The sequence below is a fragment of the Olea europaea genome, unplaced genomic scaffold (assembly GCF_002742605.1).
Source record: "Olea europaea var. sylvestris unplaced genomic scaffold, O_europaea_v1 scaffold537, whole genome shotgun sequence".
Classification (NCBI taxonomy): domain Eukaryota; kingdom Viridiplantae; phylum Streptophyta; class Magnoliopsida; order Lamiales; family Oleaceae; genus Olea; species Olea europaea.
The window spans coordinates 431,144-501,175 of record NW_019263695.1 but is presented as its reverse complement, the minus strand read 5'-3'; the positions used below and the strand labels follow the sequence as shown (position 1 = coordinate 501,175).

General features: G+C 36.0%; 4 protein-coding genes and 1 long non-coding RNA gene across 7 annotated transcripts; 3 read left to right on the top strand and 2 right to left on the bottom strand.

The window, feature by feature from the left end:
• Nucleotides 1–9,299: 9,299 nt before the first annotated feature.
• On the top strand, nucleotides 9,300–9,862 carry LOC111388943 (histone H4). Its single transcript, XM_023013776.1, has one exon. The coding sequence runs from the start codon at nucleotides 9,363–9,365 to the stop codon at nucleotides 9,672–9,674; it is 312 nt and encodes a 103-aa protein (XP_022869544.1). The 5' UTR covers nucleotides 9,300–9,362; the 3' UTR covers nucleotides 9,675–9,862.
• Nucleotides 9,863–20,150: 10,288 nt separating this feature from the next.
• On the top strand, nucleotides 20,151–25,762 carry LOC111388895 (transcription factor SAC51-like). Of its 2 annotated transcripts, none has more exons than XM_023013719.1 (4): nucleotides 20,151–20,300; nucleotides 22,718–23,393; nucleotides 23,667–23,813; nucleotides 23,903–25,762. In XM_023013719.1, exon 4 carries the CDS (start codon nucleotides 23,923–23,925, stop codon nucleotides 24,964–24,966), a length of 1,044 nt encoding a protein of 347 aa, XP_022869487.1. In that variant the 5' UTR covers nucleotides 20,151–20,300; nucleotides 22,718–23,393; nucleotides 23,667–23,813; nucleotides 23,903–23,922; the 3' UTR covers nucleotides 24,967–25,762. The 2 variants fall into 2 exon arrangements, with proteins under 2 accessions (XP_022869487.1, XP_022869488.1); XM_023013720.1 differs by having other exon boundaries at nucleotides 20,155–20,300; nucleotides 22,715–23,393.
• Nucleotides 25,763–27,779: 2,017 nt separating this feature from the next.
• Nucleotides 27,780–29,236, bottom strand: LOC111388949. Its single transcript, XR_002701656.1, has 2 exons — nucleotides 28,997–29,236; nucleotides 27,780–28,059 (listed from the first exon to the last, which is right to left on the bottom strand). It is a non-coding gene; the product is annotated as an uncharacterized LOC111388949 (long non-coding RNA).
• Nucleotides 29,237–47,423: 18,187 nt separating this feature from the next.
• On the top strand, nucleotides 47,424–51,418 carry LOC111388920 (cation/H(+) antiporter 20). Of its 2 annotated transcripts, none has more exons than XM_023013750.1 (4): nucleotides 47,424–47,638; nucleotides 47,974–48,999; nucleotides 49,853–50,773; nucleotides 50,852–51,418. In XM_023013750.1, exons 1-4 carry the CDS (start codon nucleotides 47,624–47,626, stop codon nucleotides 51,221–51,223), a joined length of 2,334 nt encoding a protein of 777 aa, XP_022869518.1. In that variant the 5' UTR covers nucleotides 47,424–47,623; the 3' UTR covers nucleotides 51,224–51,418. The 2 variants fall into 2 exon arrangements, with proteins under 2 accessions (XP_022869518.1, XP_022869516.1); XM_023013748.1 differs by having other exon boundaries at nucleotides 47,424–47,766.
• Nucleotides 51,419–66,788: 15,370 nt separating this feature from the next.
• LOC111388908 (uncharacterized protein K02A2.6-like) lies at nucleotides 66,789–68,473 on the bottom strand. Its single transcript, XM_023013729.1, has 4 exons — nucleotides 68,356–68,473; nucleotides 67,982–68,275; nucleotides 67,320–67,834; nucleotides 66,789–67,274 (listed from the first exon to the last, which is right to left on the bottom strand). Exons 1-4 carry the CDS (start codon nucleotides 68,471–68,473, stop codon nucleotides 66,789–66,791), a joined length of 1,413 nt encoding a protein of 470 aa, XP_022869497.1.
• Between the last annotated feature and the right edge of the window lie 1,559 nt (nucleotides 68,474–70,032).

Here is a 70,032-nt window from a genome sequence, read left to right as displayed (position 1 = left end):
GGCCCATGGAGACGTCAAATCAATTAAACCTTGGGGGTAGAAAGGATCTTGACACACACTATGACCTCAGTTTCCTTGACGCCTTGATGAGGGCGAGTGCCAGTTTTTCCATGCCCGGGTAGCGGTTTTCTGCCGGGAGTAGTGATTTGCTGATATAGTATACCGACAATTGATGCTCGTCTTCTTCTCTAACTATGATTGCCCTGGCCACCTCGTTCGAGACCGCTAAGTATAGCAGTAGTGATTCTTTAGTTTAGGTTAGGATAACAGAGGCGCCTCTCCTAAGTGCTTTGTCAGCGCTTGGAAGGCTTTCTCGCACTCATTGGTCCATTGAAATTTCTTCCCTCGCTTCAACACTTTGAAGAAGGGTAAGCTCTTATTAGTGACTCTGGCGATGAAGCGACTGAGCCCAGCTATCCGACCATTGAGGCTCTGGACCTCTTTCGGCTTCTAAGGCGACCTCATTTCCAGTAAGACCCTAATCTTTACTAGATTTGCTTCAATTCCCCTTTGGTTCACAATGTACCCTAAAAACTGACTCGAAGCCACGCCGAAGGTGTATTTGAGGGGGTTCAATTTCATTTTGTATTTTCTAAGAATCTGAAAGGTCTGGTCGAGGTGACTTACGTGTTCATGTGCCTGGAGGCTTTTGACTTGCATGTCATCCACATAAACTTCCATGGTTTTGCCAATAAGTTCGGCAAACATCATGTTGACCAGCCTTTGATATGTAGTTTCGACATCTTTCAATCCGAAGGGCATGACTTTGTAGCAGTAAAGTCCTCTGTCTATGATGAACGACGTGGCCTTCTCATCAGGTCGAAACAGGGGTATTTGGTTGTATCCTGAGTACGCATCCATGAAATTCAAGAGTTCATGTCCAGTAGTGGAATCCACAAGTTGGTCTATCCTCGACAGTGGGAAGCTATCCTTAGGGCATGCTTTGTTTAAGTTCGTGAAGTCTACGCACACCCTCCATTTCCTGCTAGGCTTCCTCACAAGGACCGGGTTGGATATCCACTTCGGATAAATAGCTTCTCTGATGAAGACTTTGCGGCTAAGCTTATTGACTTCGTCTTTGAACGCCTTGTACCTCTCTGGGTTGAGGGCTCGTCTTTTCTATCGATGTGGGACACATGAGACGTTGATGTTTAGGCGATGACAACTGATCCTTGGGTCTATTTCTATCATGTCTTCGTGCTTCCAAGCGAAGACATCCGTGTTCCTTTTCAGAAAGCTTATCATTTGTTCTTTCGCTTCTGGGGACAACGTCTTTCCTATCCGTAGGACCTGACTGGAGTCCTCTGGGTTGATGGAGAAAGTTTCAAGTTCTTCCATTGGGGTCACGTTGGGTCCTGGGCCAGTTATTCGGGGGTTTAATTCGTCAAGAGGGTGCCCTTCTTCGGGGCCTCTTCCATATCGACGTCTTCCTCCTGTTCAGAGGTATGCCCTATTTCAAAGGCGTCGAGCATTCCCACATCCAGGTTGGATTTGTTCGCAACCTCCGTTATGATTACATTAACAGTGCGGGGCTCTGATTTCCGTAGAGAGTTTAGATAACATGATCTGGAGCCCATCTGATTGCCTCGAACCGTAGCAATTCCATGCTCAGTTGGGAACTTCATACACAAGTAATGTATGGAGGTGACAGCCCAAAGATCTTTCAAGGCGGGTCTGCTCAATACTCCGTGGTAGGTTGACCTGTGGTCTACTACCAAAAACTCCATGAATTGTTGGGCCACTAGGGGAGCTGAACCCATCTCGACGGATAGAGTAATTCATCCTTGTGGGATGATGCTGTCTCCAGTAAATCCAAATAGTAGGTCGGTCATGGGGATTAGCCCGTGTTCAATTTGCATTTTGTCGAAGGTAGAGCAAAATAATATGTTCACCGAACTGCCATTGTCGACAAGCATGCGTTTGAGTCCATTCCTTGCTACTATGGCTCTTACTACCAATGCGTCACAATGAGGGTGGTGAACTCCTTGTGTATCTTCTTGGGAGAAGGTAATCGGGGCCATCCTGTTGGCTTCTTAGGACTGGTTGACGATATACTTGAGTATCGACGGATCCTTTGCTTCTATTGTGTAGTTCCTTTGGGCATTCCTAGTGTTACCGTCGATATGAGGTCCCCCGATGATCATTTTAATTTCCCTGATGATTTGGCCTCCAGAAAATGGGGCCTTATCTCTCTGTCCGAACTCTCCTCTGTCCCTTGATCTTCTTCTTCGGGGTGATTAATCTCTATGCCTCCTTTCAGCCCTGTTTGGGGAGGTGGATCTGCGGAGATGTTTGTCCCTCCTGGAGGGATGTGGGTTATTCCGATCTGAGCGCCGCGGAGCGCCTCTGCATTAGCTGGTGTCATGTCTATAGAATTGGTGGAAGGTGCAGAACCTTGTCGCTTCTAAGGGCTTGCTTGACCCCTTCTTCTCCTTCTTTCGACTACTATCAGTACCCCTAGATGGTCCCGCCTCGGCAGGGGCATTCTCGTATGCCAATACCGGCACTGCATTTAGCGTGGCAGAAGCTAGTGCCTGTTCGGACATGAGAGCTATTGTATGCCCTGCCTGTGTCCATTGTTGGGTGACAAAGTGCGCTGTGGGTCTTCGACCTACCTGCCTCTGAGGTGAAGGGAGTCCCTATGCGGCATGATTTCAGTGATCAATCATCTCTTCACTGACGATATCAACTCTCATCATTTCCATCAGTTCGTCATAAGTGGTAGGATTCTTGCTACGCACATCCTTTCAAAACAAAGTGTTCATGTTGAGGCCACCTTTCAAGGTTGAAAGGGCTTCTCTGTCAGTCACCTGTTCGCAGTAGGTGATCTCATTCGTAAACCTGGCGGAGTAGCTTTTCAGCGTTTCTCCAGGGGCTTGTCTCATATCTTGCAAGCGTTGCACTGGGCCTCTCCTTCTCTACGTGAGAGGTACTGGTTCAAGAAGGCATTTTTTAGCTCTGGCCAACTCTTAATGCTCAGAGGAGGCAGCCTGCTATACCACACTTCAGTGGCTCCGACCAGGGTTAGGTAGAAGGCTATGCATTTCAAAGCAAGCGAGGCTCCCCTGAGACTCATCTGTATCATGTACTTCGTGAGGTGCTTCTCCGGGTCCCTTTTCCTTCATACTTGGGGATTTTAGGGAGTATGAAGTTCGCAGGCATCGGGGAGCCTCGAACCTCCCTTGAGAAAGGGAGATTATCATCATCATCATCAATCTCTTAAGATCGACACGGCCCTTATATGTTCCATCATCTTGCATGTTCTGGGGGAGTGGAGGTGCTCTTCCTCGACTACCCCAATCAACTAAGTTTCTTCTCTCCGTCCTATTTCTAGGTGGAAGGGGCCCTTGTTCTTGCTCTTTCTCTTGTCGAACTGATCTTCCCACCGAGCGGACCCTATTACTAGGGTCCCGTCCTATTCAGTCAAAGACACTGACTGACCTTTGTGCTTCATATTCTGGTGGGAAGTTGTCCCCCAATTGCGGTTCTACTGGCTGACTCCCTTGCACATAGAATGTGACTTTCGTACCCACTTATCTCTCGAGGGGGGTTCTCTGTGCTGGCTCATATGGCCTCGAGAACAAGACGCAGGGACTTCACGAGCTGGGTGAGATTCTTGGGGCATTTGGGCGCCTTGGTGACCTTGGGTTCGCATGAAGAATTCATGCATCGCCATATTCTGAGCTACGATCTCTCTCCTGTTCGCAGCTATTTGGGTCATTCCTTCAGTGATTTCACCTCGACGATGCCGGTGATGGGGTCTTTGGCGAGTGTCATTGTTTCGGAGCACTTCTTCTTCAAAGGCGTCTATCCTGGGGTTTGCGTCCTCATTGTTAGAACTTATCTTATCTACTCCTTTTTCAAGGGTGAGGAGGATCTGGGTTATAATTCGACTTTGTTCTTTTTCAAAAATATCCCCCTTTTCAGGGTAAGTCAAGGGTTTTTCGGTGGCTTCTCCGGTGGAAAATGTAGAACTTTGGATGGGAAGTTTCCCACAGATGGCGCCAATCTATTGACCTCGCAAATTGGACCCTCTAAGTGGCCAACTGATAGCTGCTCCACGTAATCCTCCCTGCGCACAGTCAACGCACGATCAGATGCACACGATCGAAACCAGTTGGGGTGGCAGCGGTCACATACACTCCGACGATCAAGTTAGCTTATGGTGATCGGAACAGTGCCAAAGTTGTGCAAAAAGGGTGGGGAGGAGAATATATATACACTTGTTGTGGAGAGCTAAGTTGTAAGAGTTTCATTACCTTTGCCTCTTGTCAAACCATAGGTATTTATAGTTGAGGAGAACCGTTAGATGTAGGACACGTGTATGCATCTGACGGTGTGATGCGTCTGCTCATAGGCGTTAATCAGTCGCGTCTATAGAGTGAGCGGGTAATAACTCTCCCGAGTTGAGTTGACATGAAGTTGATACGTCACATCAACTAGGCCCATGTAGACGTCAAATCAATTAAACCTTAGGGGCAGAAAGGATCTTGACCTAGATCTCTTTCTGAAATTGACGGCGGATCCTCTGACAGAGATTCTCAGAGTGCGTTGCGCTTCGGCGTCAGAGGCAAGAACACTTCGGTTGGTTTAGTAGGATTGATTGTGCCTTGCAGCGCATTAGCAGCTCGCCAACATTAGTGGTGGAGTCACTTCAAAACCACTTCGGATGGGTGTTGAACACCTCGTATGACGCAGTGGGTTCAATAGGATTGTTTGTGCCTCGCAGCACATTAGCAACTCGCCAACATTAGTGGTCACCCGTTCGAAATGGTTCAGATAGGGGCATAATATTGTCCATATTAAAGGAGTTAATAATTTTCTTGCAGATTTTCTTAGCAGAAACACAGAATTTGCTGATGGATAAAACTAAGGTCATAGAATTATGTCAATCTATTCTACATATACAACAAAGGACAGACTTTTTCAAAGAAGAATCTGAAGATATAAACTCTGAAGCAACCTAAATCTCAAAGATGTTCAATTCAAATATAAAAATACTGTTGAATATCACTGCTGAGCATCATAAATATGACATAGAACTCAAAAATCAAGTTGTTGCTATTGCAGCACAACTAAAAGATATACTATCTAAGACAGATATATCAAAGAGCTCAGAAATGAGTTTCCAAACCAATACCAAACAGGGACAGCTGGAAACAGCAGTGAATCCAGACGTGATAACATACCAACCGATAATAAAGGATATTCCATTTCAGCATTATTAAGAAAAAAAGTTATGATACATGGAGATAAAGGAGATACCAAAACAATTAGCATAATAAACTAAAAAGATAAAATTCCTTTAGATCCAAAAGAATAAAAATATGTCGAAATAGTCAAAATTGCTTATGAAATAAAAATGTGTGATTCATGTTTCATCTCCCCGGGAAATAATGTTTATCCTAGAATAACAGCCATGAAAGAAGGAGACCCTTCATTTATAAAAATTATGGTAGACTATGGATTCATGGATTTGATATATCCAGGAAAAGATTTGATTAAAATTTCGAAGTTTGATGACATATTTATAAAAGAAGTATCTAGATTTGCCAAGGGACGAAAAATATATTTGAAATTCTATTCAATAAGTCCAGAATATGATGGAGTTGCTTACTATCCAGTTGAACCCATAATCTCAATTGGATATGTTGCAGCCAATTTTCAAATAAATGTTATAGAAAATAATAGAAAAGTTTCGACAGTAACAAAATCATGGATCAGACATAGGAGAGCACTTGGAATTAAAGCCATCTACAACATTGCAAAAAATTTGTTTGATAAAAAATTATTATACTTGTGCCAATATGAAAATTGGATACTGGTATCCAATGGAGGATATGAAAAATCAAAAATTTTAAAAGATTATATTACAAGATTCGATATACATCAATTTTCAGGATGTCCTACTACTATAAAAGAATCATGTCAGTTAAGGGAGTACCCCAGCTGCATGAGAAGAAATAAATAAAGAAGACAATAATAGAGCACCTTTGACAAAGGTGTATGGAGAACAATAATACAGCTGCATGTGAAGACATTGAAGAAAAAGATGTTCTTTGGATAAAAAGTTGAAGCAGCATGTGAAGATGTAGGCCAATAAGGAAAATAATAGAAAGACAAGTGTGCCTTTACTAATGTACTCAATGATGTAATAGAGTCTCATAAACTTGTATAAATAGAGACATTGTCATAGATAGAGAACATCTTATCTTATCTTAAAATCTCAAATTGTAAGCAATAGCTACTTTTATAATTATTTCCAGTTTAAAAAAATCAGTTTTTCTGGAAATCTTTTTGTACCAAATAGAAGTCTTGTATAAATTCTAATAGAAATAAAATCCCAATATTTTTGATATTAATGAGTTTCTAAATCTTTGCTCCCATAGATTCTTGAAGGATCTAATAGAAAGTCTCCTATTATTTTAGCAAAAAGAAAGTTTTTCTTTAATATAAGTTTAAAATTTTATTCTTTAGAAGTCGATGCAGTGAGAGCAAGTAGTTGAAATAGTAACAATTCCGTGAAGGCAGGAGACCATTAAAGGAAGCAGTTTACAGATTCAGAGCTCGAAGGTCACTCGGTTCTAAGAATAAAAGTCCAGATCAAATTTAAGGTAAAACTATTAAACTTTTGCTAAAATTAGAATGAATCTTTTTAGATCTTAAAAGAATCACAGTGACAATTGCATGATTTAATGATGCCGTGATATACAATTGAAGGATTAGATAATTTATTAGAAAGAATGTTAGAAGAAATAAAAAATATTATTTCTTGATTAAAAAATATAGAATTACCATTTGAAGAATATAATATTTTAATTAGAAAATATGAACTATATGTTGCAAATTATTCTTATTTACTAGATCATAGAATGAATTTATAGTCAAATATTCAAAATAGAAGATAAAATATTTAAAAAATTAGGATATATGTTGCAATATACAAAGAATCATTTTATTAAAGGTAATATAGACTTTTCCATAAAAAGGAATATTGATCATAGTTATCAAACCCGGACCGGACCGGCCGGTTCGACCCAAAAACCGTCGAACCGGACCATGGTCCAGTCCGAGCTGCTTAATTTTTTAGCTATGTTGCTGAACCGCTAAAAACCCAAAGGAGCAGCCGATTTTTCACTGAACCGCTGACCCAACAACTAATAAACTGCCCGGTCCACAAACTTCATTTAAAATCCCATTTATCCTTCTCCTTCACAGTCCTAAGCAGTAAGCCCTATTCCCGTTCCTGTAGAAGAGCAGCCAGCAGCATTCCTTGGAATTTCATTCCCTAAAATCCAAACCCTCAAATTTCAAGTTGTATTAGATGGAAGAAGAAGATGTAAGTTTAAATTTTATGAGTTTCTTTGTAAATTTCAGTTTTTCCCCCTCATATTATGCGTGAAAATATATCTTCAGATTGGTGATTTTTGAAAGATTTTTACCTCAACTTCAATGACCTACCTGTCTGTATGTTCTATGTTGTATACTTTACTTGATTTTTATTTGAATTTCATGCTTAAAATATATCTTAATGAAGTATGAATGAATTAATTTCAAATGAGTATTTCCCCTTATTTAGGTATCTTGAACATTTTTTCTGAACTGCTGCAAAATCGGTGTTATACAATATATATTGAGGCAAAGCAGTATTTCCCCTCTCTTGGAGTACAAAACTATGTCTTCATATAGATTCCTGTAAATCAGTTTTAAAGGGGAAAAGGAACTTGTTTAGCAACTAAGATAACAAAAACAGGATGCCTATGTTCTGGAGAATTTTGGGCCAATATGCTTTGTAGATTCTTATTTTTAATATAGAATCCAACTTACAAGACAGGATGCCTATGTTCTGGACTCTTTTGGTTCACCAATTTTAGCTATTAATTTTATTGGATAATGGAAAATATAATGATGTTAATTTTCAGTTGATTTCTTTTTGGACCAGCAAATTTTTGGTCATGTGCCGTCTACCGTTTGGATTGACTGCATTAGTGCCATTTATTTTAACTATGCATGATTAATATTGTTATACTTTCCTTGAGAACCACAAGCTTTCTGCCTTTATCATCACTTCTCTTTGATCATTGGCTAATATTTTGTTGAATCATGCTACTGGAGAATTTTGTTGGAGCTGATCATGTTTGTGTTATCATCTAGCATCTTTAATTCAACATTACCGAAAAATACTGATTATGCTCAGGCACAATATGATTTACCTTATGATTTGTGCCACCTTATGATTTTCCTTACCTTATGATTTGAGTGCATGCTCTATACAAAATGATAAAAATGATGGTAATTGTTTGATTGATGCTATTACTTTTTTTTTTCTTTTTATTAAAGTATATATGATGTAACGTTGAAATTTAAAACTATTTTCAGATGAATTACATTTTTATGATCTTGATCTTGATTGTGATGGAAATGACGACAATGGAAATGATACAAACAACGAAAATGAGGATTTTAGTATGACTGAGACTCCATCATTGGCGCAAGGCGAAGGAATTGAAGAATTTATGTCCGAGACCCCAACATGGATGCGCTCTAACTCTTCTTAATTGAGAAAATATTAACTAACTTCAAATAATTTATTTTGTTAACATGTTCTTTATCCAAGTTTAACTTTTAGTTGATGGTTTTACTTTTACAAGAATATTCTTAAAGCATATGAAGCTATCTTATTAAACCTTGTCATATGAAGTAGTTTTTTTTTTTTTTTAATCATTGATTGTTGTTTTTATTGTTTAAAGTCCATATTTGACTATATATGATCCACAATTTGTGAAATTGGAATACAAATAGATATTTAATTAACAAAATAATATGAGACTAATTTAGGTATTAGCAGAAAATGGGAAAAAAAATTTATTCAATGGAAATAGGTAATAATATTTTTAATAGGAATTGACCTGCCGGGTCACCGGTTAAATCACTGATCCATTGACCCACTGCATTGTCCGAGTCGAGTTTGATAACTGTGATATTAATAGGTCAAATAGAAAAATCTCTTCTATCTTCACAAAAAATAAAATAAATAAATAAATAAAATAAAATTCCGCACCCAACTCACCCCACAACGAAACAGGGCTACTCCCATAAAAAACCACGATCCGCACCATCAAATTACAACCCCACCATCCACCCTCGATTCACCCCTATATCGACGGCCACTCTAGTTAAATGACGCGGATCGCAATTTTTACCCGTCGATTAACTTTCAAAATCCAACGGATGTCACACGTTCCCATTCCCTCACGCTCCCTATATAAACATACCAAATACGACTCATACATCAGCAATCAGCTTTAAAAGATAATTCTCCCATTCGTATTGTACTCACAAACGGTTAGGATATCGGGGAAATGTCAGGTCGTGGCAAGGGAGGCAAGGGTTTGGGAAAGGGCGGTGCAAAGCGGCACCGTAAGGTACTGAGAGATAATATCCAGGGCATAACGAAGCCGGCCATCCGTCGTTTGGCTCGCAGAGGAGGCGTGAAACGTATAAGCGGTCTTATCTACGAGGAGACTCGAGGCGTGCTCAAGATCTTCCTCGAAAACGTCATTCGCGACGCTGTAACCTACACGGAACATGCCCGCCGTAAGACTGTTACTGCCATGGATGTCGTGTATGCGTTGAAGAGGCAGGGCCGTACATTGTACGGATTTGGCGGTTAATATGCTGATTTTGTGTATTAGGGTTAGTTTTTGGTGAATGTAAATCGGGGTTTTAAGTCAGTGTTGTTTTGATCAGATCTTAAATTGATTTCGTTAATGCAACATTCCTGTTCTCTAATGATTTTATGTTTAATTTATTCATGAGTGTAATTGCTGAGTCTATTTCCATATCATCTTAATTTGTGCTTCGTTAAGCCTGTTTACTTTTTCATCGAACTGTAAGAATTTCCAATTAATAGCTTATGACCTGGCGTTCGAAAATGTAGAACGTTTAGTTAGAAATGATACCAAATTGAAACTGGAATTTGAGTACATATTATGAATGGTTTAGTGGGCAACGTGATGCTAATTGTAAATTCAATGGCTAGATAATAGGATTGTTGATTGAATAAAGTTTGATTTGATTTCGAGTCCAATCAGGTCGCACCATCAAAATACACTACCATAGATCAATTTTCGCCCATGGTGCTGGGTAATTTATCCAATATTATAGGATTTATTGGGTATTAAAACCCAATATATGACTAGAATCAACCACCTCAAATGATTTGGATGAGGATTATGCCTGTACATTATTAGCTCATAGTCTAACAGCGTACATTCATTCCCCTCACTCCTGCTCTCACGATCGAAGTTGTTTTCTGTTTATTTTAGGCCATTGGAATGTGTTTGAAAAATCTAAAGCATGGAGGTTGCTGAAATTTGGAGAATTAACAACGATAGGGATTAAGCCTGTAATCTTTCTACATATAAGTGCAAAATGGGCGATTAAAGTGCTTCAATGAGGCACCATCAATGGGGATATTGAGGTGTAAATGGATATTTAAGGTTACAAACCATGAATAATACTATAGATTGAAGAGCTAATGTCTTTAAGAACCTGCCTTTGAGATTCTTCTTATCAACCTGCAGCAGTTCAAACTACCTTTGAATTTGGGTAGACAACTATAGAAGCAGACACTCACTTAGGAGTAACAATGGACAGACCAGCTAGGTTTAATTCGAGACGTTCCATGACAATCTTGGTAGAAGGGTGGATTTTGAGCTGGAGAGCCATAGCAATGGTTTAATTGTGGTTGGGCAGGCACAATAGAGGGGCAAACGTTGTTCTTGAAGTGTTCAAATTCAAATTGTCTTGTCATTTGTCAACACGAAAATGGTTGCAGAGGAGGAAATGACGAAGGTTGTATATGCAAATGTTGTTGCCAGTATAATGTATACATGGTCTGTCACTAATACCTATTTGATGTTAGTTTCGTGAGTAGATTTATGGGGGAGCGATTTAAACCACATTTTTTTTTTTACAAGGTGTCCGGGCTTGCGTCCGACTAGATCCTTGTCCCTGAACCTCCGGCTCCTCAGCTGCTCAGGGAGGTAAATCGCAGGATGTGCCATTGTTGGCTCCCAGGTTCTCACAACTCATTTGGACTCCTTCCGCAAAGAGAGCTCTCCTCACTGGGCGTTTGTTCACACCAATGGCTTCCTCTCCATATGGCTTCCAGTGTTAACTCCAGGAATCGAACTCTTCACCTTTGCTTCCAGCGTCTCAGCGAAGTGATTGTTCAACCAACTATCTAATGCATAATTTATAGCTAATAATTCTGCATCTATACTACTTAGATTTCCTTTCTCTCTATAATTTCCACTATTGTACCTACAGATTCTTTCTGTAATTTTATCAGTATATCTATTAGGTTTGCATATTAATATAGCTCCCCATCTTGTCATACTTCCATCTGTTTCTATGATTAGATATTCTGAATCTAAAGGCATAGCTAATTCTGGTAAGGTTTTTATTTTTTCTTTTATTTGTTGAACTAATTTTATGTCTTCTTGATTAAAAAATCTTTGTCCTGTAGGAGATGTCTTAGCATATAAAGGTCCTGCTATTTTTCCTAAATCTTTGATAAATGGTCTAGCATAATTTACTAATCCTAAAAATTTTTGAATTTGTTTCAAATCTTCTACTTTGTCTGGAAATTCTAAGGCTTTCTTAGCAATATGGGGTTGTAACTTAATTTTACCTTCTCCTATATTAACTCCTAGAAAATCTATAAATTCTTTAAATAACATCATTTTCTTTTTACTAATTATTAAACCATGTTTAATAAATTCTGAAAATACTATTTGTAAATGTCCTCTAAGTTCTTGTTTATTTTTACTAAATACTAAAATATCATCTATGTATACTATTACAAACTTACTATGTCTATTAAAAATATTTTTCATTTTTCTTTGGTGCATTCTTAATTCCAAATGGCATTATAAGCCATTCAAAACGTCCTTCTGGACAAGTAAATGCTGTCAATTTAATACTTTCTGAATGCATTTTTACTTGCCAAAATCCTGACTTTAAATCAAATTTACTAAAAATTTTACAGTCTTGAATTTTATTTATTAAAACTGTCTTATCTGGTATATTATAATCATCATCTATAGTATTATCATTAATTTTTTTTTATAGTTAATAACCATTCTACTTTTTCCTCTAACAATTTCTGAATGTTTTCTGACTATAAAGGCTGCTGATCTGTGAGGACTATCTGATTTTCTAATTACTCCTAGTTCCAAGAGTTCTTTTATATGTATTTTAAAATCTTCTAAGTCTAAGTTTGTAGCTTCAATATTCTTGATTTTAATTATGTATTCTGAATTCTTAATTTTTAATTCACATAATATTTTATCTTTCTCCCAGTATTTTAAAACATTTTTTCCTATTATTTCCATCTTTTCTAACCTAGAAATTAAATTTTCTATTTCTTGTTCTGTTATTAACATATCATAGATCTTTTCATTATCAATTAGTTCTATAATTCCAAAATCTAAGTTATCTTTTTCAAAATCTAAGTTATCTTGTTGTAAAATTTCAGGATTTATTTCTTCTATCAATTAACATTCTCTTTCTTTTTCACACTTGCAGTAACTACTAGTATTGCTTCCACCACGCTTCTCTATGCACTCTGATGGGAAATAAGCAGTCTGTGTTGGTGTAAACAATGTATGTTTTTGTAAATGTAAAAAAACCTTTAGTAATTGTAACACTTCCATTGTCTTTTAATAAAAAATTTAATCCTATAATAAAATTTGTATCTTTAATGTTTAATGGTCTAACCCAAACTGATTCTTTTGGTAAGGTATATTCTATACTTCTACCACAATTTGTCTCAAAACTAATCTTACTATTTGATTGTAATAGTTCTTTATAAGTATAAAGTTCTCAATCCATTTGTTGTGCTTCTATTGGTTTGTCTGAGTATACTATGTATTGTTCTGGGATTATTTTCTTATTAATGATACAATTGCTACATCCTGAGTCTATTAAACCTAGACATTTTATTTTATATTGTCCTATTCTTATATAACATTTTACTTTAATACTTTTATGTTTTTCTGGATTACATATTACCTGAACATATTCTTTTTCTTTATATTCTATACCTTGACTGTGTTCTTCTATTTCTATTGTTTTTCCTTTACTATTATATTCTAATATTTCTATTTTGTTTATTATAAATTTTTGCATTTCTTCTAGGCTTTCAATTCTTTTTCTAAGAATTTTTATTTCTGATATTTCAATTTATATATATCCAAAAAATGGGCTGACTCGTAAAAAAAAAAGTGGTAATTACACAAAAGCCTACGATTAAAATCCTGAATTCTGAAACCAGATGGGAACTTTAATCTTTCTAAAATCAGATATTAGCATATTTAAATATTAATATTAAATATACATTTTTTTTTTATCCCAAACCCTATCATTTTCTCCCTCTCCCCAGTTCGGCAATCCTCACTCTCTCTCTCATCGTCTTCTCTCCCTTGCCCCAATCACCCACGGAGCCATCACCACCCACGGCATCCCCGACGCGAAGAAGCATGAATCGCCGGCCAGATAATGCAGACCATCGTCGCCATGAGGATCTGCGATGTATCCGAGCTTCGCCAAGGCACCAATCGATGGGTTTTTTTTTTTAATTTTTTGGTAAATGGTTGTTGGACTGTGGGCTGCGGCGGTGGATTTGGCCGTGATTGACTATTGTGTTGTGTGTTGTGGTTGTGCAGTGTCGTGGGCTTGTGATGTGGTGGTATTGTGTGTGTACTGTGGGCGGTGGTTGTTCGTGGTGGTGGTGATGTGTTTGTGGTGGGTTGTATGTGCTGGTGTTGTGGCTGAGTGGAGGTGTTGATACGGGTGGCGGGATGGTGGTAGAGTCCAGCGGCAAATTGGGGATTTTTTCTGGTGGGGGCGGTGCGATGGTGGTGGTGTTCGTGGGGGGCGGTACGATGGTTGTGACGATTTTGGTTGTGCTGGTGGTGTTGTGTGGGGGTGACGACGGCGATTTGAGGTGGTGTTGCATGGGGGCGACGACGGTGGTTTGAGGAGGTGGTGTTGTGACCAATCATTTAGTGATTTGTGATTCCCAATTGTTGTGTTGGTGTGTGACGGGCGATGGTGATGATGATGAAAATTGTGTGATCTAAAAAAAATTGTGACCAAAAAATATTGTGTGATTTAAAAAATTAATAATTTGTGACTGTCTTTTAAGTTGTGACCTATAATATTTGTGATCTGTGACTTATAAATTTTTGATTTGTGATCCATAAAATTTTTGATTTGTGACCGAGAAATAAGTTGTGACTAATAATTTGATAAGTTATGACTAAAAATTAATCGTGACTCATAAATTTTTTGATTTGTGATCGATGAACGAGCTGTGACCTACAAAATTTTTGAATTGTGATTGTAAAATAATTTGTGACAATTTCTTATTCGTGACCAAAAAATAATAAGTGACTAATTAAATTGTTAATTTGCGACCAAATTAGATGTGACCAATAACAATTTTGATTTCGTGACCTATAAAATTTTTGATTCGTGATCGAAAATAATATGTGACCTATAAAATTTGTGTTTGTGACTTATAATTTATTGAGTTGTGATCGAAAAATTAATATGTGACCTATAAAATTTGTGTTTGTGACTTATAATTAATCTGTGACCTATAAAATTTTTGATTCATGATCGAAAAATAATATGTGACCTATAAAATTTTTAATTTGTGACCGAAAAATAAGTTGTGACAAATAATATGATAAGTCGTGACTAAAAATTAATCCGTGGCTAATTATTTTTGGGTTTGTGACCAATAAACAAACTGTGACTTACAAATTTTTTGAAATGTAATCGTAAAAAAATTTGTGACATAAAATTTTTGATTTGTGACCAAAAAATAATATGTAACTAATTATATTGTTAATTTGTAACCAAATTGTATAGATCTATGACCTAAATATATTTAATTAATAAAATAATTAATTAACTAATTAAATTATAAATAATTTTTAATAAAAATCTGATTTTAGAAATTTGAAACTTGTTTTTGAAATGTGCCATAATTAATTTCTTAGTTACGAAATTTTTTCCAAAAAAAATGAGCTCGACGAGCCAGAGCCGTCCATGGATCGAGCTTGACAACCCTAGAGCCATAGGTTCTGATTGCGTTTAGAGAGAATGCAGGTTGACTTTGTTATTTTGAAGATCACGTCCAAGTTGGCAAGACATTATTACAACCTATTATTGCACTTTCAACTACTGAAAATGAATATGCTGCTAAAGTAAGAAAAAAAAGTGATTGTCTCTTGCAATTTGAATAGTCTAATTTGATCTTTATTTTAAAATAAGATAAAATAGAAAGTCTTTTGACATTTATTTTTAAGTATTGATTTTCTAAAATTAAAAGTATGTTATTTTAAGAGAGCATCATCGATGTTTATATGATTATTATTATTATTTATTTATGTTCGTGACTTGTAAACAAGAATGGGAGTTGGGGACATATATTTTTCAGTTTATATATGCATTTGCACGTAATGTGAATATTATTCTTTTCAATTTCTATCTTTTGGCGCAAGATCTTAATTGTTGGATGTGTTTTGTGTTAGTATTCATTTGTTCATTCTGTTCCCTTGCATAACATTATAGTTGACAACTAGAACTTGTAACCTCTATTGCATTCGGACAAGTATGTTTTCATTTCCTAATTGCGTTGACAATTGTCTTTTGGTGTCCCATTTCTAACTAACGATATTTCAGTGGACATACCCCATTTTTTGGGGCTAACCCACTAGATTTGACAAGTTATAGATTCCAAATTTTATAGTGAGTTCGCAATTTTAGTGGACTGGATCGTCTAGAAAAATATGAGACTTGTGATAAACATAGATGCTTTGTCGATATGTTTGTATTTACTTAATGCAACTCACAACATGACATGTCATGGACTACGTTGGCCAGGGTTGCTAATGTCTTCTGTGACCGTGTTTAGAATTAGAAAGCCTAGTTCTATTTTGTCGAGAGTAATCAACTTGCAAAAAGAAATAAAGACATTCAAAATTTATAAATGTTCATCTCAATGTGAAACGATGTCCTCTTTCATTGCTATAGTTATTCCGTGCTATACGTACATAATGGTTTACCTAACCGTTCACCTACTACTTACATCATTTAGGTGGGACCTCGGTTCAGATTATTAAATAACACATGTGGTCCCATGTTTGTGAGGGGGGTGTAAACGATTTGGTACACCCCCTTCGGAACAAATGGTTTATTCCTTATTATACTAATAAGAAGTTTATAAGAAAAATTGCACACCCTATCTCCTTTACTCTTTCTCCTTTTATGATAGAAATCCAAAAATTTAATAACGACTCCCTATTTATAAGATAAGATAGGACAATCAAAATTCATAAAGTCGATCAACGTACCGCCTACGTACAATGATAATAATTAGGGAAAATTGCATCAACAGTCCATAACCATTTTTATTTTTGCGGATTTTATTCTAACATTCAATTTGTGACAATGAACATCTCTAACCATTCAGAAATATACAGTTGGGGTCCAAACGGATGGGAATCATTTATTTGACTGTTAATTGACCAAAAAATTTGATTTTGACCAAATCTGAGGATGGGGCATTTTTGGTTTTTTATTTTTGTTTATTTTTTCTGATTTTGTTTGGTTTTTTAATAATAAAAAATTAATTAAGTTACTATTTTGCCTTGCCAAATTTGGTCAAAATCAAATGTTTTGGTTAATTAAGGGTCAAATGAATGGTTTTCAACCGATTGTACCTCAATTGCATATTTTTAAAAGGTTAGCGACGTTCGTTGGCACAAATTGAATGTTATGATAAAATCTGCAAAAATTGAAAAGGTGAAGGACGCTGTGACATTTTTCCCTAATAAATAAGTTACACAACTTAACAATTCGAACCTTTTTGACCCGAACAATAGTCTAACTCAGTGGGAGGTATGAAATTATAATAGTAATGTGGGTTTGTCTGTGCTTTTATGGTGGTATACATCTGTGGACATTTATTTATATGTAAAACGTAAGACATGTATAGTATAGGAAGGAGAGTGGTGGATAGGTTATGTAACTTTAAAAGCGTGGGATGGTTTTGTTGGAGAATCCACAAACCAAATGGCTCCATCCCCACCAAACCAATTGTAATTTTTATGCTTATTTGCTAATTTTGTTGTTCAAGTTCCCCCACATCCACGCGTGCGTGCACATTATTGATTTGAGGGTAAAATTATTTTCATTAAAGTTGACAAATCAAGCCATCATGGAAATTACAATCATGTTTTCTTCCTAACTTTCAAATGTCATTGCCAACCTAGGAATAATAATAATGGACCGAATATCTCATCATTAAAATATGGTTCAATATTTCTTCGTTAAAAGTTACAATCTTTATTCAAAAAATATTAGATTTTAGTTCCGCTTCCATTTTAAGTGGGCAATCCAAATACATTAATCTTGTTCGAGATACACGTTTTTCGATTCAACAAACTGTATTACATTATTTTTACGATTTTTTACTCGAGAAATTTTGTTCATTATGCTATTTTAGACTTTAAAGTCGAGTATGTTAAAAATCTTATTTCTCTATCAAAAGGTTCTAGAATATAAATTATATTGTTATAATTAAAGAGTTTTTTTTGTCTCCTCCCAAAGTTACTCCACATTTAAAAAGTAAAAAGAAAAAAATTTGTTTATTTAAAAAAAGAAAAAGAAAGGCCATCCAAGACGTGCCTGCGGGAATCCTTTTACTTTTTGTATCTCGCATATCTATGTATTGTGGGTTGAACTTGATTGCGTTGTTCCCTCTATTCCATGCAATTGGGCATGAAAATATGCATATTATATTATTATTAGATTAAACTGTAATTAGTCTAATAAATAAAATAAATAAAATTTGGCACCTTGGATCTTCTACTCTGACTAAAAGATTTCATTGAAGTAATAAATCTAATTATTTTATTTGTGGAAGCATGGCGTGTTCTCATTGGACAAACCTGATTATATATTCCAAACTTTAATTAACTGGATGGTTTACTTACTCAATTTATTTATAATTATTTGTTAATATTCAAACCAAACTTATCAGAATTTGGTAAACTTAAATAGGTTTATAGTCAAAGCTAAGATTTGACTGTCATTTTCGAATAAATACCTGCTACATTATTATGAATATTTGAAGAAAAATTTGACAAGGTAACAAGAAAATTAATGTTTTGAAACAAAAAAAATAGAATTGATTCTCTTGATTTTGTGGTATTAAATTTTGAGATTAGTAGAGCAAATAGGGCAGCTAAGCCCATCTTAATCGTCCTTTTTTTATTTATTTATTTAAAGTAATGCCACTTGTCATGAAGTTGATCACTTCATTTGTACTTTTAAATAATCAATAACTTTGACGTCATAATTATTTGTTGAATGTGACAAATAAATTATTATCCATTTTTACGATAGGTAAAGTAATTTATTTGAAGAATTCTATACATCTGTTTAATTTTAATTTTAATTTTTTTTCTCTTGAAACTAACTCAAGACCCAATTATCATGATCCATCTTAGCAAGAGAGAATTTTTTAAAGTCTTGTCCATCCCTTCGCAATTAAAACTATAAATATCGATGAACCATGAGTGTATAAAAACTTTATACAATATACAAATTCTTTCAGTAAAATAAATTTTTATGTAAATTCAAAATTTTCATTATTTTTAACAACATGTTCTTTAAAAAAATTATTTTATAAAAGAATAAGGCTCGAACATGGGCTAAATGGGCAAACTTATCAAGAGAAATATCAAAAAGAAAAAAATTAATATAAATAATTTAAGTAATTATGGTATAAATACTTTCTAAACTACAAAAAGGGCTAAAAAATTGGTTTTGTATTGATGGTTCAAAGAACAACCGTAAATCACGTCAATAAAAAGTGATAATAGTAGCCAATGGCCCCTGTGCACTTTTCAAGGAAACTCTACTCTTCAAAAAGGTAAAGTTTTGATGGATTTAATGAAGATGCTATTTCAGAGATTAGTATTGAGTAACATTGGCTGGTATTCATAGTTTGAATGGTCAAGCTTACGGTTTTGCTACTGGTACATTAGGGTGTATCTAATGGTGTACATTCCACTCACATGGACGAGAAATCCACTCGATTAAAATATTCTTTATTTCACATGGGTCCCACACCCATGTGAATGGATTGTACACCATTCAGTACACTTCATTATATATACCACTAGACAAATTCCAAGATTTAATCATTTGGTCTTCATTTTAAACATTGGATGCCAATCCATCCCTTAGCAGCTTTGTATTTTTGGTTCTTGATTCTCCACCTTTAGAAAAAGAGAAATGTTAATAAATTTTTTCTTTTATTTTGTCTGAACGACATTTTACAGAAAATAAAGCTTTTAAGATTACGTTAGATGTCTGTCATTATTAAGAACTCATTTTTGTAGTTCGTGTAAATAGAAAATTGAAAAATATTAAAATGTTCGTGGATATATCAATTTGCATACTAATTACAAGTAAGAATGACGACAAATATGATTATATGAGGGAAACCATAAAATAAAATAAATCAATATGCAACTTCATATTTTGATTTTAGATCATTGTTTGAGTTCTATTATCTAAAAACTCATTTTTCATCGAATTCAGTTTCGATTACATATTTTTCAAATAAAATAATTCTACATGTGAAGCCAAAAATTTTCTTTACTTTTTACCATACATTCTTAAAAAAAAAAAAATGACTATAAGAAAATAGAAAAATAAAGTTTCAGACATAGCCTAGATGCAACTAAAAATATCAAATCTATAATAATTAAAATTTAGAACTTTAATGATGAAACAATAAGTCGTGACATCTTGACCTTATTATTACAATCAAATATTTTAATTAATAGTAATGAAACTATAATATTATTTTAAATTCAATAATGTAAAATGAACTAATCATGTAATTAATTATTATTTACAGTTAGCTCAAATAATTTCTTCAACATAATCAATTTTAGAAATCACAGCATAACCACTCTGGGGTCCACCCCGCACGCACACAGTGTGGGTTATAATTGTTCACACGTTTGAAACACTAACACTGATGAATCAAGTGTCTATATAGTGTACTACTTTCTCCCACGCCGTGCACTCCTCATCCTTCTCTCTACTTTCTCCTTCTAAAAATCTTCTCTGCTGTTCATTTTGTGTTCTGATTCTCGCATGTGATAACCTTATTTGGGGGCTGGATTTTACGTTCATTGATTGTAAGTTGTTTCTTTTTGTCATTTCAATTGGTTCATAGATGTCAGTTTTTTGTTGATTGCTTCTGTTTTTTGGGCTTCATGTGTCATGGTTTTGACTTGATGATGTTTGCTATCAGATCTGGTTTTAATTGGTTCATTCGGAAATTAGAATTGAAGAATTTTCTGACTTCAAGGATAGAGTTGTTTTAGTAGGGAATATGGAATGGCTTCACATTATATACGTTGCACGCCATCGATTATTCGCTGCCGTAGGTTCTAATTAAAGAATTTTTTCGAATGTGCTATCACGCCGCGATGGAAAGAGTTATGGTTTTGACTTGATGATGTTTGCTATCAGATCTGGTTTTAATTGGTTCATTCGGAAATTAGAATTGAAGAATTTTCTGACTTCAAGGATAGAGTTGTTTTAGTAGGGAATATGGAATGGCTTCACATTATATATGTTGCACGCCATCGATTATTCGCTGCCGTAGGTTCTAATTAAAGAATTTTTTCGAATGTGCTATCACGCCGCGATGGAAAGAGTTTGAAACTTTTGAATCTCATTTCCCAGAAGTATTTATGCATTTGTCGTGCGTTTTAAATTATAAAATTGCATTTTGTACCTGATATCATGTGAAATATTTAGATTATGGTAGTGTTTAATCAATGGTGTGTCGACCCAGGTTTATTAGGTTGAAATGAGAATTATAATGATGTTGATATTTAGGTTATTCTATGTTAATTACGATGACAATTGACGAAACACTATTTTGTGGTGATACTACATTATAATGATAGATAGATGCGATCAGGATGATAATGTTTTATTTGGTTTTCATACGTAAGATCTACATGTGTTTTATACAAATTGACAATTAATATTTATATGGATCTGTCAATTTGGAGGGATAATATTATTATGTAATGTGATATGGAGATCAAACATGATTTGATAATGAATTATTATGTGGAATTAATTTCGGTTGGCTGGTATGATGGTAAACAATTCTAATACCATGAAGAAAATGTGTATTAAAATGATTTGAAGGTTGGAATTGGGACTTGAAGGCGCAATAATGGAAAGCACTTTGCATTTTCGCCCCATTTCTACAAGGGGCACTTGGCCTTCGTTGGGCACAATTTATAAACTATTTAATTTATAAATAAATAAAAATGACTATTGGATAAGTGGATAGGTTTTAATGTGTGGTTGATAATGAAGTTTGACTATTTATAACTGGTTTTAAACTAGCCAAATGGAGGCTTAGTGTGCTAATTTGAATCCGCTGTGCTGATTTTTTAAAGTTTGGCCGTCAGAACCAAGGTTATGGACATTTTGGTTTGTTGAGGACGTGTAAGGTTCCTGACGATGTATAAAAAGTGGAAAATTTTTGGTTTACTTGTAAATTATTTTATTGAGAGAATATATAATTTCAATGAGTTAAAAATAAAATAAAATTAGTCTTTAAAGAATGGGGATCAAACAAGAGCTCACTTTATTCCCAATTATAAGAATGAACTTTAGTGATCTAATGTTAAAAGGAATAGGACCTCTTGTGCATGCATGTAACCATGGTATCTAGATGTGAGGTAAGTAACTAGGTAAATAAAGATCCATGAAAACCTGCAATAAAATTGGCAAAAATTGGTTAAAATAGCAAAGTGGCGTCAGAATTTGTGAAACATTACTGTGCACGTCACTTGCAGAAAATGGACAAAAATGCTGTAAGAATTCTGTTGTTGTGCCATCAAGTCACAAAGATAGATGCAACACCCTAACCATATTTATAAACGTTTAGTCTTGAAAAATCAAATCAAGGTTCAAGTCTTGCTCTCAAAGATAACTCCGACCTTAATCTTGAAATAAGGCTGCAGTGGTGTAAAAATAAGGATCTAATATTTCATGGAGGAATGTGGAAGGCTGAATAGGTGAAATCGATTTTCTTGCCTTCTATTTATAAAAAGTACACGTCAATTCGATATTTTGTGATACAGTTATTGGATCAAGGAGAAAAAAAATGTGTAAATTGGTGAGTATCTCTTATAATTATTTTTGCATCATACCTATTGTTTTTCTTTAGTGTCAAACAAGGCACAGGGTTTTACTTAGTGTTTCTGTCGTTGATTATGAATGTTTCTTTACCTTTTTCTGGCTTCAAACACTGAAGATTACATTTCAAAATAAATAAATAGAGATACCATTTTCTTCTCTAGTCCTCTAGGAACAACGGCTCTGCTTTGATCGGAATGACAATGAAATAGTCCTGGCTCCTTTTGCATTCTCTTGATAATCTTCTGGACTTTTATCTAATTTGGGCAAACGTTTGACACAGGACATGCAAAATTAGTCATTACTTCAACTTTTTTCTTCTTCTCTGATTTCATTCCATTTTTCACAATGGTTCTGTATTTAATGTGTTTCAAAACTCCAGCAGGGTCTCAATAGGTGAAAAGAGAAGTCAATAGCCGTGGCAATTCATCAGAGTGAAGAACAGCATGTGGTGGTATGGTCTCTCCATTGACGTGTTCCGGAAAGTTATCTCGTTGAACTTGTACTGCCGCGTGATTCTGTAAAATCACCTCACAGACGACAGCCACCCTAAAACTCTCAGTCACATATTCTCTTATGACACCTAGAATACATTCTTTTATTTCCATGGGGTCTATACACCATGTTCGCAGGATTAGTTGAGTCTGTTCTTCTGTTCCTGAAGTTCTTGCCAAGTTTTCAGTATCATCTCCTACGTAACTGTCGATGTATTTGGTCCTTCGATTTCTTTTTTCTATTAGTGTAGTGGCTTATTTATCATCTTTGGGTGGAAGATTGCTGTAGGATAAGAGTGGTCAATTTTCCGATATATTGTGGTTATTTTTCTGAGATAACGTTATCTACTTTTGAGCAAAGAGTTTGCAAACTGTTGAATTCATATATCACGGAGTCTCCGAACAGTTTGGTGTTATTTTGAGTGGATTGGGGGAAAAGTAGTTATGGTGTGTCAAGCAGCTAGTCAGACAAGATTTCGGGCATTGAAGTATGAGAATGGAATTGCTGGGTGTGCCACCATTATAGTTAGAATTATAGCGTGTTTTCAACCTCTCCAGGATTGTCAGGTTAGTATACAGCCTTCGATTTTGTGGAATGAGATTCCGTAGAATTTTAATATTTACTTGAAATGTCAGTTTATCCTAAGAGAGCTGCTACACAAACAGGGGCCTGTGACAGTCTTGATCTGAATTTTCAAATTTCAGATGAGGGGCCCTGTCACAGGGGCTTGTCAAAGGCCCCTGTCACAAGGGAACAAGATTCACTAACTTCATAAGAAGTCATATTCTTTTGCTTCTGGTTGAAGAGATTTTAATTACTTTTTGTTGGGTATATTTCAGGCCGAGTATTTCCGCCACTTGCTTAAACCTGTTACGTAGATTGATTTTTTTTCCCTCTGCATTCAAGTTAAGCTGGATTTTTTAGTGTATATTTCCCTCAAAGATACAAGAAGTAATCAGTGATTTTTTGTTCTACAGTTAAAACAGGTATGTCTGTAATGTCTAGAATTTTTCATTTTGCTGATAGTCGTGTTCTACACTTGATTCATCTGACTGTAAACCTTGGTTATTAATAGGTGATTGCTGTACTCGCTAGATGGAAAAGGACTCTGGATCCTGGTTCCATCACCAGCATCCAAATCAGCAGTCTTCCACTAGGAATCTAGTGGGTTCTCCAACTAACATGAGGTCCCTGAACACCATGCCTGCTTATATGAATCCCTACTTTATTGAGGATTCTACTACTGGGACTTTTCCCTTGTTCCCGCTGCAACAGTTGAAGGCAAGCGAATTGAATGACTCTCCTAATTGGTTTACTTTTGCTACTGTACCAAACTCTATGGCCAAAGTGGAACTTCCTGCGGGCCCATTTGAAAGTTCGGGACAAAAAGGATTTCTTAACACGGGTACGTGTAACCAGAAGAAATTTCTTGTTTTTGATCAATCTGGGGATAAAACTACCTTGCTCTATAGTCCTGGAGCCAAGACTCCAGTTCAGTGTGCTACTTGGAGGCCAAAGCCTCCTGCCACGCTTAATTTGATTAAGGAAGAGCAACGGGATATCATATCTCCAGTGGGGCAGACTTTCAAGGATGAATGCATCAAATATAACTCTGAAGACGATTTGGAAAGTGAGATGCACGAAGACACCGAGGAACTGAATGCTCTTCTCTGCTCTGATAGTGACAGTGATTGCTCTGAGGATGATGAAGAGACAAGCACAGGTCATTCACCTAGCACTATGACCTATGGTGGTATTCAGAACATGGTTGAGGAAAGGAGTGACAGAGGTTCTAATTATGTCGGGCCAACGAAAAGGCAGAAATTGCTAGATTTAAAATACAATGTACCGTCTCTTGTGTATTCTTCGAGATCTGCAAAAACTCATGCATGCTCAGAGTTGGAGGATGATGCAGTATCCAGTTGTGGCAATGGCATTGATCAAGAATCGAATAAATCATGTTCCTTATCTGGTAGAAAAAGGTCAAGAAAAGAGAGAATACACGAAACTGTGAGCATTCTGCAGGGTATAATTCCTGGCAGTAAGGATAAGAATGCAATTGTTGTTATTGATGAAGCAATTGATTACTTGAGATCCTTGAAGGTCAAAGCCAAAGATTTAGGTCTTGACACGCTATAAAATTATAAATTTCTAATATCCCTTACCTCACTGGCGATATTGGAGTTTATAATTCTCAATTACTGGTATAGGAACTAGTTATTGTGGTTAATGAAGATTATCTATGGAACATACAGCACAAATACAGAGCCTTTAAGCTGTGGCACTGTGAACCGAGAAGGTTGAGACGTGTTCCATGCAGTGGACTCCTGAAAATTTGCATAGAGAAGCTCTTTTTTAAGTTTTTCTACTGTGATTTATAAGATTCTTTCAACCCATGGTCGACATTCCACACCATTCTCTAAAGGGTTTATGTTTTTTTTTTTACTAATCTGTGTGGGCCGGGCTCTCTCGAGGTATATATGGCCATTGGAACTGGTAACTTGTGGCTTTCGATCCTTCAATAGATCTCTCTTGTGGAGGAAATTGCCAAGATGATGTGCTCAAGTGTTTGCTGTTCACATCAGTGGACTACGTTGATCAATCAATTGAAGCTTTGAAATTCACACTTGAATGAAAAAGCTTTATATCAATCAGTTGGTAGATGAACTGGAAAGCTTCATTGTTTTTGTGATTTGAGTGTATGGTTTTTAAGATTATTTGTATTGTGAGCGAGTTGCTTGGATTGATGTAAACTTGTTTGCTGTTAATGCCGTTTTAATCTCGTATCATCATGCATTAACCTTGTATAATTGCGTGTGTTTCGTTCAGGTGGACATGAGATGTCCATCTAAGTGGTATATTCAATCTAGACTTTTATAGATTTAGAAAGTCTAGTTGTATTCAAAGTAAACTTTTTGAAAGACTCGTTTGGATAGGATTTTTGTTGTTTGTACTAGAGCTTCTTTTTTATGAAAGTATTTCAAGTTAGTTTACAATAAAAACTTTTCAATTTAGATAAGACACTTTTAAAAAATTATTCAAATATATTAAAAAACAATTTCAAAGTTTTAGAAGCAATTTGACTTTTCAAAAACCATGTTTTGATGTTTTCAATATAGATTTCTACAAACTTTTTTGAAAGTCTTTAAAATTCGAGTATTCATCAAGAGTTTAAGAGTCCTTAAAAGTGACAGAGTATTTAGAACGTCAATGATTTTAAAAAATTATAAAATTTTCCATATGCTAACTTTTAAGTAGAAACTAGGAAGTACAAATTTAAGAAGGGGCATTATTAAGAATGTTCAATTTTAAGGGTATGAGTTGAAAAGTGTCAACTCATTTGAATTTAGTGTCAACTTGTCTATTATGCCCTTAAAGAAAAGCTACATTTTGAAATGATATTCTCGACATTTGATTTTTTTTTTATCAATTTTTCACGAATTTTGAGAAGTGGCTTCCATTAGAAGCTACATTAAAATAACGTTTCTCGACATTTCATATTTTAAGAATGTTCAATTTTAAGGGTATGAGTTGAAAAGTGTCAACTCATTTGAATTTAGTGTCAACTTGTCTATTATGCCCTTAAAGAAAAGCTACATTTTGAAATGATATTCTCGACATTTGATTTTTTTTATCAATTTTTCACGAATTTTGAGAAGTGGCTTCCATTAGAAGCTACATTAAAATAACGTTTCTCGACATTTCATATGTCATTCTCGACATTTGAACACCGTTTCATTTGTTTAGAATGACATTTCATTTTGAACATGATATTTTTCTATATTTAAAAATGTCGTTCTCGACATTTCTGAATCAATGAAAAACATAGCTTTTATTGTGATTTGACATATATACTTTTTGAAATAAATATGGCAGAGTATGTGTCAAAATTTTATTGGCCAATAACAATATTGCAAAAATGTTCATTTTTTTGTCGTAGTGTGAAATTATAAATTGTTAATAAGGATATTTTGGTCTAAATTCTTCAAAATTAGACATTTTTGCAATGATGGACATTTTTGCAAATGACTAGGTAAAATGGACATTTTGTGAAATTTCCTCGTACAAAAATTTCCTAAAAATTGGAAGACTTCCACAAAGTGATAGGAAAATAAAGTTTGCGATCTTTCCTATAATATTTATCTTTCACCTTTGCTTGTACGAACTCCAGAGGTATTGTAAAAAAATAATGCTTAGTGTATCTGTCCCCCATGACAGTTTTTGTCTAAATCTTTTGTAAAAAATCTTAAAAAGACTTGTTTGCTCCTTCTACTTTTAAAATAAATACAAAAAAATGTGATTAAATATGTGCCCCTTATGTTAAGCACTGTACTAGAAAGTTTGAGATCAAGAAAGCAATGATTTTTTTATTTTTTTGGAAATAAAAAGATGGCTTCACTTCAAGCATGCTCCATATAGTAATTGATTTTACCGTCAAAGTGAAAATTATTTATTACCATGGTGGGGGCGGGGGGGGGTTTAGAAGGCAAATTTAATTCATTACAAGCACTTCGATGTAGGTGCAACCATTAACTGATGCTTGCTTTGTAGCACTTATGGGACATGAATGAAAAAAGGTTCATAAAACCTGCTTCACGATCACCTTCCCCTCCATGGTAGACAGCGGCGAATCCAGGATCAAAGTTCAACTAGGGCGGAGGTCGACCATTGACCGTCAAAAATTGTAATAGTCCGATTGTTTATGAAAATTTGGTTACATAATATTAAAAGTTATTTAATATATATGAAAATGAACTAAAACGTCTTCTCAATTAAAAAAATACCATGTATTGAATTGAGCAGCCAACATCTTCTCAATTAAATTTTTTCCCTTATTCTAATTTTCTAAACATAAATTCTTAAGTCAATAATCACAAGATTCATAACATAAATTCCTTATCATAAATCACGATTTGCAAACATAATTTCGTAAACATAAATTCCCATATCAATAATCATAACTCATAAATCGTAAATTACTTATCATAAACCACAATTCACAAACATAATTTTGTAAACATAAATTCCCGACACAATAAGTCAATAATCATAACATAATTAACAATTAAACATTCATCACTCAACATCGATAACTCAAGTAGCCAACGAAATTAAACAAAAAAAAAAAAAAAGATGAAGAGAGGGAGAAAGAGTCACTAGTCAGCAGACTCAGACTCGGACTCGGCTCGACAGTCCACAACAGAAGTTGCAAAACACATCCTCTCCAATCTCCTATGTGCAGCATAATAGATGAAATGAGCATCCTTCATATTAAATTATTAATTATAACTATCTCCCCCCCTTTTTTTGTATTTTTTTTTTTTTTTTTTTTTTTTTTTTTTTTTTTGTGCTGAAAACTTAACTTTCATACTGTGAGTCAAATGCATTTGTTTACATTTTTACTGTTATTAATTTCTGTTCTTTTTTGTTTTTCGGTTAAATTTTTGGGTAAATTGTTTCAAGATTCGTTACCTTTTTGGAGCATTGAATTTTTATTATGGAGGAAATTGGGGTTTCTTCTACATTGATTACAGTGTAATCATATTGGTTCTTCGCAGAGCGTTAAAAATCTCTGTGGCGGCTGAGAAAGATTGTACTGAAGGGGAAGATAAAGAAGGAACTGGGTTTCATCAATCTTACTGGAAAATCATATTCTTTTACTTCAATTTTGGGTGTGTTTTCTCTTTTATCAAAAAGTTATGATTTTTAACATTGGTTCTCTGTGATTGTGTGTAGTGTGTGTCTCTTTGCTTTACGTATCCATTATTTAGTCCATAAATATATCATATAATCCAACGATTTCTTCCCAAAGTGCACATATCGAACATGAACAACAAACAAACGATTTTTCTTTCTTTTTCATGATACGCTGTTCGAAAAAAAAAATTTTGACCCCACAGTTCAGATGGTCTGGGTCCGCCCCTGCTCCTATGTGCAGCATAATAGATGAAATGAGCATCCTTCATATTAAATTATTAATTATAACTATCTAATTCTAGTAAATTGCACAAAAAATGAATCAAAATTTTTAGACAGATCACAGATTCACAGATGGAATACTATCATACAGTTTAGTGTTGATTATTGTAAAATTCAAATTCGGCGATTAACATAAATTTTCACTGTGTGTAAGTGTGTTGATTAGATGTCTAATAACACTATATCTTACGTGATTTTTTTGAAACCAGAGATTCCGAAATTGCGTCAAATGTCTAATGAATCTGTGCCGCCTAGAGCCTACCTGCCTTGCCTCTTCTTCGACTTTGAAGGGAAATTTGAATTATAGATTGGAGACGAAGTGTCGGGTGCGCCATGTGGATTGGAGAGTGGAGAAGGAAGGAAAAGGGTTTGACTTTCTTTCACGATTTGGGAATTAGGGGAATTTGGATTCTTTGTTGGCTGCCTTTGCAAAAAAATGGTTTCAACAAGTATAGTTTGGGCCAATTCTAATTTCATATGAGAATTGGACATTTAGGGCCCAATGGCCAACAATTACCTCATTCGCTTCAAGCTTTAGTAATTCAGCCCAATTGTCCAGACCTAAAAGAAGAAGAGACGGGTCGTCTTCTCTTTCTGTTTGTTATCTTCCTCCCCGTTCCGGCAAGCTCTGCAATTTGCTAATCCTACCCGATGATTTTGAAGATTTCGGAGGAACCAGCACGCGCGGCCACGCCCCCACGTCGGGTGCTGGCTCCGCGCCTGATAGTAGATGAGAAAGTTTTCAACAATTTTCAACTTCAATATGATCAATCAACTTAATCTAACAAATGTGGATAATAAGTGACAAATATCATAAACATTAAAGTGCACGAGAATACGGCATTTATGTCCAATAAATACTTGTATTGTTTGATTTATACACTAATTAACTACAACTTATTCATTTCTATTCAAATTTTCAAACTCTCCTCTAACCTCAAACATAACAGTTTAGAAAATAATTATGCTCTTGAGGGAATTGTAAATTAATTAATCTTGGAAAATGCTTCATCCTATTCCCCACCACCACCTCCTCCTCCTCCATGTACCATACCCAAGTTTGAGAGCACATGAATTAAATTAACACTCCAGTTACTTTTCTCCAAACATTTCGAGGAACCACAAATATTATTCACTTATCCGACACACTTTCCCTGCATTCCCTACTCAAAGAAAAAAAGTCATACACTTGACTAGGACCTTTTTCTCCTGCAATTCATATGCTTCACCTGGATATTTTAGCTAGGCAAGTTATACACTTGACAGGGATGTTTATTCAGACCTCCAAGCACTCACAACATGGAGGCATCATGTTAGTTTTGTGAGTGACATAACCGTCAAATCTTGGAGGTAATTGCCATATTTTGCTCCCATCAAGCAACATGTGTCCCATATAACAATCCAATTCATCTATAAATAGGTATCTTCGTACAATATAAAGGGGCTTATGGAATTCTCTACCTATACACTAGATACCTACTCTCTACGCACACAATTTGTAAACATAATATTCATATATATCTCATCGAAATCATCCGGTACACTGATTTCGTGATTAACATCAATGTACATGTCTGTTAAATTGTACTACATAACCCAATAGACAAAATTTTAAATTCTTCATGTTTATAATATTTCCCTAACCTACATTACCAAACACGTAGAGAAAGTGAAGTATAGATAGAAACAAATGGGGATTTAAGCTGCCAAAACTAGAGCTATCAACTAACTGATAAAAACTGAAAAGAGAGAAAAACACACACACACACACACACACAACTTAAACACAAGAGAAAGTTAGGCCAATAAATATAGCACAACTTATCCACTAAAAATTTGCCAATTTGGCATTCTCTTGTCATTTAATTATTTGTTTTTCAATTTTTTATATGTTGCTTGTTTTGAGAACTTCAATGCAGTAACAAGTTAGAAACCTCAAGAATCTATCTACATTTGGCTCCAATTCCATCTTATCTTAAATTTTATTTATAATTAAATAGTATATGTGGCTATTAGTCACCTTTTTACTCTATGAGATGCCACATTTTTTCATCCATTGCATTCTCCTTAGGCATTAGCCATTGTTTATATCCAAAAGCATCACATTCCCACATCATATTGTAATTATATAAATAAAATTATGATGACAGAATTTCATTTGTTTATAAGGCTCCATATCAATTAGGACAATTATAGAAAAACTTGATTGTCAAGCGTTTATATGAGTCATGCATAGCTCCAATAAATGTTGACATTTTTCATGGTTGGAAATCCTATGCTGCCATTGTAATACTGGGAAAATGTTCGAATTTTGGAAGTTTAAATCTGTTGGATTAAGACATTTTTCTTCTTTATGTAACCAGTCCATATGTGAAGAATCAACATCTTTTTCATTTTAGTAAAATTCGTTAAGTTGGACATTACAAAACTAGATACGAGTGACAAAGAGGACGCAACGAAATCTTTATCCATTGTCGTGTTTAATTATGTCTAATTCAGTTTACGTAACATTACCTTTTATTTTGTGAATCCATGAAAATATTTACTCAAAATCAATTTAGGTTAGTTTCTTGCACACATATTCCTATAATAATAATCATAAATGCGAGCACACAAGCACAAGTAACAATACGTGTTAATTTTGTTTTATTGGTTGACTTTGTGTTAATCATCTTTAATAACAAAATAAAAATAAAAAATGACTAAAAAATGATCGAAGAGTTTAGAATATTGGAGACATTTTAATCCAGTTAATAGATGGAAGTTGTTTTCACTTTTGAGATGAGAAAGGCTACTCAGCATGATGGATGACTACCATTACGTTATCCACCGTAGAATTTTAAGCATTTTGCAATCATAGCGCCTCCACAAAAATATAAAAATAAAAAATAATCCAAACATTTATTATTATTATTATTGCATTACTCGCTTGGTTAAAAAGTAATTGTTCGCAACAATATTGACTTGGAATAATGAAAACTCGTTATGTATAAAATAATCTTCTAGTGTCTTGTGCTTCAATATTATGAATAAAAGCAATGAAATAATATCCATCAAAGAATGTCAAAGGAGAAATGATTAATCAAAATATAATAATTTCATCTAGAAAAGATTGAACTCCCCCAAAAAATCATGAAGTTATCTGAGTAAACTTTTAGGTATTGTTGTAATGGGAGAATCGATCTCTCAAGTACACTACCTAGTTTATGTTAAACAACAGTAACAAAACACATTAATCAGTTGGCATATGTCGATATTGCAGTCAGTCAATCATCACTGAAAATGCACTTGACCCATTTTTCTTGTCGTTTTCCAAGTAACTATTTGATGAATTTTAGGTGGCTTCCATTTAGTTGACATGCACTAAACATGATAGTTTGGAGAATTGTTCGATTTTAGAGACGACAAAAAAATTCATTCAACCTTATCCTGATACTTGCTAGGCCTCACCCTAAATGGGATGAGGATTACCAGCCTAATCGTGTTAAAGTGACATGGACAGGCGCGGAGATCATTGCCCCGAAGCGTGTATAAAACGGGTAAGAGAAACATAGTCCCTGCCCCCCGTTACCCGCTTCGTTTAAAGTTAACTTCAAATTTATGTCTTTTATCAAACAAAAGTAAAAAAAATTATCATTATTTTTAAAGAAAACATAAGTTGTTATTAATAAATTGGGAAAAAAGTAATAATATTTAGTAACTAAAGACATAAAAAATAAAAGCAAAAAATAAAAAAAATAAAAATAAATGAGTTGATAAATGGGGTAGGGGACCTGTCCCGCCCGATCCTGCCTCAAACCCGTCCCGCATTAATCGGGTATGAGGATGGAACAAAGAGACAAAAAAATCCGATGGGACGAAGGGAATGATTGACTCGTTCCATACCCGTCCCATTCCCATCCCTATTTGATTTTAATTATTTGAGAATCACTTCTCTCTCACACTCGTTTAACACATTTAAAATTTTTTTTTTTCATATTTCTTCATTATTTAATTCAAATTTTTAACCACAAATTGAAATATATATATTTCATATAATCACCTTTCAAAAAATCCTTTTCAAACAAGTGGATAAATACAAAGGATAAACAAGAACTCAACTTCCATTTATCAAAATGATTTATAAATATTAAATATAAATAGTAAGAGAAGTAATGATGGATTTCACAAAATGTGTGAATAATAATGAGCATTAATTATGAATGTTAATATAAAATTAATTTTTGATTTTGACTAAATTTATAAATAAATGTGTATCCAATCCCATGAGCCATCAAACTTCAAAAATTATAGAATCGTTTATGCACAATTCCTATTCAACACTAATTTTAGAATTCGTGTATGCACATTTCCTATTCAATTTATCAATCAAGCTTTTTGATAATCAAATCACCTTCTTTAGCTAAACATACGAAACAAAGTAAAATGGAAAAAAGAGTGCTCATCTCATAAATATCTAATTGCTTCTTTATTATTAGAAATTGAATGTGACCGGAATTCTTTATTGAAGATAATTGAGAGTTCTAATTAAAGTATATATTAAGAAGAATTCTGTTTGAAATGTTATTATGAAATTCTATTGAAGTTTACTCAACGAATTCTAATTGAAATCTTATTTGGAAGTCCATTGGGAGTAGAAATTTGTGTTGGATTTGACGAGGACATTAGGATGAATAAAATCAATGTTTTGGAGTAAAGGACCCGAAAGAGTGTTGTGGCTCCAACATCGTGGCACCGCTGATTTGTATGTCAAATATGATGAATAACTCTTGGGATTGATTTTGTTGTGTCCTTTGTGTTGGAAAAATGAGTAAATAGGTCACTTTTGACATAAGTTTGAGTGGGACCCATTGGTCCGATTTGAAAGATCAAAGTTGATCTGTGTTCTCCTCCGTGAGAACATCGAAACCATATATTTACTTGCCAAAATTGATTAATGGATGAATGGGAAATTAGAGTTCAAAGTTGGCCATTAGAAGATGATTTATGTGGAAAAAGTGACATTTGTCCCACATAGGAAAATGAAGAAAGCATGAACCACTTTATATATGCCTACACTTTGGAATGGTGTAATTATGTGTAGCATAAAAGCTCTCTCCACGTGCGCACCCAGGGGGGTGCAAATCTCGGACCGAAATAGCTTTCGGACCTTGAACTTGGGTGCGGGCAATTTTTTTTGCTTTCTTCAATGACTTTTGAGTTTCTGAAACTGCAAAAACTCCAATAGACTTCCAATGGTCACAGTGTTAATGGGCAGTAACTCCAATGGACTCCCAATGGTCACAATGTTAATGGGCAGTAGACCTATAAAAAAGCTCATTCTCCAGCAATCTAACACACTCGAAAATCTCACATACATTCCTGCATACACAGTTTCTTCTTTTCTACATTCTTTGTCCAGTAAGATCTTGTTCTTGTGGTGATATTGTTCGGATACTATATCAGTTCGCCAGAGTAGTATCTGCGGTGCTCAGATTCTACTATATACCGTTGTATCCTGGGAAACAGACGCTCGAATTAAAACTCTAGCATGTATGGTGAGAGGGCGGATCTGTTTTAAGGATACCGTATTTATACAGGTCTCAGGTTAAAAGTTTATATGAAGTTATAAGCACGTCGTTAATTTTTTTTGTTCTCTGAAATTTCTGTTAATTTTCAGCTTTCCCGTTTAGATTTATTAAATTAACGTGTTTTACATAACTTAATATAATTTAGTTCTAAATTAGATTAATATATTGTGATTTATGATAATTTAGTTTATTGTGTAATTAATTAATATTATAAACCAGTATGAGAAAACCCGGTATCAATCCACCAACATAATTTCCAACAAACTTAAAACGGATTCTATACACATTGGTAGTAAATAAATTGTTTATTTTATTTTATTGAAATAAACAAGTTGTTTATTAAAAACTAATATTTGTTTCATTTTCAGAAATGGCTACCGAACCAACCAACATGGATGTGACCCAAACTGCTCCTGTTGGAAATCAGGCTGTGGGCTCTATTGTCGTTCAAGGGCCAAGTTTCATTATGGCACAGACTGTGGCAAAGTTACCAAGTCATGTTGTGAGTCAAATTATGGCTCCAACTGTGCTGATTAATTATGGAGAAAAATCGGAGAAATTCAATGGCTTGAATTTCAAGAGGTGGCAGCAGAAAATGCTATTTTATCTGACCACCTTGAATCTTGCGAGATTCTTCATTGAGACTGCTCCAAAACTCAATGAGGGTGAAGGAGATGTGCAAGCAGTTAGTGCATTTGATGCGTGGAAGCATTCGGACTTCTTGTGTCGAAACTATATTATGAACAGTTTAGCAAATTCGCTGTACAATGTGTATAGTACTATGAAAACTCCTAAGGAGTTGTGGGAGTCTTTGGACCGAAAATATAAAACTGAGGATGCCGGAGCTAAAAAGTTCATTGTCGGCAGGTTCCTAGATTATAAGATGGTGGACTCCAAAATAGTTATCAGTCAAGTGCAAGAACTCCAAGTGATTCTTCACGAGATTCATGCCGAAGGGATGAGTTTGAGTGAAACTTTTCAAGTGGCTGCAATTATTGAAAAATTGCCCCCCGCGTGGAAAGATTTCAAGGATTATCTGAAACACAAACGAAAGGAAATGAACATTGAAGAACTAATTGTTAATTTCGAATTGAAGAAGACAATAAAAGTTTCGAAAAGAAGTGGTTCAATCCTAGTGTGGCTAAAGCCAATGTTGTGGAGCATGGTCAAAGTAGTAAGACCCACAAAAACAATTTTGGGCCATCCAGTGGCAAAGGGACAAAGTTAGGACCGAAAGATGAAATTTCTAAGAAGAAATTTCAAGGAAAATGCTTCAATTGTGACAAAGTAAACCACAAATTTTCGGAGTGTAGATTGCCAAAGAAGAAGAAGAAAGAAACAAATATGATTGACTACATGGCTCATGATGTGTCTGAAATCAATCTCGCAGCCGTAATTTCTGAAGTGAACATGGTGGGTTCAAACCCAAAAGAATGGTGGATTGACACCGGTGCTACGGGACATGTGTGCTCTAATAAAGAGTTATTTGTTGCATTCGAAGTAATTGAGAATGTGGAGAAGTTGTTCATGAAAAATTCAGCAACTTCTGTGATCAGGGGTCAAGGAAAGGTTGTTCAGAAGATGATCTCGGGAAAAGAGCTGACTCTTAACAATGTGCTGTATGTGCCAGAAATTCACAAGAACTTAGTGTCCGAGTCGCTTTTGAATAAGCATAGCTTTCGCATTGTATTTGAGTCAGACAAAGCTATTTTGTCTAAGAGCGGAATGTTTGTCGGAAAAGGTTATGTTTCCGACAGTATGTTTAAATTGAATGTAATGGTTGTTAAACCAAAAATGAATAAAGTAAACTCTTCTGCTTACTTGTTTGAGTCTTCCATCTATAGCATGGTAGACTAGGACATGTTAACTATGATACTTTACGTAGACTAGTTAACTTGAATTGTATACCCGAGTTCCACATTGATTCCAAACATAAGTGTGAAACTTGTGTTGAGGCGAAATTGACAAGGTCATCCTTTAAATCAATCGAACGAAACACAGAACCACTTGATTTAATTCACAGTGACATATGTGATTTAAAATTTGTACAAACAAGAGGCGACAACAAGTATTTCATTATTTTTGTCGGCGATAGCACTAAATACTACTATGTATATTTGCTCAAAAGTAAGGATGAAGCTATAGAGAAATTTATTCTCTATAAGAATGAAATTGAAACACTGCTCAATAAGAACGTTAAAGTGTTGAGAAGCGATCGAGGTGATGAGTATGAAACACCGTTTGCTGAATTCTGTGCGCAACACAGAATCATACATAAAACCACTGAACCTTACTCACCGCAACAAAATGGTGTTGCTGAACGTAAAAATCGTACGTTAAAGGAAATGATGAATGCAATGCTAGTAAGTTCTGGGTTACCTCAGAACATGTGAGGGAAAGCTATGTTATCAACAAATTACATTTTAAATAAGGTGCCCCGGAAGAAAATGGAAAAGACTCCTTATGAGTTGTGGAAAGGAAGAAAGTCTTTCTATAAATATTTACGAGTGTGGGGGTGTCTTGCTAAAGTGGCTGTCCCAATACCAAAGAAGGTAAAGATAGGCCCAAAAACTGTAGATTGCATTTTCATTGGCTATGCACATAATTGTAGTGCTTACCGATTTCTTGTGTATGATTCTAAAATCCCAGAGATACACAAAAACACGATAATGGAATCAAAAAAAGCTTCATTCTTTGAACAAGTATTCCCATACAAGTCTAAAGAGGAAGCAAGCTCTTCTAAACGGACATATGAGACTATGACTGAAAATAGTCAAGACCAAGAGTTAGAAGAGGAAATTGAGGTTGAACCAAGATGTAGCAAAAGGGAAAGGATAGAAAAATCTTATGGTCCTGATTTTCTGACCCATATGCTAGAAAGTGAACTTCAAAGTTATCAAGAAACTGTGAACTTATCGGAAGGACCTCAATGGAAAGATGTCATTAAAAGTTAAATAGATTTCATATTGCAAAATCATACGTGGGAGCTAGTGGATCTTCCTCTAGGAAGTAAACCACTAGGCTACAAATGAATTTTCAAAAAGAAAATAAAAGCAGATGGAGTTATCGAAAAGTACAAGATCAGGTTAGTAATAAAAGGTTACAGACAACGCGAAGGCCTTGATTACTTTGATACATATTCTCCAGTGATAAGAATAACATCTATTAGGATCATACTTGCGATCGCCGCTCTGTGAATTCTTGAAGTACATCAATTGGATGATAAAACTACATTTTTGAATGGAGATTTAGATGAACAAATCTATATGAAACAACCCGAGGGGGTTTCATCACCAGGATACGAAAAGAAAGTCTACAAATTGGTGAAGTCATTGTATGGCTTGAAATAAGCTCCAAAATAGTGGCACGAAAAATTTGACAATGTTATGATGGAATGTGGATTTAAAATCAACGAGTGTGACAAATGTATTTATGTTAAAGACACTGAAAATGGTTATGTCATTTTATGTCTTTACGTTGATGACATACTTATTGTTGGTAATAACGATAAAATGGTTAAATTCACTAAAAATCTGTTAAATTCGAGATTTGACATGAAAGATATGGGATTAGCTGATGTTATACTTGGAATTAAAATTTCACGAACATCAGATGGGATCATTCTAAGCCAGTCACAATATGTGGACAAAATTTTAGAAAAGTTTAGTAAGGATGATTCCGGGATAGCTAAAACACCGATAGATACAAGTTAGCATCTATCCAAAAATAAAGGTGAAAGTATCTCTCAAGTAGAATACTCGAGAATTATTAGAAGTTTGATGTACTTGATTAGTTGTACAAGACCAGACATAGCCTACACAGTTAGTAAACTGAGTAGATACACGAGTAATCCAGGAGCTGATCACTGGAAAGGAATAATAAGAGTACTGAGGTACCTTAGATATACTCGTAATTTTGGACTGCACTATACCAGATATCCAGCAGCCATTGAAGGATACAGTGATGCTAATTGGATATCTGATATAAAAGACTCAAGGTCCCCCAATGGATTTGTATTCACATTGGGAGGTACTGCCATATCGTGGAAATCCTATAAGTAAACGGTTAAAAGCTATAGGCATCAGCAGAAAGGAAAGCAAAGGTAGCTAGATCTACGATGGAATATGAGTTTATAGCTCTAGATAAATGCGGTGAAGAGGCCGAATGGTTGCGCAACTTTTTAGAGGATATTTCAAGATGGTCAAAACTTGTGCCAGCAATTTACATATATTGTGACAGTCAATCAGCAATAGGAAGGGCACAGAGTAACATGTACAATGGTAAGTCTAGACATATACGTCATAGACACAATACCATAAGACAACTACTCTCAACTGTAGTTATCACTATTGACTATGTAAGATCAAAAGATAACATTGCGGATCCGCAAACCAAATGGTTAAATAGAGAGTTGGTTGGAAAATCATCAAGAGGAATGAGACTTAAACCCTAGGACGGATAAGTCAATACAAAGGAAACCCAACCTAGTTGAGTGAAGATCCCAAGATCTAGGTTCAAAGGGACAACCTAATTGTAAAGACTTGATTGAATCACTATGGGGGATGTTACCTCATGTCTATTCCTATGATGTAACAGTGATGCCGCAAGGATGAAGGATAAGCAGTAGGCTTTTAATGGTTCTTATGCATCGTAAATCGAGTCAAGTAATGCGGGTTACTTGTAATAAAAAATCACCTACGTGAGAAAAAAATGGGGCCGCTTCTAAGAGAATTGTGTAAGGCTCAATTCTTAGAAACTCTCACAGAACCAGGCGTATGTTAATGGCCAAAACGAACATAATAATGAGAACTGAATTGTGTTAAGAAGAATCCTGTGTGGAGTATATCATCGTTTACACAAACGACAGAACAGTTCAAGGACAATGTGTCTACTGATCAGTTAGCAAAGTAAATATACTTTCATAAGGGAAGGTTCAAAGGGTAATACCTACCTATCCTATGTAGGTTTCAACCGTTGAATTTTATCACAAAGTCTCTCGTGTCACGTTTCCGTGTCTCACCCAATTTTCATTCATGTGGGGGATTGTTTAAAAAATGAGTAAATGGGTCACTTTTGGCATAAGTTTGAGTGGGACCTGTTGGTCCGATTTGAAAGATCAAAGTTGATCTATGTTCTCCTCTGTGAGAGCATCGAAACCATATATTTACTTGACAAAATTGATTAACGGATGAATGAGAAATTGGAGCGCAAAATTGGCCATTGGAAGATGGTTTATGTGGGAAAAGTGACATTTGTCCCACATAGGAAAATGAAGAAAGTATGAACCACTTTATATATGCCTACATTTTGGAATGGTGTAATCATGTGTAGTATAGAGGCTTTCTTCACGTGTGCACATAGGGGGGGTACAAATCTTAGATCGAAATAGCTTTCGAAACTTGAACTTGAGTACGGGCGCGACCTGCGCACACGAATGTTGACTGAACAAGGTAAAATTCGCCCCTTCGGAGAGCCCACATTTTACAATTTTTTTTTGCTTTTTCCAATGACTTTTAAGTTTCTGAAACTGCAAAAATTCCAATGGACTCCCAATGGTCACAGTGTTAATAGGCAGTAACTCCAATGGACTCCCAGTGGTCACAATATTAATGGGTAGTAGGCCTATAAAAAGGCTCATTCTCCAACAATCTAACACACTCGAAAATCTCACCTACATTCCTGCATACACAGTTTCTTCTTTTCTGCATTCCTTGTTCAGTAAGGTCTTGTTCTTGTGGTGATATTGTTCCAATACTAGATCAGTTCGCCAGAGTAGTATCTGCGGTGCTCAGATTCTACTATATACCGTTGTATCCTAGGAAACGGATGCTTAGATTAAAACTCAAGCACGTACGGTGAGAGGGCGAATCTGTTTTAAGGATACTGTGTTTACATAGTCCTCGGCTTAAAAGTTTATATGAAGTTATAAGCATGTCGTTAATTTTTTTTGTTCTCTGAATTTCTGTTAATTTTCAACTTTCCTGTTTAGATTTATTAAATTAACTACATAACTTAATATAATTTAGTTCTAAATTAGATTAATATATTGTGATTTATGATAATTTAGTTTATTGTGTAATTAACTAATATTATAAACCGGTATGAGAAAACCCTGTATCATTCCACCAACATAATTTCCAACACTTTGCCCACCTCATACATGTCTTTTAGATATACGTTACTATGTTGTTGTGATACTCTCATCATTGAAGAAGTCTACGATGTTCTATATTCAAATGAGAAGATGAAGTATCTTGTAGTGTTCGAAGATCATGGAGATTGTCTTATTTTTCTTGGTGTTTGTTTGAAGGGCAAGTGAAAATCTAACTTTAGATTTTGTAATTATTGCAAGAAAAATGAACACTTGGTAAATAATTGTTATAGGTTGCAGAGTAAATCAAATTCAATTACAAATCAACAATCAGAAATTTCAGGAAAAGTATGTATTGTAGAAAATCCTAATAGTGATGAAGAACTTTTATTTATGTCTGACTACAACTCCAAATCTGACGATGCTTGAATTTTGGATACAGCTTGCACTTTTCATATGTCACCCAACCGGGAATTATTTTTAACATATGAAGAACAAAAGGTGTTGTGATGACCGATAACAATACACCTTATCGGATAACTGATATTGATCGGGTTAGATCAAAGATGTTGGATGGAACGGTTAGAACACTTGATGCAGTGAGATATATTCCAAATCTAAGGAGAAATATTATCTCCTTAAGTACTTTTGGCTCAAAAGGGTACATGTACACCGTCGAAGGTGAAATCCTCAAGGTTATCGAAGGAGCTCGTGTTATGCTGATGGGACATAGAAAATTCCATTTATATAACTTGCAAGGTGATATATAATTTTCAAGTAATCAATATATTTTAAGAACTCTTGTGAATTTAGAGTTGGATTCTGTACCATTAGAGTCTATTTGGAGTCTTCTTTTAAGAATACATCTTAGTTGAGTTTCGAAGATATGGGTAAATCCGTATTGCCACCATTATCGATGATGTCATCATATTCAATTGCAAGAAATAGACCATTTTGGACATAAGATTTCACATAGGTATAATTCTGTTGATATTGTTGATGGTTTGAATGCGATTAAGAGTGTTGATTCTAGTTAAAATCCTTATTTTGATGCATTCAATTGTAATTCTGTTATGGAGCTTGTTTTAAGCCTTTTTGGGTGGTTAATTAAATCACTTTTGCCCCTATTTGTGGTAACAAACATGGATAATATCAAACATGGATAATATTTTCGGTCGAAATTATTGATGGAGAAGTTCGTTTGTGTTTTTTATCGAAGAGTTCAAGTTTATTCCTTACGATGGAATTTGTTTCAAGATGGAGATTTTTTTGAAGTTTTATTCATTACAGTGAAATTCATGTCAAGGTAGAGTTTTTAGAATTGGGTGTGACCCAAATTTTTTGTTGAAGATAATTAAGATTTCTAATTATAGTGCGCATTAAGAAAATTCTATTTCGAATGCTATTGTGAAATCCTACTCAAATTTACTTGACGAATTCTAATTGAAGATCTATTTGGAAGTCCACTGGGAGTAGGAATTTGTGTTAGACATGAAAAGGACATTGAGATGAAGAAAATTTAGGTTTTGGAGTAAAAAACCCAAAAGTGGGCGTTGTGGCACCAACGTCGCAGCGCTGTGGTGCCAAGGTGAATTTTGCCCTATGCCACAACGATGCCACTTCTCCGTTTCGCCTCTTGCACAATTTTTCCTTATCAACTCCGTTTCTTGCATTCTACTTCCATTACAACTATACTACGAGGGTTTGAATGTTTCTTATCTGTTCCCTATATATAGTCGGCTCTTTAAGAAGCTAGAAACAATGTAAACACATAATTTTTGTATTCTTTCCCAATATTATAATAAAATCTCCATTCTTTACAAAATTACATTGTTCTTGTGATCAATTATTTCAGATTGTGGCTTAATATTTTATTTTCCCGAATAAGAATTGATTCGGTATTATCTCTGCTTTTCAAAACATCTATCATAGAGAATTATAAAAGTTCAGTGTAACCATTTTCATTATAAATTACACATTTCAATACCCATCAAATATATGGTTCCATGAAGAATGCACAAACAAGATAGACATAAGGGGAACTTGCAATCGAAAATCAAGATTACGTGTTTACTAATTGAGTTATTTAATTGTTAATCATCACCTATTAATTAATATTTTGATTACGTAAATGTCAAATTGGATTATACATTCCTTGTTTTCAGCTTATACCGTCAAGATATCATAATCTCGATTGCAAAAAATTAACTAATCTTTTGGATTTAGCACTGACCGACAATAACAATTACAGTTACAATCCCTACACGTGTCATTTATTTAAGTTAATTAAAAATTACAAAGGAGTCAATCACACACACCCAACAAGAAAACGAAAAAAAACAAAAACGAAATGGGGGAATTACCAAGGATAACTTGACATATTTTGGCCTTAAATTTTAAAATATTCTTGATTTAATATTATTCTAGTAAACAAAAAATTCTGCTAGAGTTAAATAAAATTCAACATTTTTTAAATGATATAAATGTGAACTTATCTAAATCTTAAATTTCTAGATCAAGCAAAGCAGATAAATATTGAGGATTTAAATCTATATATCATCCATTTAAATAAAATTGTGCACATATAAAGCTCTGATTTGAAAACTAAATTTGTGTATATGTGGTGGGGCAAGTTGAAAACGATTAAGTCCTCTTTCGATTCCCATTCTTTGGTTACAAAAATGAAAAATATAACCGTTATCCATCACATCAACCACTATATTTGATTTTCTATTTCTTCTGTGGGTCCTATAACGGCTATATTTTTCATTCTCATTTTCACAAAAATGGATATCAAACGGAGTCTGAATGATGCACATATGGTTCTTTCTAACGACATAAGTTCTTAGATAAATATGATATGGATCGTTTTTCAAGTGAATCACTATCTTATAGAATAAGTTAAGGGTGAAATCCCGTATCATTTAAATATGAAAACGATAAAAATTTAAGGGTGAAATCTTGTATTAATAATCCTTGTAGATGATTTACCCTGTCAATGTGATAATGGGGTCTTTGCAACATTACCCAATGGACTTGGAATGCATTTTTATTCATTAAATAATGTAGTAGTGGCCAGACTGGTATATTGAATGATGATATTAGCAACAATGATTAGAGTTTGTTTGAGCCCCATTTTATTGTAAGAATATATTTTGGAATAGCAGATTGATATAGAATTTGTGATTTAAAAAATGAAAAATTTTGGGTTTATATATAATATTATTTTATTGAAAAATGTGTGGTTGAAAAGAAGAGAGATAAAAATATATTTTGAAAATAATAAGAACATGCAATAAATTTTTTTTATAAAAAATCTACTTCTAACCTTTTATATGAAAATTCCAAGCTCAATATACATGAATGTATCTCTATGTACAGACATGTGATACCATGGCACTTACATCGTATTAGATTGAACAAATGCATGGATAGAGAATCAAACCAACTCATACCACTAATCAGCCACACTACCACTACCACTACCACTACCACCACTACCATCACCATCCAAAACCAAACAATCACCCCATGGATCGACATAGAAGAAACATATAAGCTTGGGTTGTTTCGTATTGAGCCACCAACAACCTTTTTAGTAGCCCCTTCAACATCAAGCACAATGAAGCCAGCACAACAACCTTTTTCTTGGGATTTGCTGAGTTAGGTGATAGACCAAAGTATTTGTGCTAGTGTAATGCATTTTGGATTTCATCCGAACTGCTTTGGTATCTATTCTCCACTCTTTTCTGTTGGCTGATTTCGGGGGAAAAGATGGTGGAAAGGGGTTGGGTGGGGTGGGGTGGGGTGGGGGGCTGAATGAGACAACCTTTTTTATTTTTATTTATTTATTTATTTTTTATTTTTTGGTTCATTTATTTAGTATGGTAATTATCAATTTACCATTTTCCCTTTTAAATTTGGTCAAAATTCATGTTTCTTAGTCAACTAATGGTCTTGGACCTCTATTGCATATTTACGAAAGATTAGGGATCTCCATTGGCACAAATTGAAGATAACGACGAAGTCTGCAAAAAATAAAAGATTAGGGACTGTTACTACAATTTTCCCTTTTTATATGAAAAATAGATAATAATTAATTAATATGAGGTAAGAATGTGTTTTGAATTGATCATTATTAAAGGATTATTAATTTTTTTTCTCATTATATTACTTCTGAAAAATATGCTAGAAGTTACTGTCTCCCCCTTTTTAACGTCTATGAAAACAAGGAAAGAATAAATTGTAGCTCTATGAATTCAAGATTTCCTCCATACGTGAAAAATGAGGTAATAAAAAACTGTAAAGCAATAATGTAGTGGTTGTGACAAATAAAATCCAAGAATATTTGAATTTAATAGCTAAATCAGGATCTCACAAATAAATCCCATGATTTCAAGAAGCTACTAAGGTCTTGAATAATTATTACTTGGTACTTCTCAACATCTCTCAAGGTGCTCTACGGTTTTCGAGTAGCTGTCTTAAGTAATTATTACTTGATACTACTCAACATCTCTCGAGGTGCTCTATTGTTTCGAGTAGCTACTCGAAACTACTCGAACCTCAATACATGTCCTGCAAAAGGAAAGGTGAGGGGGTGACAGTATCTTTACCATGGTTATAATAAAATTAGATCCTTAAAATGACCTCTTTGTCCATTGGAAAAGGATTTTTATAAAAAAAAATAGTAAATGCTTTTAGAAAATTCTACTTTTCAATTAAACCATGATATTTATTTTAAACGAGTTTTCTTGTTTAATAAATATACTTTCCGTGTCGCTTCGCTCTACTTCTTTGCGTAACACTGAAGCTAGTCAATTTTTTAATTAACAATCATGAGTTTCACAGCATCAAATTGACTTATTGTTTAGATAGTTTCATGTGGGGAACAAAAAGTTGACTTTGGAAATAATTCATTGAGTGATGCTACAGTGTACACGGGATGACTTTCGAATCGATACAACACATACATGAGGATCGACATTTTTTTATTCACTTAGAATCCATGCACCTCATGTGAGGTTGCGGTCAACCTTGCGATCACTGACGCTGGTTGAATGACTTAATCCTATTTCATTTCAAATAAAATCTTTTTTCTATTTTTTTGGTCCCTTCATGTATCGATCTAAAATCATTACACGTGGATCCGAAATAGAATCTTACTACAGTTTTAAACTACGGCTATATGATTGATTTGCGAGATCACGCTATAGCTAAGTCAACTGGTCATATTATATGATATGATCTTTATAGGAAGTGGCAATACTGATTTTTAAAGTATTGTTCGAATGGCAAGTTATCTTCGTGACTTTATGAAAGGGAAATCTCATATTGTAATTACCTTTGTAAAAATATCATAAATTAAATAAATTGAATATTGGTAAATATGCACGTGTCGGAAGAGGGCATTGGTGGTATCAATCGAAATGGGCTTAACTCATATCATGTCCATCTTCTCATTTTGAATTTCATAATTGTTCGGGACAACACGTTTTTCAATGTCTCGTTACGACTCACATTCCTATCTCATTACGTACACTTGATACTCTCAGTATAAGATATGTATTCAGAACCATAACCAAAACTTTGTCACTCTATTTCTCACACTCAATTATCTTTATATTCCCAACAACTGACTTAATGGTCGGAATGTAAATAATCACTCGACAAGGAAACACATAAGTGAATGGATAGTGGCCCACATCCCTTGACTGTAATATCGTACAAATTTTGAGGTTAAACCCTCGTTTGGCCCCCATTTTGTAGAGTTGAAAATTGGTGGAATAGTATTTTTTTTGAAAAATGAGTAGTGGAAAAAGAATGAATTTTTTTTGATTTACGTGTAATATTATTTTATGAAAGATTGTGTAGTTAAAAATAGGAGATAGAAAAATATAATGTAATGTAAAAGAAATTAATGAGGACCAAACGGGGGCTTATACAGTATTTTCTAAGTCGGTAATGTAAACTTGTTTTTGGTTCTTTAATTAGAGAGATGCTTGTCGACTTGACTGACCAATAAACAGTAACTAAACATGATATTAATTGGTAATTTCATAGTCAACTAATGGAGCAATATTCATACTTACATGTCCCATCGATTCAATTGTTGCAAGTCACATGCCTGTCTAGCATTGGTTGCTTCTTCAAGATCAAGTTTTAGCCCTCCATTACTTTCCAAGCAACTACAAACAGCTAATCAATTTTATTATTAAAACCACACTTTTGTCTAATGCGTGTTTTTTCTATTGAAGATTCTCTGCTTTCTTTTTTTCAATTATTCAATGTTCTAAATGCGCTCTAATTGAACGCAGAAATTTATAGTTTAAAAATGAAAACTAGAATACGTAACAAATGAATTGACACTTACGAATGATAAACTTACAGGTTCTTTTTACCACTTCTATCGACTCATTTTATTGCATCAAAATATATAGTCTTTGTATAATTTTTAATAAAAGTCAAACTAATTCACTTACTAGTCGTACATTTTGTGAGACCCAAAATTGTTTATATTATTATAAAATAATTATAAGCAACTTACTTGGAAACTCGAAGAATTATCTTCATAATAGTGTTATCATCAATATTATTGTCTCATCCAATTAACTCCACATAAATTTAGTAGAAACGAACCAAAATCAATCCTCTATTAAGTACTATCCAATATCAACACTTACCCTTAATTTCATAATCAATTTAATCCCTAATTTTAGCATCACTATGTCCCTATATGGCTGTGTTGTAAATTCCATAATTTTTTTCCTTTTAATTATATCATCAATACAATTTATTTTTGTCATTTATTTTCTATCTAACTCAATTTCCCATTAGTAGAATCCTCTTAATTTTTATATCCACTAGTTAAATTGGAAGTCACGGAGGGGGAGGGGTCGGTCCAAAACTGCTACCAACAAAAATGTTTTACACTATAAATACATGGATCGTATGGATATAGTTAACATTGCTAGCTTCCTCCCCTACCCCAATGAAGTCCACCATATATATTTCTCTTTCTTTCTAATTCAAACTAGGCTGCTTTGTCCAGTAATCACAGTTCTTGAAAGTTCTTGAACAAATATAGATCCATTTTACAGTATAGATCAAATTAATTCAATCATGGCAGTGAATATAACCTCCATCAAAGCCTCATCAAATGGAGTTTGGGAAGGTGATAACCCTTTAGACTATGCATTTCCTTTACTTATTCTCCAAACTACCCTAATTCTCGTCCTCAGTCGCCTCCTCGCCTTCCTATTCAAACCCCTCCGACAACCTAAAGTCATTGCCGAGATAGTTGTATGTCATCTTCTTTTTGCTCGATATTGATGTCCCGTCTGATAAAAATGTTTGTTATTGATTTTCGCGTCGATGATGCAATGTTAGTAGAATATTATCAAGAAGTATTTTGATGAAAGAAAAGAAAATGAATAAATAATAAAGAACAATTTTGTCTTATTATTTCAAGATTTTTAATGATTTTATAATGTTGAATTTACTTTACAGGGTGGGATCATTCTTGGACCGTCGGCTTTTGGCCGAAACCAAGTATACATGCACAGAGTATTCCCAAAATGGAGCTCTCCAATTCTTGAATCTGTTGCAAGTATTGGCCTACTCTTCTTCCTTTTCTTGGTGGGCCTTGAACTGGATTTGAATTCCATTCGCCGGACCGGTAAACGAGCTTTTGTTATAGCGGCTGCCGGAATTTCAATGCCGTTCATCCTTGGCATCGGAATAGCTTATGTTTTCCGTAAAGCCGTGGACGGAGCAGATAAAGTTGGGTACATTCAGTACGTAGTCTTTATGGGGGTGGCTCTCTCTATTACTGCTTTCCCAGTCCTTGCTCGGATCCTGGCAGAGCTAAAACTCCTCACTACCCGCGTCGGTGAAACCGCTATGGCTGCGGCGGCTTTTAACGACGTGGCAGCTTGGATTTTACTAGCCCTCGCCATTGCTCTGGCAGGTAACGGCGGCGACGGCCCCCACAAAAGTCCACTGATTTCCATATGGGTTTTGTTATCTGGTGTTGCATTTGTTGCTTTCATGATGGTGGCTATCAAACCTGCCATGAACTGGGTTGCGCGTCGGTGTTCGCCGGAGCAAGACACAGTGGACGAGGCGTATATATGTTTAACATTGGGTGGTGTACTGGTGGCGGGTTTTGTTACTGATTTTATCGGTATACATGCCATATTTGGAGCATTTGTTTTCGGATTGACGATACCTAAAGGAGGAGACTTCGCTGAGAAATTAATCGAAAGGATTGAGGATTTCGTGACGGGATTGTTGCTTCCTCTGTATTTTGCTTCAAGTGGATTGAAAACAGACGTAGCAAAAATTAAGGGTGGCAAGGCGTGGGGATTGCTGGTGCTGGTGATAACCACTGCCTGCACCGGAAAAATTGTCGGGACATTCACGGTGGCGATGATGTGTATGATTCCGGCGAGGGAGTCTATTACGCTTGGAGTTCTGATGAATACAAAAGGGCTTGTAGAGCTAATTGTTCTCAATATTGGCAAGGAGAAAAAGGTCAGTGCAATTAACACTTTTGTTATATATTTTTTTCAGCAGAAGAATTTATTTTATATTTTTTGAAATCGTATATCTGTGGCAAGTTTTTAAATAAAGTTAAAATATAATAGAACCATGTAACAAGTAATGAAATTTGATTGGATTATGCAGAGAGAAAAATAACCCAAGGTTGACTAAAACAAGGCCTCAACAGTTACTCAGCTTTAATGGTTGAAATTCATTTTTCAAATCAATCCATTTCGGCTTTTATAATTTGAAATTTCCTGAAGTTTATAGTATTGATATGATTTTCTTCATTAAGAATTCACTTCTCGTTTTAGAGTCACTTTACGCATTTGAGTAGGATACAAGCATGTTTAGGTTCGTTTGGTGAGACTTTTGAAAATTTAAAAGTTATTTTTTGGATGAAAATTTTAAAAAGAGAAAATGTTATTTGTGAAACTAAGAAAATTCCTTTGGACATATTTTGTTAATTTTCTGAAAGTATTTTGTCTAATTAACAGAAAATTTAGATGAAATTGTCTAAAAAATAGAAGAAGTCAAATCAAAGGGACCTACAAAAATAGTTCTTCTACAAAATGTAAAACAATTAAACTACTTTGCCTGAAAATGAATGTCTAAATGGTTGACATCTACTCACATGCACGTGAATCTCGCGTGAATAAAAAAGTCCAAATTGAAAAGTGGGACCATCATTGGGAGGATCGATCACCCTCTTTGTCAACTATTTTCGATCACCTTAGCATGATTTAAAGTAAAAACAGAAACGGCACTTCTGCGAACTGGCGTAGGATGCTAGGCTTGTTTTTAGTACTTTTCATTTGAGTAAGTAATTTGTTTTCTTATGCAGGTTCTAAATGACGAGGCATTTGCTATACTAGTTCTCATGGCACTATTTACCACCTTCATTACAACCCCAACAGTTATGGCAATCTACAAGCCGGCACGCGGTTTCTCTGCCAGGGTGGACCGCCGATTGCAGTCTGCATCGGACACCACCAAAGACGAACTCCGAGTACTGGCTTGTGTCCATGGCCCTGGCAGCATTCCCTCACTCATCAACCTCATTGAGTCAACTCGGTCCACCAACAAGGCGTCCAAGCTCAAACTCTACATAATGCACCTCGTCGAGCTCACCGAACGATCCTCCTCGATCATTATGGTCCAACGTTTGAGAAAAAACGGGTTTCCTTTCATCAACCGCCTGCGTCGAAGTGGGTTCCACGACCGAGTTGCGGTGACGTTCGAAGCTTATGGGCAACTCGGACAAGTCAATGTCACTCCTACTACTGCTGTTTCACCTTTGCCGACTATGCATGAAGACATTTGCCACGTGGCAGAAGATAAATCGGTGACTATGATCATCTTGCCCTTTCACAAGCAATGGAGGAGATTCAACGATCACGAAGAAGTTGAAAATGTAGGCCATGGATGGAGAGGGGTTAATCAAAGAGTGTTGAAGGAGGCACCATGTTCAGTGGCGGTACTCTTAGACCGTGGATACGGCGGAGGAGCTCAAATGACGCCGGGTCCCACTTCCACCGCAGTGCAAAAAGTTTGCGTTATGTTCTTCGGCGGGCCAGATGATAGAGAAGCACTGGAATTGGGTGGTAGAATGGCGGAGCATCCTGCGGTGAATGTGACAGTTATAACATTTGTTCAAAAGAATGAAATGGACGACCTTGATCTCGTGCTACGTCCATCACCTAACAAGTGTCGAGAAAGCAATTACACCTTCACAACTGCAATCACAAATCCTCAAAATGAAAAGGTAAGCTTTCCTTTTTTTTCTAATAATATGATTATTTATTTAATCGATTGCATGACTCTATTTGGTTATTAAAATCAGGAGCACGACCTAACTACAGTGGCAGAATTGAAGACGAGATGGGAAGGTATGGTGGAGTTCGTAGAAAAAACAGGAAGCAATATAATTGAGCAAGTTGTAGCAATTGCGAAAAGTGGAGAATATGACCTAATTGTAGTTGGTAAAGGCCGTTGTCCTTCTACTATGGTGGCATCCCTTGCAGAGCGACATGCTGAACATCCAGAGTTAGGGCCTATAGGCGATGTGTTGGCCTCATCAGGCCAAGGGATAGCATCCTCTGTGCTCGTGATACAACAACATGATATGGCTCATTCTGAAGAGCTTCCAGTGTCAAAGATTACTCGTGAAGAAGCTGACAACAAAAAAGATGTTGAGCCATCACATTTGGTATAGGAGTTATTCCAAGATGAACTTTTACGAAATTTGAAATAAATGGAGTGTAGATAAGTGTTAATGGTGCCTATAATTGAAGCATTGTATGTTATTTCCCATCTCTCACCATGTGTTGTTAAATGTAATATAGCATTTTCTCTTTAATTGAAGAAATACAATTCCAAAATAAGGGAATAATTAAGGAGTTGAGAAGAAGTCAATATTTGTGGAAAGGATAATTAGCACAAAACATTCATACCTTTCGATGTTTTTTGTGGAAAATGTTCCTATCTTTCATTTTTTAGCGAAATACACTTTTACCTTTGCCTTTTTTTGCGCAAAACATCTTTCTGTCAACTCTCCATTAAAATGCTCCGTTAAATCAAAGGGTAATTAGCACAAAATGTCCATACCTTTCAATATTATTGTGCAAAACGTCTATACCTTTCATTTTTTGACATAATAAGCACAAAATGTCCCTACCTTTCAATGTTATTGTGCAAAACGTCCATACCTTTCATTTTTAGCATTTTTACCCCTACATTTCACCTCTCATTGCGCAAAAGGTCATTTTCATCCATTTTTTCAATAAGATGACGATTTTACACTCCTATTCAAATAAGACAAAAAGAAAAGAAAAATAATTAATTAATTGCAATCATAGTCCTAAATCTTTCAAAACATTATAAATAAATCCTAAATTCTCCACTACTGCCACTTTCACAACTCCACCAAGCCACTACTTATAGATCTATCTAGGACCACCTTTCGGCCACAACACCTATCGGACTCCACCACCACTAGCCTCGCCTCACTCTCCCCAATATCCTCCTCCATAGTATTGGTCACCAATCTGTCCGAAGCAACCACATTTATGGTGGGGGAGTCCGGTGGGCATGATGGCTGAAAGGTGGTCTTATGTGGATTTATAGTTGGCACCTTGATAGGTTGTGAAAGTGGTGATAGTTGAGAATTTATGATTTTTTTGTAATTTTTTAAAAATTTAAGGACTATGATTGCAGTTGATAATTCATCTTTTCTTTTTGTTTTATTTGAATAGGAAGGTAAAATTGTCATTTTATTGAAAAAAATGGACAAAAACGACATTTTGTGCAATGAAATGTGAAAGATAGGGATGAAAATGCTAAAAAAATGAAAGGTAGAGACGTTTTTCACAATAACATTGAAATGTATGAACTTTTTGTGCTAATTATGCTAAAAAATGAAAGGTATGGACGTTTTACACAATAATATTGAAATGTAGATGCCTTTTATACTAATTACCCTTTGATTTAACGGAGCATTTTAACGAGGAGTTGACAGAAGGACATTTTGCGCAAAAAAAGTAAAGGTGATGATGTAATCCGTCAAAAAATGAAAATTAGGGATGTTTTCCATTAAAAATATTGAAAGGTAGGGACGTTGTGTGCTAATTACCCTTTGTGGAAATTTACATACGTGGCTAACAATTTCTTTTAGAACTATGGAAAGTTGACTTACTAATTTAAGGTTTTCTAAGATTGAAATTAAAAATATTTTGTGTTGTGGGTGGATATCCTTTAACGACCATCTAAAGTTGCAGAATTAATTTATGTAAGAACAAAATCATTACCATTTCGTGGGCTTTGGATACACTCATGGATTTATTTCCACAACTCCTATTGAAGTCATAACTTCAAAAATTAACGAATTCTTGGCGTAAATTGTAGTGAAAATTACACCATGTACATATTTTATATAAAATATGCAAGTGTTACAACGTAGATTTTTTTTTCTTGTTCCAATAATATTGGAAATAGTAAAAACGAAAATTCTCACATCTAAATCACATCCCTCCTACATAGTTACCCCTTCATTGCTCAATATCTCGATCAAAATCTCCATTTCAGAGTGAAATAGTAAATAAAAGTTATAAGACCCTGTTTGAGTCCCATTATTTTCTCATTAAAATGAAAAATATGATCGTTATTCATCACATCAAGCCACCATATTTGACTTTTTATCTCTTCTATGGGGCCCATAACGATTATATTTTTCATTCTCATTTTTATAATAATGTGGCTCAAATGGGGACATAATTCTTCTTATGATATCTTGTTGGTTTCAATCTAATCCCCAATTGGCTAATTGTAGTAACCCATGTAAAATCCTTTTCGAAATAAAAGCTCGTTGTAATATTTTCAATTTGCAGAACCCAAATCTAATTGATGTCATTTTACTGCTGAAGCCATAAATAATTGTTATGAAACTCGAATCGACGTGTATCTCTCTTGCCACAAAAGAACCCATCGACATTGGTAAATGCAAACTCTCTAGAGATTTCGGACATAGAAAATAAAAAGCTGGAGACACCCAGTGGCGAATCTAGGATGTTGAGTCAGCACGGACAGTCGTTGACCGTGGATCGTCAACCGCCATAAAATATTAAGAGTTCGTTTGATGTCCCTTCTTTTTTTTTTTTTTTTGTAAGAAATGCAATTTGGAATAGTGATTTGATGGAAAATGTGTAGTAAAAAAAAATTGAATTTGTGTGTAATATTATTTTATTAGTGAATGTTTGATCGAAAGTAAGAGCAAGAAAAATGTATTTTGAAATAAATGGGAGTCAAACAAAGCTTAAATTTTAAATAAAATAATTATTTTGTTGAAGTTGAACATATATAATTCTATTATATGAATAAATTGTACTCACCAAATGACATTGTTGCTTTGCATAATTCAAAGGATAAGCACGGGTTCGATTTTTTCCAATTGCATCAAAATCCCTAAAATCTACCATATATTATTTTGTTAAATTTAATAACACAACGTGGCAGTTGTCATAGTGGTCCAGCATTCAACATTTCCAAGAGTAGCCCAAGTTTGAATCTTCTCTGGTGCAATCCTTATTACAAGAATTTTTGCTAAAATTGTATAACTAAATATGTTATACAATAAATTGGGTGGCAAAAGATTCGAACCCAGGACTCCCAAGATACATATCCAAGCGGTTACCAACTTGGCCAGGAGGAATGGACAAAATAACAATAAATTACCAGAAATATATTCTAAACCTTTATCTATTCTCAAACAAAAAAAAGGGCTCCCAGCGGATCCAGCACGAGCGGCCGCAGGGGCTCGCCAGGTGCTGGATCCGCCAATGGAGACACCTATTCATCGGATGATCCTTTCATAACATGCATCTCAAGTTCATAGTTGTCAACACATATCATAGTAGGTCTCGCCAAACGTAATATTCGAAATAGATTGCACAGTTATATTTCTTCCTATTACAGAGTTTGATATGCGTTTGATAACAATTAACATGTTTAGATACGAGAATTGTTGAACTACTTTTTTAATGCTAAATGTGCCTACTTATGTCACGTACATGCTCTAATTTAGACGAGATATATCTCAATAATTATGGAATTTGACTAATTTTATTTTTGTTATGAATGACATATATTGGGCCGTGATGCCAATTAATAATGGATCCAGCTCTGGGCGATATGATATTGGGCGAAGCCCATTCTAATTGATGATCCATTGGATGATAACACAAGCTGCAATGGACCCAAACCCAATCTAAATAAAGGGGACACATGTGCTACTCTGGACCGTAGATCACCACTTAACTATCCAAAGTGATGCTGGCTTGTACAAAAAAAAACCTGAGTGGTTGCCCTACATCACCTTTTTGACTCTCTGGCATCTTGAAAAGCTTCTGGATTCTCTCTTTGAGTCTCTTTTGATTGTGTAACCCTAAAACATTTGGTTTTGGGAAATTCTGTGTGATTGAGTTTTTGTGATTTGTTTATTTAGAGGTTGAGAGTAGGATTCTAAGTTTTGTGGTTGTTATTGGTCTATTGAAGTAATTGCCTCTGTTTCTCTGAAATTATGTTTAGGGTTATGTGAAGATTTTGGTTTGTACATAAGGGTACAATGTAAATTTGAGCCCAAAACGTTTAACTCTTGATGTTAATGATCATTTGTTGATTTTGGTTCGAAGAGTTTCTGTTGAGTTTTTTGGTTATCCTTGTTTCGAGTTATAATAGTGGTGTCAAAGCCTTTTCCTGTCAATCGAGTTCGGTTGTGGAAAATTAATTTTTACAAACCAATCTTGAAAGATCTGACCAGTTTAGAAACCCTAGATTAGATTATGCACAGATCTTGGTGATCTGGTGATGGTTCTTTAAGTAATTTTGAGTATTTGCTGATTATCTATTTGGATCTTGCAAAGATAAGTAAGATCTTGGACTATTTTTCACATGTTATATAAAATGTTCGGTAAACTCCTGAGTACTTGAAGTGTTATTCGAGGCTGCTGGTTAAAATTTTCTTAACCATCGAACATTTCTTTTTTTTTTTTTTAAATATTTCTCGTTACTGCGTGTTTTCTTTCTGGATCTGTGTATTATCTTGCTATTTTGTATCACTGTGCTCTTTACATCTTGTTTTTTGTGTTAACTTTGATCTCTTATCTATACTCTATAATCCTTTCCTCTAGTGTTGTATGTGTCTTTGAATTGAGCCTTGACCTGGTCTTGAATCTCATGGAAAACTGGTGAATTCAAGATACATTTAGCTTGAAGTGTTTCCCTAATTCTGCATTGATACTATTATGCTATTTTTCATAGTGTTATATGCCCCTGATATTTCATATTTTGTGTGTAATACTTTATGTTGTTTAACATACTTGTGGAATATCTATCTCTCATCTTTTGCTGAAAATTGACTCCCAAATATTTTCTTGTGTTGATTAAAAACTTCAAATGACAACCACTACGTTTAAACTTGGAGTTTTTAATGGAAAATGGGACTTTTCCATTTGGCAGCAAAAAATGAAGGGAGTCATTATTCAATAAAAGGTTTCAAAGGCTATAACTGGTGAATATCCTACCACTATGACTGATGAACAAAAAATTGAATCTGATGAACTTGCCTATATTTCCATTATCCTTCATTTATCTGATCAAGTATTGAGAAAGGTATGCAATGCTACCAAAAATTAGTACCTGCAAGATCTCGAACTTGATGATCGAACTCTGAACTTTGATGAACACGAGGGATCTTCGAATACCTGAAACAAAGACAACGAGGTGTGTGATCGTCGTCCATCCGATGCTTAAGTCAGATAGGGAATTTAGTACGCGAAGTTATAGACTGAATATAATGAAAAACGTACCTCAAGAATGAGCCCGGGTTATGTATTTATAGGTGTTGATGATAGAGTCCAAGAAGGACTTATCCATGTGTGATCCTTATCCTCGTAGGATAAGGAGTTAGTGTTTCATTCAAAGTGTTCAACCATTGTTTGAGTCGAAGAAAGAGTAAAATAGGGTAAGGATTGTAGCTTAAGTAGAATTAGTGCACTCATAGGTCGTTAGAAGGACTGGCGAGTTGACATACAAACCCGACCTCATAGGCTCGACCTTGATTTGGTGGTTTTGGGGGGGGGGTATTAAGATTGAGGTTCTGTAACGCCCCGAATTCTAATAACCCGAAATATTACGAAACATGAATATATCAAAGGGCTTGAAATAAATAGTTCTATGAAAAAAATTGAATAACATTTAATCAAAAGATAAATTTAAAATATGCGGAACACTTGAAAACATATCATTCATCAAACATTATTAGAACAATTAGAACTAATTGAAATTTTTAATGTACTCACAATTGACTAAAAAAAACATTATTATTAAAATTCTAGTGTTTCTGAAAGTTAAAGTACTTCATGACGAGGATCCGTTGGTCCAATAACAAATCCATCTACCGTCGTTCAACATACTAATTCTTACCTGAAAATTGTAAATAAAGGGGATGACTATAACGAATTATACTCAATGAGATACTTGCTACTCCACATTCAAGTCAAATATGAAATTATGAATAAATTCTCTTACCAATATACAATGAGAATTATCACACCATGACAAATGATAATTCTAGCAAGCGCTGCAAAATAACGTGAAAGCTAAATTGTGCCTTAAAATATAGGGAAAATTGTAGCCGAAGTACCAAACCTTTCGTTTATTAGCAGACTTTGCCCAATCCTTTAGTTTGTGCCACCAGAGATACCAAACCTTTAAAAAATGTGTGGGGCCAATCCAAAATGATGGTTTCCATCTGTTTGACCGTCAAAATCGTCAGTTGACCCCTTTAATGATATTTTCAAGAATTTTTCCAAAATAAGTGAAGGGCAACATGGGCATTACACACATTTCCCTCCTCAACATCAAACACGTCAGTTGCAACTTCATTCCACTCACCATCCACTATAGAAACTGCGAAAACCCACGAAGAAGACGAACATCCAATGGACATTACAGCCCACATTTGAGGCTCTCTTCCCCAACCCGTGTATGGTAAGTGTGTTCTCTTTTTTTCGATTTACGGTGTGAAGTTGTATGATTATGATGTTCCCTTGCTAGATTGTCTTCACGTACTGGGAAATTCAAAAATTTTAAGTGATTTGGTGTATTAGAGCGTAATGTTTGTGTACTATCTCTTCTGTACATGTTCATTGCTCGAATTGAAAAGAACTAGGGCTTAACTTCATTTTTTCGGTGTTTTTTCAGGGAAAAATTCAAAGTACTTCAACATACGGCTTCATCATGGTGGAATTTTATTTCAGAAGATGAGAAATTTTGTGTATGAGCATGGAAAAATAAGTTATATAGACTATATCGACCCTGATTTCTTCAATAGATTTCTTTTGGACAATGCCATGAAGATGTTAGGATATTATGATAGAATTAGATATCTGTATAAGATGAAGAAGAAAAGAATGAGTGAAGCTTCATTTTGGTTGGTTAAAGACTTAGATTTCATGAATTTAGTGAAGTGGCTTGGTGATAATAGGACGCTGAATTGTATTGCTTGCCTGTAGTTGAGGTTTTGGAGTTATCTTGGGAGGAAATAGAACAGAAGGATGTTCAAGTGTTTGATTGTGAGACTGGTGAGGAGTTGGTGAAGGTTCAAAAGTCTGGTGAAGCATTGAATGAGCAGCAACCATGTTATACTGTTGAGATTTATGACGAATCAATAGAAGGTGATGACGTGTATGTAGTTGATGAAGTGGATGACATGGAAGCAGATGAAGAGGAAGTTTTCCTTACAGGAGATTACGTCGAAGAGGTTACAATGCATGAAATAGAGCATGAGTATACAGAGGTTGATTTTATAGGGGCTGAAGTAGACTCACATGAACCAGAAGTGCATGCAACTGAACCAGAGAAACCACATGATGTTGAACCACAGTTGAGGTTTGAACATGAGTTGCATGACGCTGAAGCAGTGGTACAAACTTTCTGAAACTGATGTGCATGCTTCTGAACCACAGCAGCAGGCTCAGCAGGAGCTGCATGCTGCTGAACAAGAGGCGCAGACTGCTGAACATGATCCCGAAGCAGAGGTACAGCCTGCTAAAATTGATGTGCATGCTTCTGGACCATAGTAGTAAGCTGCTGAACATGAGTTGCATGATGCCAAACCAGAGGTGCAGGCTGCTAAAATTGATGTGGAGCTTGATGAATCATATGTTGACGTACCGATTGCTGAAACTAGTGTGGAGCATGATGTGGAATATGATGATCCTGAGCAGGATGATAAATATGAGGAGGGTATTTTGGGAGAGGAATTCAATGACTTGGAGTACGAGCAGGAAGAAAATATTGCTGTGGAGGATAACGATGAAAACACATATTTCAGGTTGAGTGAAGGTTTTGACATTGGTATAAGTGGTGAACAGGAAGGTGTAAGGGATGAACAGGAAGGTGAGACAGCTGCTGGGGAAGAATCTGGAACAGACTATGAAGACTCCAATGAGTTTAGAAGCTTATCCAGTGATACGGAGGTTGAGAGATCATCTACCAGAAGGAAGAAAGTGTGCTGGTTTAACCCTGCAACTGATATGGATGATCCACAGTTCAAGCTAGGTAATGCATTTGTTTTGTGTAATTCATTTCTGGTTTAATTCATTTGGATGATAATGCATTCTGGTTTAATTCATTTCTACCAGGGATGAAATTCGACAACGTCAAGATTCTGAGGAATGCAGTAGTTCAATACTCAGTCAAAAATTCCAAGCAACTGAGATACGTGAAAAATATGAGGACACAGTTGAGAGTTCGGTGTCAAGATAATTGTCCTTGGGTTTTGTATACGTACCAACAACCCGACAAGAGTCTTAGAATTAAAGCATTTGTAGATGAGCACACATGTACCATGGTGTTGCAAAATAAAAGGGTTAATTCAAGTTTTCTGGCAAAGAAATACGTGAGAAAATTTAGGTCTGATCCCAACATTCCAATGAGTAGTTTTATGGAGACTGTGAAAGCGGACTGCATGTATGAGATTTCAAAGCATTAGTTTTACAGGACAAGATCGAAATGTGCAGAAGTTATTAATAGGATTGTAGCTGAGCAGTACAAAATTTTATGGGATTACTGTGAGGAATTGAAGAGAACAAATCCAGGCAGTACAGTGCAAATCGAAGGTTCGGGACATACATTTAAGAGATTGTACATCTGCATAGGGGCTTGTAAGGAAGGGTTTAAGGCTGGGTGCAGCCAGTTGTTGGGTTGGATGGATGCTTCGTAAAATCTACAGAAGGTGGACATTTGTTGGCAGCTGTTGGCATCGATGGTGAGAACTGTATGTTCCCATTAGCATGGGCAGTTGTGGATACAGAGAATAAAACAAACTAGCAATGGTTCATATAATTGTTGGTTTATGACATAGGGATGCACAACCCTCTAGCTTGGACATTCATTTTCGACAAACAAAAGGGTTTGGTGGATTCCATAAGTCAATACTGTGAAGGAGCGGAGCATAGGTATTGTACTAGATATCTTTATAGCAATTTCACCTTGGCATACAAAGGTCTGGCACTTAAGAACCTATTTTGGACTGCAGCAAGGGCAACAATAGTGCCAGAGTGTAAGAGTGCAATGAATGAGTTAAAAGACATAAGTGAAGAGGCTTACAACTGGTTCCTTGAAAAACCTCCTTCCCAGTGGACTAGATCCCATTTTGAAGAGCATTCGAGATGTGATATTCTTTTTAATAATTTGTGTGAGGCATTCAATTCTTCCATTGTTGTTGCCAGAGACAGGCCCATCATCTTGATGCTAGAGAAAATTTAGCATTAGCAAATGATAAGGATGAATGCAAAAAGGGAAGCAGCACAGAGGTGGGATCATGCATTCAGACCAAGAATTGTGAAAATCATTAAGAAGGCTAAGTTTGAGGCAAGGTACTTGAAGGCAGACTATGCAGACAACCATAAATTTGAGATAAGCAGCAAAGACGGTTTGAGGTGGAGCGTTGACTTAACAAAACATGCATATGCATGCAGAAAATGGCAGCTCACTAGAATACCATGTCCCCATGCAACATCAGGCATGCTTTCAAGGGATATTGACATAGATGAGTACATCGACCCAAGGTATAGCAAGGAAACATACCTCAAATGTTACTCCCCAGTGATCTACTCGATGTTAGGGCTTGAACCGTGGCCAGAATTGGGAAAGCATCCTCTCAATCAATCTCAGAAGAGAAAACAGGCTGGTAGACCCAAAAAATGAGGAAGAGGTCATAGGCAAAGCCACCGCAGGCGTTAAGATGGGAAGGACTAGCATGAAGATGATGTGTAAATGCTGCGGAGGGTCTGGACATAACAAAAGAAGCTGTAAGGGAGCACTGCCTGGTGAAGATAGTTCACAACAACAGTCTCAACCAATCACACAAATAGAGTCCCAAGAACATACACATACCAGATCAGCGAAGGGGAAGAGAAAAGCACATTCAACGGAAACCTCCAAGTCACAGATGAAGAAGTCCAACAATAGAGGATCGCAATCTTGAACATCATGTGGTTTCTCTTGTATAGTTACTTTTTTGGGAAAATGCTGTGATTTTTTGTAAACTGAACTGGAAATATGTGCTTCCAATGCTGTTATTTTGTAGATGTAACTGGAATTTTTGATGAAATTGTTGAATGTGATGATAATGTTGATGCTGAATATCTTGCATTATGTTTCTACTGTTTGTCATTGGTTTCTGAAATTGTATTCGTAAGATCTGATGTGCACAGGCGATTAGGAAATATATGAAAATGTTTGATACTTCCTCTGAAAGTATTATCAAACGTTTGGTACCTTTACTGTAATGTTTTTAAAGGTTTGGTACTCTGTCTGAAATCATTAGAAAAGATTTGGTACTGATTCTGCGAATCGTTATAAGGTTTGGTACCTATGCTGCACCTTCTTCAGATAAGTTTGAAGTGTAATTAGCTCTTTTAATTTCGCATTTTACATAGAGGCCAGGAAAAGATTGTTAAATTTCAAGTCAAAAGGTACAACACAATTTTTCCTTTTTACATATGCATTTCACAACATCTAGCACATGGCTCCATTTCGAAACCCTAAACTCAAATTTCTGGAATTAAAGACTAAAATCCTACAATCTGACCCTACATGCCTAGGAACAAACCCATTTTGCAAACACTCCACACACAAAGCCGAAGAGCCAGATCTTCCACACATTTGGTCTTGTTGCTTGAAGGATGTTGATTTCAGCTTCCATTTCCCTCCTAGCTTGTAATAAACCAGGAATCAGTTCCTTCAATCTCTCACACATCGGAGGGTCACACCACATAAAGAAGATGCATCCACCCACATATTGGCTTCAAAGACAAGTGAGAAATCTTCTTCCCGGGTTCAAGTTCGTCCACGAGGTCTTCATCTGCACCGGGAACCACATCTGCATATATTCCCCTCCATGTGCGTGCTGATTTTTTTACTACCTGTGAGAGAGAAGGTAGGAGGTAATATATAGTGATAAAGAAATGGAGGGAAATAGACAGTGAAGTATATAATATGAGGGAAATGTGTGTAATGCCCATGTTGCCCTTCACTTATTTGGGAAAAATTCTTGAAAATATCATTAAAGGGGTAAACTGACGATTTTGACAGTCAAACAGACGAAAATCGTCATTTTGGACTGGCCCCACACATTTTTAAAGGTTTGGTATCTCTGGTGGCACAAACTAAAGGATTGGGCAAAGTCTGTTAATAAACAAAAGATTTGGTACCTCGGCTGCAATTTTTCCTAAAATATATAATGATTTCTCCCGAAGGAGCCTGAATTGAAGTAATTAAATTCATACGTAATAACGCATTTGAAAAGATGTGGAAAAATCACTAATAGCACTGAGTATCTCACCTTTTGAAGATAAAAGTGGAGGACAAAATTTGCAAAAAACGTGATTGAAATTCCAAAGCCTTAAAAAAGTCTTAATAATATGGAGGAATATTTTAAAGAGGGAGAGATAATGGACGTACTGAAGCGTACTGCAGAATGAGGAATTAATTGTAAAATGCTTAAGGTCTTATGTCATATATATAGTAGAACAAAAGTGGTATGGTGTGAACACTTTAGAACAAATCACAAAAATTCGGGTTAATTACCCCCAAAAATTTCGTCCAAAGTTTTCCAGAATTTGGTCCAATTCCCTAGTCGATATAAACTAATTTGGAGATTCCCTATTAGATTTTTTGGCAAGAGACACAATGATTGCATAATTCTGTGGACACGTGCAAAAGATTATGAATTGCATGCATAATTCCTATTCTATTCCAAAATTAAAATCAATTAAAAATCCAATTTCCACGTGATATGCTCCTCTTATGAATTCCCAAAAATATAAGTATTTAATTGATATTAAATTACAACTAATTGACAACTCCCCAAAATCAAGGCAAAGGCCTACCATTTTCTTTCTCCAAATCAAAGCAAACAAATATTAAAATAAAGCATGCCTTACCTACCATGCCTACAAAGATACACAATTACAAGATAACAAAAATTGGCAACAGCACGATTTCATTCCAAGACTTTAATTAAATAGAAAACTAATTTTTTTTCTTCCATCAACTTCTTTAAACGATAATTTCTTGGCACTGACTTATTCAAACATTGCATTCCTATTAAATGGTAAATAAAATATATACAAATTAATTAAAATAATTCGGGATTCTACAGGTTCATGTGAAGTGTTCAGGGTTCATAGATCAAGTTCGGGATTGTCTAGATCTGGGGTCATCATAGGCCCCCGTGCATTGAGGTCGTAGATTTCCATCCAAGCTTGATCTACGAGCAAAGATGTAGAGGCATAAATGTCCAGGTGTCTTTCCATGTGTCAGGCGTTCGATGGGATGTTAGAGAACGACCTTAGATGGCCGCCATGTGTCTTGGTCCAAAGGTTGAGATTGCATGACCGTTGGTATTCCACAGTCTTCTATAAATACCTCAACTTTCACCCCCCCAATTTTTCACTTTTCACTCTCATCTCAGTAAATCGAGCTCGAGTTTGGAGATTAGTGGGTTTGGGAGCGACCATCCACAGAGGTAAGAGTTCGAGCCCTTAATTTGCTTTATTTGATTATAGTATAATGTCGAGTAGTAGTAGTACGGGGTCTAGTAGCAGTGACAGTAGCCAGGAACGTAGAGACTCAAACCATAGTGATAGGCCTGAGGACTTAGGTACCTCTATTATTCCTATGGCCATCCCTATTAATTCCCATACTGACGACCTGATATACCCCAAAGAATCGACCAAGTACAAAGAACATGTGGTTATTAAAATAGCTAGAGAATTCGAGGTCATGCCTATTTGTGACATAAGAGCCCTAAGGCCAACTGAGACTGTGTTAGGAGCTCGAGAGGGAGAGATGACCTTTTTCAGAGACTCTCTTAAGGCTGAGCTTAAGTGGTGCCTTCACCCGTTTTTCATCCATTTTTTGACCTCGAACTACCTGTGCCCGGGTCAACTAGCCCCAAACGGTTGGAGGTTGTTAGTATATTTCTTTATATTGTGTAGGTGTCTCGAGGTTGAACCTAGACTCAACCTATTACGAATAGTTTTTGACATGAAATTCTCTCCGAGCTATAACTGTTTTGTCTATTTATCCACAAATGGGGGATTTAGAACTCATGAGACCCCGAGCTCTCTCAGGGGTTGGAAATAACGCTTCTTTTTGGTAAAACCCCAGGACCCTGACCACCCTTTTAGCCCGAAGTATAAGGTACCCGACAAGCATAGGTTCAACGAAGGGCAGACATACTTCGAAGTTCTAGAGCGGGATAGGTTAAGGTTAGTTAATCATGATCCTTTGGCGAAAAAGATCTATTATTTGCTCGAGGACGACACCCTCGACCTTGCCAATGTGAAAGACGTCGAGGGTAAAATCTTTCATCTTTCTCTTGTCGTGTAGATTATTCTCGACCTCAAGTTCGGGCTAATCCCTTGTATTATTTTTACAGATTTGGAGATGTCATTTGATCCATTCGTGCTTCTTGATAATGTTTATCACAAGGCAAAAGGGTCGAAGTTCAAGGCCTCGACCTCGACCCAATCGAAGGGGAAGAAATGGGTAAGAGAGGTCGTGCATCCTGTCCCTATGGGTCAGGGTCAGAGCTCACGAAGCTCGACATCTCCCAACCAGCCAATGCCAAGAAGCCAGCTCGGGTCTGTACTCCTTGTTTTGGGCCGATCTCCTAGCGATGATGACAACCCTATGCCCATGAAGTCGCTTGAGGAGTCTGCTGACTATGCTCTTATTTAGGGCATAGTTGACAAGTACGAGAAAGAGTTCAATTCTCATGAAGGGGTTCGGACCCTCGAGCTCCTTATTTTGAAGGTCTATTTTTAATATGGTCGCTTTTGTCTCCTTTGAAAAGTTTTTGTTTCATCTTGACGTCGGGTGTGATACTTGTTTTTGCAATCTTTAAGTGTAGCTCGAGGTTTGAGGCTTAAGAGGCTGAATACCTCAAATTAAATAGCCGAGCTCGAGGCCAAGAGCGAGGCTGCGCACAAGAGGGCTCTCGACCTTGAGAAGGCCCCAAGGACGGCTTCTACTGACCTTAAGAAGGCTCGAGATGAGGTCGGGATTACCAAAGTTGAAGCTGAGGAGGCAAAGCTCGAGCTCGTTCAGTGTTGAAATACTTTTGAAAACGAATTGGTGAAGGCCCGAGAAGAGGCTCGAGCTGAGGCCGTTGAAGATTTCAAACAGTCCAATAAGTTCAAGACCCTTCTTGGTCAGTACGGGGCTGGATCATATCATTATGGCTTGTGGCTGACTCGTTCTTTTCTTTGGACCAAAATCCCTGAGGATTTGAAGCCTGTGGTCGAGGAGCTATGAATGGTGAATGAACTGGCCAATGACCTCGAGATCTCTGCCTCAGAGGTCGATGATGAAACCGATGGTGATAGAGGAGACGATGCTGGGACACTGATCATGGAGGTAACAACATGCTAATTGATATTGATTAGGACTGACACCAAACTTTCTTTTGTTATTATTATTATTATATTTTTTTCTTTTGATTGGTATGAACATTACCCGATCTGGGCTTATGAACTTTTGATTTCTAAATGCAAAGTATATTGCCCAAACTGGGCTTCGAGAGACTTTTTGTTATCAATTCATGCATCTTATTTTTGCTATGAGATTGTGCGTGGGTATTGTGTTCGTGTGTGGATATTATGGTTTTGAATTCGAGCTATTAAATTGTTAAGAGCTCAATCATATGTCACAACCAATAAACTCGATTGTTGACATATATAGCCCGGGGGTGAGTAATAGTTCGAGGATATAGTATGTCTTAATAATACTTATCCTCGAGACTATGAAAAATTGGGCTTCGACGTCGAAGCTCGAGGATGTATTTTCAGGCTCCGAATAGGAATGTCGTGCTAGGGTCAACGAGATCGAGTATCGGTATCGTGTGCGGTAATTTTTAACTTCACATATCGAGGGACGACTATTGGGTCGCTAATGATTCAAAAGAATAAGCTCGAGCTTGTCCCTTGTAATTTAAACAACTTCTTTCCTTTGTGGATACGATCGGGTATGGTCTTGTACGATAATCTTTATATCATACCCCGACCTCGACCTTGATATTCTTTGTTATGAGGGCATTTGGGGATCGATGAGGTCGGGCCTGATGATCCCGACCTACTGCCATTTGAGGTCTTGGCAGTGTGTGTCTGGTTCTATTGGTCGAGTGTCGGCCTAATGCACAGGGCATGGCCTTATGATAACTTGGTTGAGAGTTAGCTGCATGCGCGGAGCATTGCCTTATGCTAACTTAGTTCAGTGTTAGCTGCATGCGTGGAGCACGGCCTTATGTTTTGAAAAAGAATTAGCTGCATGCGCGGGGCACGACCTTATGCTCAGTTGAAAAAGATTTAGCTGCATACGCGATGCACGACCTTATGCTAAGTTGACAAAGACTTAGCTGCATGCACTGGGCACGACCTTATGTTAAGTTGAAAAAGACTTAGCTGCAAGCGCGGTGCACGACCTTATGCTAAGTTAATTAAAACTTAGCTGCATGAGTGGGGTACGACTTATACAGAGAAGTAGTAATGTAAAGGAAAAATCCATATATTATTAAAACGACTCAAGAGATATGATACTCGAGCTTATTGGAGCATGAACTGTTGGGGCATTAGAGCTCGAAAAGTAAAAATGAAATAAAGCAAACGTAATGTGGGCATGTAAACCTTAAAAGGAAAAACTGTAGCTATAGCTGGTTACTTGTAATAAATTTTCAGATTGTCGACGTTCCATAGCCTTTGGAGCGGCTTCCCCGATGTGTCTCTGAGGCTATAGGCTCCACCTTTTAGTTTTCTTATGACCTCGAAGGGTCCTTCCCATGCTGGTCCGAGCTTCCCTGGTATGTGTCCAGCAGCTTCTGTTTTTCTAAGGACAAGATCGCCAGCTCTGAACCTTCTTGTCTGGGCCTTGTTGTTGAAATGCTTCGTCGTTCTGTTATGATAATTTGCAGCTTTGAGTGAGGCTTGCTCTCTTACCTCTTCAAGCAAGTCAAGGTGTTCAGTAGTTTGTCTCTCCCTATTTATCTCGAGGTTCCTTATGGTGGAAAGGTTGACCTCGATTGGAATGGTAGCCTCAAGTCCAAAGGCAGGCATGAAGGGTGCCTCACCAGTTGCTATCTTGTGCGAAGTCCTGTATGCCCATAGTATAGAAGGCAGTTTATCAGGCCTGTCACCTTTGGCATCCTTTATTCTTGTTCGAAGGTCTTATAGGATGATCCGATTAGTTACTTCAGCAAGCCCATTACTTTGTGGATGTGATATCGAGGTCAAGTGATGATCAATCCCATGGTTGGCATAGAAGCTTCTGAACTGTGGATTGTCGAATTGCCTTCTGTAATCTGTGATGAGGACTTTCGGTATTCCAAACCTGCATATGACAGACTTCCATATAAATGATCTGAGCTTCGGCTTCGAAATTGTTGCTAGCGGTTCAGCCTCTACCCACTTTGTGAAATACTCCACTGCCATTGCTACAAACTTTAATTTTCCACTGGCCAATGGGAATGACCCAAGAATGTTGACTCCCCATTGTTTGAAGAGAGCTGAGTAATGAATAGAAGTGAGCTCCTCAGTAGGAGCATGTATGATGTTGTCAAACCTTTGGCACTTATCGTACTTCCGAACGTAATCAACAGCATCTTTCTTCAAACTTGGCCAGTAGTACCCATACCTTATCAACTTATATGCAAGAGTTCGAGCTCCTTGGTGATTTCCACAAATACCTTCATGAACTTCAGTTAAGGCTTGAAGAGACTCAAAAGGTTTGAGACATCTTAGATAAGGGAGTGTGAAATTTCTGCAGAACAGGACTCCTTCGATTAGACAATATCTAGCCGCTCTCTATCGAATGCTTGTAGCAAGTCGAGGGTCTGCAGGTAGGTTGCCATTACTTATGTAATCAACTATTGGATCCATCCAAGAGGGCTCATGGTCGATGTCCATGATACTTGACTTTTGAGCTATGTTGGGTTCTACAACTATCTTGGCGTGCACGGTTCTATCGAGCCCGTCCACTCCCATGAAGACGAGTCTGGATAATGCATTAGCTTTGGCTTTATCAAATCTGGCCACCTTCAAGATTTCACAACTTATGAACTGCATTTGGAGGTCATGCACTTTCAGACAGTATAAGTTCATCTTCTCGTCCTTTCTTTCAAAAAACCCTCGATTTGCCCCACTATTAGCTGTGAGTCACTGAAAACATTGACATGCTCTAACTCAAGGTTTTTTTGCAAGTTCCAGGGCTATGATAATGACTTCATACTCTGCTTCATTGTTGGTGGCCTCAAATTCAAATCTGAGCACATATTATATTTCTGTAGCCTTGTCCGGGCTGGCGATGATGATGCCGACCCCCGAGCCCGAGCTATTGGATGCTCCATCCACAAAGATCTCCTATATTTTCAAGGTCGTGCTCGGGTCTTTAGCCTGTGTTTCTAAGGGCCTTATAGTGAGCTCTGTTATGAAGTCGGCCAAAGCTTGAGCCTTGATTGTAGATCGTGGCTTGAATTCTATGTCAAATTCACTAAGTTCAATTGCCCATTTCAACAGTCTTTCTGAGACATCCGGCTTCTGGAGTATGTGTCTAAGATGTTGGTTAGTGAGCGCAACAATTGGATGTGACTAAAAGTATGGTCGTAATTTTCTGGCAGCTATCACCAAAGCGAGGGCGAGCTGTTCTACAAGTGTGTATCATGTTTTTGCATTAAGAAGTACTTTACTTACATAGTAAATAGGCTACTAAACTCTTCCTTCCTCCTTTACCAAGACTCCGCTTACTGCATTATGAGAAATGGTCAAGTATAATAGCAACGTGTCACCAGGTTCGGGTTTGGTAAGGACTGGAGGTGTTGATAAGGTCTGCTTAAACTCCTGAAAAGTTAAGTTACATTCCTCGTTCCAGTCAAAGATTTTATTTTTTCTAAGTAGTTTGAAAAAGGGGAAACACCTGTTTGCTGCCCGGGAAATAAACCTATTCAGTGCTGCAACGCGACCTGTCAACTTCTAAATATCCCTTTTGCACTTAGGGGCCTCGATACTCATCAGAGCTTGGATTTTATCAGGGTTTGCCTCTATTCCTCCGTGCGTGATCATAAAACCCAAAAATTTTCCAGATGCCACCCCAAACACACACTTTGTAGGGTTGAGCTTCATGTTGTACTTCCGCAATATAGCAAACACTTCCTCAAGATCAGAGACATGATCATTCACCTGTTTGCTCTTAACCATCATATCATCCACACATGCTTCAACTGTTTTCCCAATTAATTCGACGAAGATCTTGTTTACCAACCTTTAATACGTTGCTCCAGCATTCTTCAGTCCAAAAGGCATGACCCTATAGTAATAGATGGTTGTGTCAGTCATAAATTTGGTGATACCCCGAAAATGCATCCAAGAAGCTGTACAACATATGACATGATGTGCTGTCCACAAGATTGTCAATTCGAGGTAGAGGATAACTATCTTTGGGGCATGCTTTATTCAGACCTGTGAAGTCAATGCAGACTCACCACTTCCCATTAGCCTTCTTGACAAGAACTACATTGACAAGCCAATCAGGATACTGTACTTCCCGAATGAATTGTACCTTAGCAAACTTAGTGATCTCTTCCTTTATGACATCTCGTCTTTCCGGTGCAAATTACCTTTTTCTTTGGTTTACAGGTCTTTCTCCAGTTTTACATTGAGTCTGTGCACTGCAACCTCTGGGTTAATTCCAGGCATGTCCTCAACATTCCAAGCAAATAGATCAATGTTGCGAGAGAGATAATTCGGTAGTTCAGACATGATTGCTGTATCTAGCCCCCAATCGATTGTCACTTTCCTGCCAAGCTAGAGCTCGACCTCTTCCAATCTTTCCACCAGAGCCAGTCTCCTGTAATTTTCATGCTCGAGCTCGAGCTCTGTAATTTGCATAAAGTCGCTCTTAATTTTTTGA

Bases quoted from the DNA above. Each gene is read 5' to 3' on its own strand.
- LOC111388920 (XM_023013748.1), top strand. From the start codon at position 47,587: ATGGCAGTGAATATAACCTCCATCAAAGCCTCATCAAATGGAGTTTGG. The intron at 49,000-49,852 runs GTCAGTGCAATT...TTTCTTATGCAG, and splicing joins ATATTGGCAAGGAGAAAAAG to GTTCTAAATGACGAGGCATT. The intron at 50,774-50,851 runs GTAAGCTTTCCT...TATTAAAATCAG, and splicing joins CAAATCCTCAAAATGAAAAG to GAGCACGACCTAACTACAGT.
- LOC111388895 (XM_023013719.1), top strand. From the start codon at position 23,923: ATGGAAAAGGACTCTGGATCCTGGTTCCATCACCAGCATCCAAATCAG.
- LOC111388943 (XM_023013776.1), top strand. From the start codon at position 9,363: ATGTCAGGTCGTGGCAAGGGAGGCAAGGGTTTGGGAAAGGGCGGTGCA.
- LOC111388908 (XM_023013729.1), bottom strand. From the start codon at position 68,473: ATGGAGCATCCAATAGCTCGGGCTCGGGGGTCGGCATCATCATCGCCA. The intron at 67,835-67,981 runs GTAATGGCAACC...AGTCTCTTCAAG, and splicing joins TCCAATAGTTGATTACATAA to CCTTAACTGAAGTTCATGAA. The intron at 67,275-67,319 runs GTAACTAATCGG...ACAAGAATAAAG, and splicing joins AAAGTAATGGGCTTGCTGAA to GATGCCAAAGGTGACAGGCC.